The 60,948-nt window shown below is 39.3% G+C and overlaps 1 protein-coding gene across 1 annotated transcript; it reads left to right on the forward strand.

Moving 5' to 3' along the window:
- Positions 1-8,258: 8,258 nt before the first annotated feature.
- On the forward strand, positions 8,259-59,931 carry TMEM72 (transmembrane protein 72). The gene is made up of 5 exons (XM_072628429.1): positions 8,259-8,666; positions 47,575-47,641; positions 49,586-49,657; positions 53,933-54,072; positions 56,500-59,931. The coding sequence occupies exons 1-5, from the start codon at positions 8,597-8,599 to the stop codon at positions 56,964-56,966; spliced, it is 816 nt and encodes a 271-aa protein (XP_072484530.1). The 5' UTR covers positions 8,259-8,596; the 3' UTR covers positions 56,967-59,931.
- Positions 59,932-60,948: the final 1,017 nt, after the last annotated feature.

Genomic DNA, 60,948 nt, shown 5'->3' on the forward strand with positions numbered 1-60,948 from the left:
ACTCTGGAATTTGGCCACAATGTTCCTAGGAGTGTCTCTTTTTGGGTCTCTTTCAGGAGGTGATTGGTGGATTCTTTCAATATTTATTTTGTCCCGTGGTTCTAGAATCTCAGGGCAGTTTTCCTTTATAATTTCATGAAAGATGATGTCTAGGCTCTTTTTTTGATCAAGGCTTTCAGGTAGTCCCGTAATTTTTAAACTGTCTCTCCTGGATCTATTTTCCGAATCAGTTGTTATTCCAATGAGATATTTCATCTTTTTATTATTCTTTTGACTTGCTTTTATTGTTTTCTGGTGTCTCATGGAGTCATTTGTTTGCATTTGCCCAATTCTCATTTTTGAAAACATTTTTAGTGAACTTTTGTACCTTTTTTTTTATTAGGTCATTTGTGTTGTTAAGGTGTTATTTTGTGCAGCATTTTTTGTTGTACCTCTTTTATCAAGCTGCCAATTATATTTTCATAATTTTCTTACTTTGTTTTCATTTCTTTATCTATCTTCCCCCTGCAACTTTTATTTAATTATGAACATCATTTTTACCTCTCCCTGGAATTTTTGTTGAGTTTATGTACAATTCACTTTTTTCCCATTGGAGGCTTCAGCTGTTTTTACTTTGTTGTCTTCTTCTGAGTTTGTCTCTTGACCTTCCCTCTCACCATAGGAGCTTTTTATGGTCAGGGTTTTTTGTTGTTGTTGTTGTTGGTGGTGGTGGTGGTGGTGGTGTTGTTGTTTGCTTATTTTTCTCCCCTATTTCTTGATTTGCAACTTTATACTAATACTGTGCTCTGTTCCTGGTGGAGAGGAGCAGAGGCTCTCCATCTCAAGCTTCACACTTTTTTTCTACTGCTGCTTTCAGACCTATTTCTGGGAGTTTGGAAGTTTTCAGTGTTTCTCTGAGCTCTCTCCTTGAGAGCTCCTGAAGCTGTTGCTACTTCTGCCACTACCACTTAGTCCCACTACTGGTGTTTCCTCCATGTGGACTCCAGGCCAGCCTCCTTCCTTGTGTTATAGATCTCTCTTTCTGACTTCCTAAATGGTCTTGTACTGGAAGAATATCTTACTCTGACCTTTTGTTTGCTCTTCCATGGCAGAATTTGATTTAATTATGTTATTTTAAAGTTATTTGGAGGTGACTGTTGAGAGAACTCAGCTGAGTGCTTCTCTTCTGTGCCATCTTGGCTCCACCCTCAGAAGGCTCTAAAATTAAGAAAAAAATTAGCTTATCTCATATTATTGTATTTACTTTAAATTGTTAAAGAAAGTCATTAAGTTTTGCTCATATTTTCACTAGCCCCCTCACTCGATCTGTAGATTGAGGTGATTACAGCATCACATTTAGTCCTACCTCTACCTACAAAAACTAAGAAAAGAACACGTCTTCAGTACCTCTCAGTGGAAATAAACATGCTCAGAAGTCAGGGCGGATTTGTGCTATAATTAGGAAACCCTTTGTACTACTCCCATACCCTACCTGACTATGTAACCAGGTGCCAGGGTTGGTGCAGGTAAGTTAACCCTGTCATACCAGCCCCTTAATAAGCAAGAGGAAACTGTTCCTACCTACCCCCATCCAGCCCTTGCCTTGGGCTGCTTACTCAACACTCTCCCTTCTCCTCTCGTTTCTCTTCCTATCCCTACTTCCTCAGAGTAATTCACAGACAGGGCCAGGGAGTAGCAGTCACAGAGATGAGCTGTATAGGGCTGGACTGGGCTGGGCTGAACTGGCTCAACCCATCTCTATGAGTATTTGATGGCTCATCTGTACAACGCCTGAGTGGAAGACACAGTGAGTCCTTCAGCCTGAAGTACAAACATGAACTTGATTTGCCCCAACATAGGATTAAAGAGTTGTGACTTACTGTGTACTAGTTAGGGTTTCTGTTCTTGCTCTCTTCTTGGTCATTAATGGATACTTTTCCCCTCAACTCAACTCCCTTTAGTGAATTTTACCTACTCAGAAGGTTGGATATGGTGGTTTTCATAAAAATGAAGTGGCTACAAATTGAAATTATTTTCTGATCCAGTGGAGAATTGAAGGTGTGTTTGGGGCGGGGGGGCAGGTATTACCAGTGGAACAGTCTTTAATATTGGCAAACTGAAAGGTGTAAATGAAGGCAATGGTAACTTCTCCACTAAGGTATGTTCTTCCTTATTTTGCTCTTCTCATGTAATCTCACAATCTCTCACAATCTCTCTCTCTCTCTCTCTCTCTCTCTCTTTCTCTCTCTCTCTCTCTCTCACACACACACACACACACACACACACACACACACACCATATTGAATGCATAGAGTGTGGATGCTTAGTGGATTTTATTTCTACTACTACTCAGACTCTTCACCCTAGGTCTCCCCCAGTAACAGGGATGACAAGTGTCACCACCATGCTTGATCTACTTTACAAATATTTGATCCTCACAACCCTGGGAAAGAGGTGCTATTAATATCCCCATTTCACAGATGAGGAAACTGAGGCAAACAGAGAAATGCCTTGCCCAGGATCATATAGAAAATAAGTGTCTGAGGTTATATCTGAATTCAGGTCTTGACTCCTGATCCAGGAATCACTTTACTCACTGCATCACCAAACTGCCTTACTACTACAACTACTTTAGTGCTTCATCACAGTGAGAAATAAGAATGATAATCATAATAGCCAACAGCCAGCATTTGTGTAGCACTTAAAAGGTCTACAAAGCACTTTACATATATTGTCATATTTGATCTTCACATAATCCTAAAAATACAATTATTTTTTCTCATTTTATACATGAGGAAACTGAGGCATTTGCCCAGGGCCACACAGCCAATAAGTAACTGAAGCAGGATTAGAACTCAGGTCTTCTTGATTCCAAGTCCAACACTCTGTTCACTGAAGAAGTGACAGTGGCTTCTCAAGGGGTCTGCAAAAAGAGTACAACATCTGATAGGTCTCACCAAAATAAAAAAGCTGCACGTATATACTCCTTGATGGACTGTGTGTTCCTGTCATCCAAGGACCAATCTAGCTAAGTGTGGAGAGTCTCATCACTGGAACTTTTGGCCACCAGGGGATTTTGTAGTGTTTTGTTTTATTTTCATCTCCACTCTGCGTAAACAAACAAAAGAAGAAAGAGATTATGGACTGAACTGGAAAATTCCCACACAAGCATACTGATGGTTTATCACCATCACCACCATCATCATCATCACCATCATCATCATAGTAATAATTTACTATATCAGGAATTCTTAACTTGGGATACACAGACACATAATGGGTCCATGGATAGGTTAAATGGGGTCAAGTAAATTTGGATAGGGAAAAAATGACATTTTTATTTTCACTAACCTTTGTATTATTTTGTAATTTTCTGTATTTTGTTTTCTTCACTTAAAAATATGATTCTTAGAGGGGATACTTGGGTTTCATGTCATTGTCAAAGGGGACCAAGAAATAAAACTGAACCTCTGAACTATACAGTTATCCCTTCCCCATAGAAGGGGCTAGGGGAGTGGCACTCCAACAATCTGGAAAATTCACGTAAAATTTTTTGACCCTCTTTTTATATCAGAGAAGTCTGAATTTTTTTCTTTTTCTTCCATGGCATGCTTACAATATCTTATTGTTGACATTTGTTTGGGGTTATATTTATTGCATATAGTTATGGTATTAAAAGATATATTATGTTGCTATTATATAACACTATACATATATTTTATGCGTCTCTAAGTTTCTAAACTTTTTCTGTGTTGTCTGCTGACCTTTGCCTGTCATCCATGACTTCTGCAAAACTCCCCCAAAATTTCCATTTAATTTCTTATGCCAACCTGTGACTTACCAAAACTGCAATGGGGAAAGTTGCAATATGGAAGGAATAATTGGATATGTAGTGTTTTATGACCATCAATATTATAAAGGGTAAAGTCAATCTCTCAGGTTATTCCTCACAACCACCCTATGAGGTAGGTTCTATAAATATTATTATGTCAGTTTTACAAATGAGGAAACTGAAGTTTAAAGTGAGAAAGCAATTTACAGAATATCAAAGTTAACCCCTTCATTTAACTGAGATCACTTAAACCCAGGGCTTGGAGTCAGGAAGATGAGTTTGAATCCTGTATCAGGTACTTAATAGCTAGTAACCCAGGGCAATTCCCTTTAAGCCCCCTGTGCCTCAGTTTTCTCATCTGCAAAAAGGACATGACAATAATACCTACCTCCTAGGGTTGTGATGAGGATAAAAAGGGCTGAAAACTTAAAAACACTATATAATGCAACCGATTATTTATAGGTGAAGAAATTGAGGTCCAGACATAGATAGTGAGAGAACTGGGATGCAAATCTAGGTCCTCTAACTATTTGTACTTAACCAAAGCCACAGAGCCAAAGATGGTAAGTAAAGCTTCAACCTGAGTGCACATCTTCTCATTTCAACTCCAATACTAATTCTCCTTTACCATGCCACCTCTATGATGCAGCTTACAGAATCTCTTATGTTGTAGAAATCCATATGCATGTCTTATTTTCCCATTAGACTTTAAGTTCCATGAAGATAAGAGCTATTTCTTATTTATCTTTGTAAATCCTACAATGATCAACACAATGCTTTTAATATAGTAGCCCTTCAATAGTTTTAAAATGAACACATGAACAACGCATGAACCCAACCCTTAGAAGCCTTCAAACCAGTTTGATTTCCTCAGTCAATTGACTAAAGTGAGTAGGACTATTTCACTACCTTGTTGACATAATCTTAGGCTTGTAATAAGAAATCATTCAAACCCAAGCATAATCATTCTGAGATTCTAATCTCTTTGAGGACAGAGACTTTGTCTAAATCATCTTTATACCTTCCCTAACACCTGGGTTTGGTGCCAAAATGTAATATAACTCGGGCAAACCCTGGGTGGAGATTCAAATCTTAGAGTTGGTATCAATAAGCTTTCAAGATTGAATCCAACCTATGTGAACCCCAGGTCTGAATTTCTGGAGCATAGATTGTTCACATAAAGTGATAAGTATTTGTTGGATAAATGAATGAACAACTGCTGTTAAAAGGTTGTAGATAAAATAGCATTTGACTTCTACGGTACAGTGAAAACAATATTGGACTCATGATTGGGAACTGAGTTTTAGCCCTGGATCTGAAACCAATTAGCCATGTGAACTTAGGGAAATCACTAAAACCAACTAAATCCCACAAGTACCTACTATGTGCCAGGTGCTACCCCTCTCTATTGATTGATCTTGGTTTCCTCTTCTAAAAAAAATGAGGTGGTTGTTCTAGCTCTCTAAATTTCCATCTGTCTATGATATTCCACATTCCTGTATGTCAATGCAAAATGGAATTCTGTGTGTGTGTGTGTGTGTCTTTGTCTCTCTATGTGTGTCTCTGTCTCGTTATCTCTGTTTCTCTGTCTCTCTATTTCTCTCTCTTCCCTTCCTTTAGATCCACTGGGGGTAATGATAACTGTTTCCCCAGTTAACATGGTAGACTCTAATTTCTAAAGTTTTTGAAAGCCCTGGGAGATATGAGGCTCTCACATTAACATGAGGAGACATTTATACAATAATGATATCCTAGGAGAACACAGGTGACTCTCCACAAATGGATTATCCTTTATACTTATTTTTGTCTTTTCAGACCTTTCTCAAAGTGTCCAATTAATTGTAAATCTCATGATTCTCAATTACTCTTAAGGGAGGATTTTTGACCTGTGACTGACTCCAAGACTGGCTAAAATATGCTACATCCCACCCACAGTCTGGATTCTTTTAAAAAAAGAAACTCATTATCTGGAGATGGTGACTTTACATTCCTGAATGTTCCCCCCACCAAAAAAAAGTGATTTTGGTGAGTGTACATAGTTTCAAGGTCACTCTCAAGAAGATATATGTGGAAAACCAATTCTCAGAAATTTGCAATCATGCAAAAAGGGATAAATATAGAAGATGGCAGGGCCCAGGGAATATTTTAAAAATCTCATTGGATGCAAAATTTTCAATCTCCCTCAGAACAGCCCCCTCAAAATATTGGTCCCAGGAGATTTGAATGAGGGAAAAGCTGTCTGGCTGACAAACTAATGAAAATTAACTGCAGTATCTTTAATAGCTTTTTTGGCCATTTTAGGTACCCACTTTCACCCTTTTATTAATAACAGCCCACATTTACATGCTATATTTGAGATTCATAGAGCACTTTCCATCCAAACTCATATAATCACTATAACAGCTGGAAAGTAAGAATAATAAGTATTATTTTCCCTTTTCATAGATGAGGAAACCAAAGTTAAAGATGAGGTAGCTTTGTCCAGACTCACCCAGCTAACAAATATCAAAGCTAGAATTGAAACCAATGTCTCTTCTGATTCTGGAAATTCATTCCTACTGCACCAAACTACCACTTTTAAGACAGTTTATTGAAGAGAAAGCCCTCTTAGTCTGTGAAAAGGAGCTGGATAACTTCCACAAAGCATCCAGGATAGAATGCCAGCATCCAAGGTGATAGGATGAGATTACAAAATCACAAAATTTCATAATTGAAAGGGACCTGAGTCTCCATGTAGCTTACCCCATACCAGATAAAGAATTCCATTAAGAATCATAGATTTAGATCTAGAAGGGACCTTAGACGTCATCCAGTCCAATCCCTTCATTGTGTAGATGAGGAAACTGAGGGCCGGAGGTGAAAAGATTTGCTCCAGTTTTCCCAGAAAAGTTATCAAGTTGAGATTTGGACCCAAATCCAGCATTCCTTCCACCATGCTAGACTTTACAATGTATTTTTAAGAGGATATTTAACCTTTGCTTTAAGACCTGCAGTGTGGGATGGAGTGTCAGTTGGGGTGAGACTGACTAAACCTTAAACACATTCCTTTTTTGTATGGCTCTATGTGTGGGAAAGTTTTTCCTTTCATCACCTAAAGTTTACTTTTCTCTATCCTCTATCCAGTGCTCCTATTTCCACCCCACTGGGCCACCAGGAATAGTCTGATCCCTCTTCCATAGGATAGCTCATCAAATATTGAAAGCAATGAACATGGTTCCTCTAACTCTGGTCTTTTACCTGCTTCTCAACATCAACAGAAAGTACAGGTCCCCTCCAGGAGCCTCCTGTTGTCCCTGTATTTGCTCAACCTGGAGCTGGATTAAGGGACACTTCCATTTGCTTAAATCTCTTGTACTTCTATCATGCAATTTTCAAGTTGTCTCTTCTCCCACACAGGACTGGCAACTAGTGGGATATTGTAGTACTTAGCAGAGACTGAGGAAGAAAAAGTGATCATGTCTGGGTCAGAATGGTGCCTTGCCAGTCCCATCAAAGAGACAAATAATATGTATCATCTGTTCCTTAATATCTTGTTAGGCTTATGGTTCTGATAATTTCCCACTCTGTGGATGATATTTAATGGTTTTCCCAAAATTCTAAAATCAGCTAAAAGACACTGCCCAGCAGCCTTAATCTGTTTTCAGAGTCAAGGGATTGTTATGAGTTATGAATATGCCTTTCTTTGTTCCTTTTATCCCCCTTGGGGCCCTATTTTTCCAAAGGTGGCCATTAACACACACCAACATTTCATATTAGCCCGACTTTTTTAAGCTCCCAGGAGTCATCCCTAGCATCTGGAATTCTTCTATGACCACCGATCCTGTGACTCAATTTATAGCTGCTGCAGAGCCTGGGAAGTGAGGAGCAGAGCATCCTATTTAAACACAAATGTGCAAATTCTCAAGGAAGACAAGAGATCCTTGGATCCTGGACGTAGAGCTAAAAGGGACCTCAAAAGTTATTTCATCCAACAACTCCCTTTTATAACTGATGAGAAAATTAAGATCTAGCGAGATTAAGTCCAAGGTCACAGAACTCCATCAAAACCCTGTCTCTTAGCCCTCAGGTATATAAGGGCAGTGACTTTGACATAAACTTTCCTGCACACACACACACACACACACACACACACACACACACACTTCAGTGTATGACATAATCTCCAGTCAGGATCCAACCCTGGTTCATAGGTCAAGTACAAGGTGTAGTTTTTTAAATGAAAAGATTTTGATAAGGAACCTCAATCTATCCCCGGCCACAAATGGTTAATTCATGCTGTTGTGAGCTGCCCTCCAGCACTAAGGAGTTTATGTGCCTTTAATCAGATTGATCTACAATCCAACAGCAACTCCAAAGTGAAGCTTGGGGGTGGGGGGGGAAGCCGCAGTGTACCCAGCAGCACATAGCTACAGCCTCAGAAAGGAATTCTGACAAGGTAATTATTAAGCACAATCATTGAGACAGTGGAGGAAGGGGGAGCAAGGCTGGGAGCAGGGAAGGTGATTTTTATTCACACTTCTGGGAGGTAACCCAAGCAGCATTAGCTGGCTGGATGTAGCCACAACCTGTTTTGCTTCCACTCTTCCCTCCAGGGCCTCAGCAGGCACGGTCCTCTAGGAAACAAAATGAGAGGGGACGCCTCTTTCAGAAAGGTCATTGGGACTCTGGGAGCTCTGCAGGTCCTTGCATTCTTCTAGGGAGACATGCAGGCAAGAGCCAGGGCTAGCTAGCAAGTGCAGCCTGTGCTGCCTCTCCAGGCTGGGTGCCCCCTCCTCAAGGAGAAGGATGCAGTGGCAGGCGTTTTGGATCGGGTTGGAGTATTTCTGTCGATTCTTGGGCATCTCCACGGCAGCAGGTAAGACAAACCCTTCCTGCCTCTTGGCTGCCTCAGCTGTGGTCATAGCAAACAGTCCTACCAGAGTAACTGGGAGCCATGGGGAAAGAAACTGAGAAGAAGAAAGAGACATTCATCTGGCCTGTCACTCTTCTCCAAGACCCCAGATAGGTTGTTTCTAGGGGTGATGGTGAATAGAGCCGACCACCAGGTCAAAACTTACCAAGTTGTTTCAATTCTAACCAAGTGAAAGGCATATGATTGTGGCAATGTTAAAACTTTCTTCCAGAAAGAGTTCCCAGTGTAGGAGAAATTCTAACATTGGGAGAGTGGGAACTGCATTGTCGATCTGTTTAATAAGGAAATAAATAAATTGATGAATAGATAGCATCAGGAAGTCCAAGGGTTTGCTTGTATTACAAAAGCTGTGCTTCTTGAGGTTCCATTCTACTCACCTGTAACATGAAGGGATGGCTCTCAATGGTGTCTAAGCTCCTTCCCAGCTCTCACATTCTATGATATATGTTTTTTTGGGATTAGAGCAAGATCCCCAAAAGCAACCCCAGTCTATCCCTTTAACAGAAGCTGAGAGGGAAATGAGAGAATGATTACAGGAATATGGGCATTTTTGAAAAAGGATTTGTTATGCAATTGGAAGCATGCTGGCTTTGGAGTGGAAAGAGTTGGATTCATAGCCCATTTCCAACATTAGCCATCTAAATGAGCTCGGATAACCAATCTGGGCTTTAGTTTCCCCATCTGGAAAATGGATTTGACAAGAGTACCTATCTCACAGGGTTGTTGTGAGGAAAATGCTTTGTAAGCCTCCAAATACAGAAATATGAATTATTATTGTCTTTAAAGTCTTTAGTAGACCCACAAGTGCCATATAAATGTGAACTTATTGTTACTATTGTCATCCTATCCTCAGCTTTTTAAAGTAGAGTTCATATAGACAAAATTCTGGGAAAAGATATTATCCTATTTTCTTTATATATTTAATGTTCTGTGAATACTGCACAGGTAGATAAAGTCATTGACTTGTTATGACCATGATTATTATCAACTGTATAGTATGTTAAGCAAGTAAATCATAGTAAATCAAGCAAGACTGCTTGATTTTGAGTCAAAAGGCTTGAATTCAAATCCTGCCAGTCACTTCATGTTTGATCTTGGGAAAAGTCAATTAACCTCTTTGAGTTTCAGTTTTAAGTGAAGGGCTTTGATTAGATGACCTTTAATGTCCTGTTTAGCTTTTAAATCTATGATCCCATTACCATCACTGTCATTGCTTAGGAGAAGGTAGATTATGTAGTTTATGTAGATTTATGTCAGGACTTTTTTAAATTTCATTTTAGTCTTTTCACCAGCCAGAAGGTTCTCTGAGTCTTCTTTCCATCATGATAGGGAATGACAACTCATTTAAGAGTTTGTTTGTCAATTCAGCTGGTAGGAATATAGGTTCCTCCATCTCTATCCCCAGTTTCCTCAGATGTTTGTCCATGGTCCCAAAGACTCAGCACCAATGCATCCCCACTCAAAAGCAAAAGCCCTGTTGGAATTGGGACAGCACTGTACTCTATCAATTTTAAAGGACAGTAGGAGCAAAGCATAGAAAAGGTAAATCTGCTGGGGTGGGGAATCTATAAGAGTGATATCAAAGCAAAAGCTATATTTGTATTGTCTAATGTTTTAGATTATTCATGTGACTGTACCCTTCCATTAGCAGAAATAAATAAAACTTGATTATAGTATGGTAAATGGAATAGAGACATGATTTTTGTCTGGAGGCCATTAAAAAATTATAAATCTTTCCTCCTAATGGATTAACCAAAGACAGTTAAAAAGTCTAATGTATCTATACCCACAACAGAGACTGAAGTCCCTTCTCTGTCTGTACATCACTTTTCTTAACCACAACTCTTTCTTCCTGTACAAAGTCTGGCCATTAGCATCAATGTCAATAGCTAGGTCTCCACAGTCTACCTCCAACCTACATGTCAAGTCATATTTTCCATTACTGTCCTTCACATAGTATATGCTCCAAGTGAACAGGGCTCCTTACTCTCATAAGCATTTGCATGGTTCATTCTTTATGCTTAGAAATAATGTCGCCTCATAGCTTCACCTAGCAAAATTCAGCCTTTAATTAAAAGGTCAGCCCAGATCCCACCATCTCTCTAGATTTAAAAACAAAAACATGATTCTGAGAAGAGGCCCATACATTTAATCAGACTTTTTTTCAGGCATTTAGGGTTACATGACTTGCCCAGGGTCATACAGCTAGTCTGAGACTGGATTTGAACTCAAGTCCTCTGACACCAAGGCTGGTGCTCTAGCCTCTGTGCCACTTAGCTGCCCCCACTTGTATTTAATTTTCTACTAAAATGTTTCAGATACAGAAGGAGATCCATGAAACTACAGACACTATAAATTGCAGAGAAGGTGCTGACCTACATTGGTAGAGAGACTTTCTTCACTCAGGAATTCCATGTAGCAATAACTTTATAGGTCTATTCTTTATGGCTATTTCCTACTAAACTGTAAGCTCCTCAAAGAAAAATATCATGCCATTTTTCTTACTCTTGTTTCCTCAATGCCTTGTACATTTTTAAATGCTGCAAGGGTCCGTTATTTCATTGCTGTCCTTCAATGTCTTGGTAGATAAGATGGGGAAACATGGTTGTTGTTATTTAGTCTAATTAGTTGTATCTGAGTCTTTGTTACCCCATTTGGCTTGATGAAGATTCTGGAGTGGTTTGCCATTTCCTTCTCCAGCTAATTTTACAGATAAGGAAACTGAGGCAAACAAATTTAAGTGACTTACCCAGGGCCACATAGCTAGTCTGATGCTAGATTTGAACTCAGGTCCTTCTGACTCCAGGGCCAGCATTCTATCCACTGTGCTACCCAACTGCCTCTTAAAAAAGGGGAACTGGACTATTGCTCACTTGTATCTGACTCTTTGTAACCCCATCAACCAAATTGTCCATGGGGTTTTCTTGGCAAAGATTCTGGAGTGATTTGCCATTTTCTACCTGTCATTGTTGTAAAGATCAAATGAAATAGTATGTATCAAGTATTTTGCAAACCTTCAAGTGCTATGTAAATGCTAGTCATTATTCTATTCCAAGACGGATTACAACTGCATTTTTTTTTATTTCTCAGTTGTGTTGCAAACCCTGGATTATGTGCCTTTGAAAGGGCGTGTAGCCATGGCACAGATGGGTGGGGATTCTGACTCCTGAACAATGACCAGACTTTTATTTTAGCTGATGCAACAATGCTGTGACTCAAGCTAAACTTCTGCATAGACACAATAGAAAACCACCTACCAGTATGGTTTCAGGGTTGAGGAAGGTCCCTGCTGCCCAGAGAAATCCTTTTCCGTGGACTCATTATTGAAATTCTACCTTTTGTCTTCTTGTCCTCCAAGCTTCATCCTTTTATCTGAAATCTCGTAAAATGCCATCTATTCAATGATGTTAATTCCATGATGACATATACCCTGTCTTGTATAATATTTATGTCATCTAGCCCAGTACAGGGCTCTGTAAACAGTAGGTAACCAATAAATGTTGTTTTAAATTAGATTAAATTCAGGTACCAATGACTATGAAGGCAAAAGTTAGTTCAAGTACCCTCTGCACCACTGAAGCCCTGCTCCTTTCTGGCTCTCAGCTCTATCACCTATATAATGAATGGGTTGAATTAAATGATCTCTAAGATACGTCCCAATTCTGAATGTTTAAGGGTTTATCATTCCATCTGTTGAACTGAATCACATTTAATAAGATATCATAGAAGAGTCATTCTCAGTCGTTTTTGCCTTAGTGTGAACAAACCAGGTAAATCCATTGTTAAAGGTGACGAGAGGAAAGAGCATGGGGGCATCAGCCTCCTCTATGGAAAAGTAGCTGAGCCTACAAAGATCAACTTGACCTACCTCACAATTTCACCTAGACCCACCCCTTACTATGGATGTTTCCAGTTAGGTTTAACATCTTTGTGTGTTTTCAGTGACTCAAACTCTGAAAATCATAGGTCACACATTTATGGGATTTGTAACCAGAAGAGATCTTGAAGCTTACCAGATTTGGATGAGATCCCCAGTTCTGCCACTTACTATCTGCGTGAACCTGGGCAAGTTACTTTGCCCCTTCCTATGTCAAATGAGAGGGTCAAAATAGATGGCCTTTATAGTCACTTCCATCTCAAAATCTATGAACTTACATTCCTATTAATATTTGCATTTTGGGGGCAGTGAGGTGGCACAGTGGATAGAGCACTGACATTGGAGTCAGGAGGACCTGAGTTCAAATCCAGCCTCAAATACCTACTAGCTGTGTGACCCTAGGCAAGTCACTTAATGCTGATTGCCTCCCAAAATAATAATAATAATATTTTCATTTTCCATTTAAGGAAACTAAGAGGTTAAGTGGTTTGCCCATGCTATAACAACCCAAGTCTCGGAGGCAGAACGTAGGCCAAGTTCTGTCCTAACTCTGGGTCCAGCCTTATCTCTCTTGGACCAGGCTGCCCTCAGAGTAATAGTTAATAATTATAACAAGTACAGCAACATAGCTTTAAGGTTTTATAAAGCACTTTATAAATATTATCTCAGTTTATTCTCACAACAAACCTGGGAAGTAAACGCTGTTATTATCCTCGTTTTATCCCAGGTTCCACTGAGAGTAGGGGGAGGGGCAAAAGCTTTTATTAAACACCTACTATGTGCCAGAAACTCCAAATATCTCATCTGACCTTCACAACAACCTTAGAAGGTAAATACTCTTATTATCTCTATTTTATAGTTGAGGAAACTGACATAGACAGCAGTTAAGTGACTTGCCCAGGATCGGACAGCTAATAAGTATCTGGAACCAAATTTGACCTGTCTTCCTAAGCATGTGCTGAGCTCCTACTGTTTGTATGTGAGAGAAGGGAAATTCTATCAGGGCCCTAACTTGTCTGCCTGTCATTCTTCTTTCACTCCACTTGAAAATCGCTCATAATATATACAGTGTTGGGACAAAAACATTCTCGTGATTGTTTATACACACATCCATTGATAAGGAAGCAAACAGATGACAGAGTTTATGTCGAAGCAGCTGAGTCGGAGAGGCTCGGTTTTCCTGTGCTTTTGCCAACAAACAAATAAGGTGCAGATTTTGAAACAGTGATTTTGTGTAAACACTGTGTCTCCTGCTAACTCGCTCAATCTCACATTGCAAATATTTTGGATCCAGTTGGAAGCTCAGTGCAGATCTCTTTGGGACACAGGCCCACTCATATGTTTTGAGAAAAAACTGGCCAAGTTACTTCCCATACCCCTGACTTTCCCATACCACGAGGTTTTTACAAGAATCGAAAATGGAGACATTGTTTATTAATATATAGAAGGGCCCAAGGAGCATTTTAAACCCAGATGTTCTCATTATATTTTAAAGAGTATAGCTAAAAAGGTATGTGGTCCTACCCCACTTCAAAGTCCAAGAGACTGTAACATTTCTGAAGCATCCATCTTGAGGCTCACCAGTAATATCCTTCCCTCTTAAATTTTATCCCCACAATCACCTCCTGCCAATAAAAAGATCATTGAACACACGGATACAAGTGGAGGTGGATTTATTACCCTTCCAAGGCAAAACTGAGAAGCAGTAGAAGAGAATGGAGTAAACAGTATGCTCGTTAGCAGATCCACGTTTCCGTCTTGCTTCTAGGGTTGACTAACTGTACAACCATGGAGAAATCACTTAGCCTTTCTGACTCTGAGTTTCCTCATCTGTCTAATGGGGATAATGATACTTGTACCACTTTTCTCATATGGTTATTGTAAGAAAAATGCCCTGTGGACCTTAAACTGCTACTGTTTATAAATGTTGGCAAACTGCATATTTAGATCTTTACACCATATCATTAATGGCTTTCTCAACTTGTCTGATCATTCCAGGAATAAATAGAATACACATTCCTTACACACACACAGACCCACAGACACACAGACACACAGACACACACATACACACGCACACACACACACACCTCATCCAGATTATTTGGTGTGTATCACTTTCTTATATGACATCTCCTTGTTCTCCTGCTTTAATTAAGAAAGTGAAAACTGAAACCTGGAACTATATTTCCAATTATGATATTTTCCATAATATTATAGGCTTACCATTCAAAGTTAACCTTTAAAAAGCAGATGAATAGAATACTGGGCCTGGAGTTATGAAGACCTGAGTTCAAATCCAGCCTCACATGCTTACTGTGTGAACCTGGGCAAGTCATTTCACCTCTATCTGTAAAGTTTTCTAAACTGTAAAATGGGGATAATAATAGTACCTACCCCACCAGGTTATTATAAGGATCAAGTGAGATAATATGTATTAAGTGCTAAGCACAGTACCTGGCATATAGTAGATGCTTAATAAATACTTTTGAACTTTTCCTTTCTTTCACCCCAAATGAGCATTGCATAAAAGAAAGAGGTCTGAGTCTGGAGATAGAGGATGGGTACCAGACTCAGTTCAGCCACTTACTCAGGATGTGACCTGGGAAAGATGATCAGCCTCTCTGTGTTTCTGTCACCTCATCTGTAGAACGGAAATAAATTTGTACTACTTGCTTTATAGCATTGCTGGGTGGAAAGAAAGTAAAGACACTATAGAACGCTAAGATTTTACTTTAATGTGAGCTACTGATTCCATGTAGATTGTTATATGTTTATTGGAATTTGAAAGTTAAACTTTTTTGACTTTATTTATTTAAGAATTCCCACAAACAATGTAAATGACAACGTGCATTGGTACATCCTTGGTACATCCATACAATGTCCTACACTTCTACTCTCTTGTCATAGCAATGGGACCTGTGGGGCAGCAGGATGTCGATTAACTATCCTTTGTACTCATTACATGACCAGTGGATGCTCTTTCTGATAATTTCTTGGATAACGTCTCTCACATCACTTCTCCTGCATTATTCATTCCGTCTCATCATGCACTTCTCTTTGCCCTTTCAGTGATCATCAACTCAAATTTCTAAGACAATCTACGGTTCTTTGACTTGTTTGGAAAAAAGGCAATCTTCATCCATATGATTTTTTCCATATAGTTCAGTTCCCTAATTCCTAGGTCCTGTCAAATACCCCTGAGGGCTCACAATTCTCCACCAGTCTGTTCCCCATTATTAATCAGAATTAGTTGAACTCTATTAGTTAGAAAAAGAATTTACTGAGAAGATATAATGAAAACAATAGCAAAATAATCCAAAACAGGACCCATTCTTACCCTACACACACATGGTCCTTGAGGAGAATAGACTCAAATGTAAAGTACAAAGGTATTCAGATACAGACAGAATACATGGAGCCATGAGGTCTTTTGAAACTCCTGGCCCTGGGAATTCTTTCTTCCGTTGTGGAATTCTCATGACATTTTGCTCTGTTTAGTTCTCTACTGGCCTCTGAGGACTACTGCCTTTGTAGAGTCCATACCTAGTACATCTCCTCATCACCAGGGATAATGCTACCAATACCCTTTGGTGACCTGTCTTTCCAGTCTTATCTGCAGGCATTGTCTCTGTCATTGGTCATACTGTTGGTCATACTGTTGTCACTACTGTTACTTCTAGCCACCAGTAGGATTATTTTTCCACTTTGATCTATAGGCACTTACCTCATTGGTCATTGTCATTTTGGCAACCTCTGCTAAAGTCTCTGGTCCCCCTGGTTCTGATAAAACCTTGGGATCTCACAAATCCACAATTTTCTAAGCAGTCCCCTCTAGAAATACTTATTGGCATAGGATCAGGAGAGAGTAAACACAAATGAAACATGTTACTATGTGCTCATGGACAAATGGCAACTTGCTGCCATTACCCCCACCCAGCAGCTCAGAGTAGTCATTGCCTCACTCACTTTCAAGAAGGATAAGATACCGTGAGACTGATGGGTCATCAGTTCCAGTTCATCACCTCATGAGGCACCATTTCTTCTAGCTCTGTAACCAGTTAGAAGACTCTTCATCATCATTTGATACTGTCCCCTCAGTTATACACGGCTAGACGCAGGCTTTCAAAGTTTCACATGCTGGATTGAAACAGGCAGAACCTGACAATTTGCCCATTGTCTGGAACCGGGCAAATCTGAGCATGCTCCAAAATCTGGGCCCTTTCCACTTACCCCACCCTTTACACTTGCCACCCCCACCCTTAAATAAATATATTTAGAGAGACTGTAAATCTCATTTGGATGCTCTAAAATGGTACCAACCTTAATGCAATCAGCAGAATATAATCTATAAATGGTAGCATTTGGAGGACCTCATCGTCCATAGGAAATCTCTCTTTAGACTTAGCCTCTGTGTTCAGTCTCCCCCATTACAGTGTTGAATACCCCTGGCAAATGTATACTTCCCCATGTTTTGTCTCTCATAAAAACAGAACTTTTTATTAAAATGGGTTGTTCAATCATGTCTGTTGTGTCCAAAATTTTATGACCCCATTTGGGGTTTTCTTGGCAAAAACAGTGGAGTAGTTTACTATGTTCTTCTCCAGTCCATTTTATAGATGAGGAAATGGAGGCAAACAGGGTTAGGTGACTTGTCCAGGGTCACACAGCTAGTAAGTGTCTGAGGCTGGATCTGAACTCAACTCTTCCTGCCTCCATGTTAGGCACCATTCTGTCCACTGAGGCACAAAGCTGCCCCCATTAGAATGGGTAGCAATTTTAACTGTCAACTAGTATTGCTAATTCCTATATGTGAATAAATTGTGCCCTATTTAGGTTAAGATTTCTTAAAAATATAAGCATATAGGCAGCATCTGGTAACTCTTTTAGTAATTCTATTATCCACCATTTCTTAATCTAGCCTTGTATTTTCTCTCAGGATTAAGTTGAGCACATATTTGTAATGTATACTGAACATTTCTTAGAGTTTAGCATTAAACATTCAACAAATATTTCAGAATCACAGAAGTTCTGAATTAGTCGAGCCCTCAGTAGCCATCTGGTTTAACCAGAAGCGAAATGCCTCTACAACCCACCTAACAGGCATGAAAGCTCCCCCAGCCTTTGATTTAAGACCTCCAATGAGACAAAAACAACACCCTCCTGAAGCTGTTCACTGCTTTTGTACAATTTTAATCTTGACATCAAGTCTAAATTTGCCATTTCCACATATTTCTGCTGATTCTGCTTTCCAAGGCAAGAAAACAAGCCTAATCCCTCATCTTCATTAAATATATGAAGATATCTATCATGCCCCTCACTCTTATCCCACCCCTTAGCACCCCCCACCTTCTCCAGTTCTCATCTGGCATTAAACCATTTATTGGTTATTTTTCTAATGTTTGTCTACAGTTTTAATATCCCTAACTAGCTTCTTCAGTTGGTGAGTCAACAAGCATTTACCAAGCACCAACTTTGTGCCAGGCAATGTGCTAAATGTTACAGATGCAAAGAAAGGCAAAAAAGTGCTTGCATTCAGGGAGCTAACAATCTACTGCGGGATACAATGTACAAACAACTGAGTAAAAACAAGACATAAGCCAGACTGCTTGTCTTTCAATCTCAAAGAGGACCATGGCATCAGCGAAATGGTGCCATGACTTGCAGTTGACTTTGATTTGAGTGAGGGAGGGCTGTGCAAGACCACCAGCCTCACTTTGTCCTCCTGAGCCATCTGGGTTCAGTGTCCAGATATTCACCAGGACGACTGGAGATGGCCCAGGATGCAATGGAAGATCCAGGCCTTTTCAGGCTATGGACTTTTCAGGTACTCACTTAGAGTGAGGTAATGCCCATTCAGTAAATAGGCCTCTTTAAGAAGTGAGTCTAGAAAGTCTATGCCAGATAAATTGAGAATGGTCTCAGAGGGAAGGAATTCAGATTAAAGAGGACTAGGAAGGCTTCTTGAAGAAGGTGAGTCCTTAGCTGAGCCTTGAAGGAAGTCAGGGAAACCAGGAGGCAGTCATGTGGAGGGAGCAAATTCCAGGTGTGGGGGACAGCCAGGGATAAAAAACTGGAGTTGGCAGTTGAAGTGTCCTGTGCAAGGAACAGCAAGGAGATCAGCACCATTGAATCATAGAGATCATGGAGGGGAATAAGGTTTAAAAGACTGGAAGAGTGGGGTGGAAGGACAAGCTATGATAGTCTTTGAATACCAGAGGATTCATATTTAATCCTGGATGTAAAAGAGAGACTGGAGTCCATTAAATGGGCAGAGGGGAGTGGGAGGGGGGGAGTATAGTTAGACCTTTGTTTTAGGAAAATCATAGGATAGATTGGAGTAGAGAGAAACTTAAGGTAGGCAGGCTTATCAGCAGACTATTACAATAATCCAGGCATGACATAATGAGGGCCTGCACCAGGGTGGTGGCAGGCAGTGTCAGAGGAGAGAAGGGGGCATATTTGAGAGATGTCACAAAGACAGAAACAACAGTACTTGACAGCTGACTGGATAAATGGGGAAAGAAATTGTGAAGGGTTAAGGATAATACCTAATTGTAATACCAGCCTGAGTAATGGGGAGGAAGGTGGTACCCTCAATAGTAAGAGAGAAATTAGGGAGAGTGAATGGTTTGAGGGAAAGCTGATGATTTTAATTTTGGCTATGTGAAGCTGTGTCTACAGGACAATTAAGTATATAGGTCATTAGAGATGATAAACTGAAAGTCAGAAGAAAAATTAGGACTGGACAAGTAGATCTGAGATATACATACATACATACATATATATATATATATATATATATATATATATATATATATATATATATATATATATATATATATATATATATATATATATATATATATATATATATATATATATATATAATTGAAACCACAGGAGCTGATGAGATCACCAAACAAAATAGTATAGAGAAGAGAAAGACTCCAGGACAGAACCTTGGAGATTCCCCATGATTAATGGATATGACATGGATAAAAATCTAACAAAGGAGACAGAGGAGTGGTCAGACAGGGAGGAGGAGTACTGAGAGGGCAATAGCACAAACACCTGGGAAGAAGTAAGTAACAAGGAAAAGTGGGTGATTGTGTCAAAGGCTGGGGAGAGATCAAAAAAGATGAGGACTGAGAAAAGACCATTAGATTTGGCAACTGAAGAATTATTGGTAATTTAGGAGATAACAGTTTCAGTTGAAAGATGAGGTGAGAAGCCAGACTGCAAAGAGTTAAGAAGAGAGTGAGAGGAAAATAAATGGAAGTATCTATTATAGACTGGGTACTCAAGGAGTTTAGAAGAAAAGGGGAAAAGAGCTAGGATGATAGCTAGTGGGGATGAACAGATAAAGTCAGTGTGTATTTAGGATGATTGCCAAAAGTCCTTTCAGTCAGCTTTCCTACAACCTTTTATCTTAGATCTATTGAGAGGTATCTAGCTGCCTGTCTACCATTAATCAACCAACTAACAAGCATTTTTAAGCAATAAATATATGTCCAGTCCTGTACTAGACACTAAGCAGAAAAAACATGCGGGACCGATGGTGCAATCAAGAAATTTAGATCTATTCAAAGCAGGGGTTCTTAATCTGGGCTTCATGAACTTGGCTTTGTTTAGATATAGATACATATACAGATAGATAGATAGATAGATAGATAGATAGATAGATAGATAGATAGATAGATAGATAGATAGATAGATAGATAGATAGATAGATATTGATAGACAGACAGATAGCTAGATGAATGGATAAACAATAGGTAGATTTAGATGTAGCTATATAGCTATTTTTCAAGATAATTGATTTCCTTTATAATCCTAAGTATTTTATTTTGTATTTTTAAAAATATTATTCTGAAAAGAGAAACATAAACTTTCCCAGACTGTCAAGGATGGTCCATGATACAAAAAAGCCTTAAAAACCTCCTACTGAAGAAGTCAAAACTGACATCCATGAAGGTCCAGACAGGGGAAAGCCTGCTCAAGGATAAAAAGCAATGCCTAAGTAGAAAAGAAAGAGCATATTGGAGAGTAATTGAAAAATGAGTAATAAATCATAAAAAGTAAGCGTAAATACTAAATTATACATCATTAATAACTCTCTGTGAATACAAACAAAGGGTAAACTAGATTACTGAGAGTGTTGAATAATGGATGAGAGATGGGTGTTAGAGACAATTGGAAAACATTTGAGGGTCTTGAGGAGAGGCATTATGATAACACTGGTGTTTCATGAAGATTAAAATGACAACAGTGTTTTTTGCAAGACATATTAGAGAGGAGGGAGAAGAGGCAAAGAGGTGATTTAGGAGCCTATTGTGGTCACTAAAACATGAGGTGATGAAGGAAAAAAATCACAGTTTTCCTGCCAAATTCCCTGATCTCAATACCTACTTACCAGAAATTGATACCACAGTGAGAAAGTCACAGAAGCTGAGCTGTTTGAAATAGAAAGGCAACAGCTGATGCCCAAAGCATTGAACAACCACCCATGCTGTGGTGGTTGTCAGCAAATACATAAAATTAGCAAAAAGCAAGGCTCACTCTCCTGTTAGTGTTTGAAGTTTGGCCAACCATGCTGCTAGTCAAGAATTTGTCCTTGGAGAAGATAAAAAAGAGAAAAGGGAAAGACAGATGCAGTGAGAATGAAATAGATGAAAGATTAAGGTTAGGGAGGGAGGGAGGGTTTGTCTAGCAGCTGGAAGTTCATCAGGGCAGTTCAGTGTAACAGAATAGGATCTGATGCTCTTAGGTGAATTGTTGTATATGGATCTGTGGCTCCTCCTGTGTTTTGCTTCTTTGGGGAGGTCTTGTGTGCTGGTTCATGATGCCAATCTGCCTTCAGGATAATAAATACTAAAAGAAATTTTGATGATGGATATATACAGCAACAGGGACCACAATATCCTTAACTTTTCTGAATCCCTCTCTCTTTTGTTGCCAGAGATCATAGTACCCTGAAAAACTGGGATTTCAAAAAAATTGGGGGAAAATTAAAAAAAAAAAGAGGGGAAAAATTTAGCATTAAACTTCATGATCACCCTTTTTCCAACCTGAATGTTTCTGTCCTCTTAACTACCTTTGAAATTTTTCTTCTCTTTTTAATGCCTCAATCTCCTTCTCCCCTATTTTTCTTTTTTCTTGAAATTCTAAAGCTTTTCTTCTTTGAAATGAACTTTTTAAACAATAATTTTACTTGGTTTTTCATAATGTAAATGATATGGCATTAAAAGGGCAAATTACTTTAGTAATGTCATCTTTATTTTATTGACGCAGCTGGGAGTATTGTAACGTTGAAGTGAGATAATGGATTAAAAAGTACTTTGTGAACCTTAAAATTTCATATGAATGCCAAGTACTATTATTATGACTGCTATTGCTGTTATTAGTCATCAATCACCAGACTTCAATGATGGTTTTATTCCTTGAACCTTCTACTGTACCCCTGCTGGACTCAAACAATGTTTATTGAGCAATACGGGCATATACTAGCAAATGTTTAACGACTGGGAAAAAATAATATACACATATCCACTTTCAAGTTTAATCTACACTAAGTGTAGACAATCAGTAAAACAAGAAACCAAGCCCTGATTTGTGGTGGATTGTTGATTCCGGAGGTGTGAAAGCTCCCCCTGAAAATCTAAGGTGCTTGCAGGCAGGTTAGAGCTGGCTCCAGCACATCCAGTCCAACCATGAAGAGTGAATGTCTCTCATTATGTAACTCTTCATTTCCATAAAGATTGTATTGTATTTATATTCTACAAATCTTGTGTGTGACTTTCATGTACAAGTGAATTGGTAGTTATTTTATTCATTTTGCCTTACAATAAAATTTGCCCCCTTTCAAAGTCACAAGAGTAACTAGAAACTGCTTTTGTTTTAAAGTCTTGAAATTTCAGGAAATAAATCATAGATAATCCAGAAAATCTGAAAAAATTATTCAAGTAGTAACTTTTTTTTTATATTTGTGAAGTGGTTTCTCCACAGAATTTCAAATCTTAATTGGTCCTTTTGTCCTAAATATGCTAATCTGAGGTGGTCTCAGGGTAGTAAGTATAATTATTTCCCAGATAGGGTCTTATACTATGAGATGTTCTATGTTACTTCTTGTCACTATCACAGACCTATCATTAATAAAGTTGCAGAAAAAGAAAATTATAATAATGTGCTGTCCTACCCATCCAAACTTGAAATCACTAAGAAGAGGTACTTTTTCCAGTAATAGGGATGAGTTTTCACTGAAGTAACCACATGCTCACCCTGCACTTCCTGGAACGAACCAGGAGCATACATTTTCAGAATTCAACAGTTCAATCTGACAAGCATTTATTATGTTCACATGCAATCCGTGTAAGTAGTTCCATTGAGTGAATTCTCTATAAAATAATCTTTTAGGCAAACATACTTTTGACATTAGAACAATGTGGTCGGTCCATTGGAGTGGTGTCCTCTGCAGTAGGCAGTTCAGCTCAAGGAAGGACCTCAGTGTCTGATACCTCATCTTGCCAGGTGATCTTCAGAACCTTCCTAAGACAATTCAAATGGAAGTGATTAAATTTCCTGGCATGGCCCTAGTCTACTATCCAGGTTTCATGGGAGTCAGAAGAAGCAATACAAGGTCTCTCTGAAGAACTTTGGTATCATTTGCAAGACATGGGAGACACTGGCACAGGACCTCCCAGCACGGTGTGCCCACATTAAAGAAGGTGCTATGTTCTATTAGTAAAGCAGAATTGCAGTAGCTCAAAAGAAATGTGAGATGTGCATTTAGAGACATCACCATTCCAAATGTTCATATGAAATATTTGTGCCCAACCTGTAGTACAGCCTTCTCAGTTCATATTGGTCTGATCAGCCACAATTGGACATACTGCACATGGACCCCAACACAGTGATGTCATTTTGGTCTCCTTTGAGTACAAAGGACAAGAACCAACTACATGCAAAGTTGGGGTGGGGAAGAGGAAGAGGAAAAGAGTTATCAAAAAGCCCTACTTTCAAGGGATTCGTCTTCTACAAGAGAGATGGAATATGTGTTTGGAGAGGGAGATTAACTGATCAGCCAGGCTCTGGAACAATGCACCCTAAAACCTTGGCTGTATTATTATTATACTCTATCAAGGGTATTAACTAGTTTTTAAAATGTAACAATTCCTACACAAAATTAAACTCACAGAGAAAATAATCCCTGTGTGACTGAAGGCATAGTATTATTATGAAGATCTTTCACATATAGTGAAAAATACATTGAACTTGGAATGAAAGGAAAACTTGGATTCAAATTCTACCTCTGACACTTAGTAGCTGGCTGACCATAGACAAATCTCTCAAATTCTCTAAGCCTCAGTTTCCTCAAATATAAAATGGGGGTGACTATGCCTATAATAGCTTCCAAATAACATTATTGTGAGGGTCAAATGAGATGATTGTAAAGCACTGTGAAATGCTTCAAAAACTTTTAAGCACTATAGAAATGTCAGCTGTTATTATAATGTATTTTTAAATATGTCTTGTGACCCATAATGCCCTAGGTATGGTAAATGTTAACCATCATTTGTCTTGTGGTATAATGGAGAGATATTGGAACAAAATGAGACACTCAGAAATCATTCAACAGTTAACAAAAGGAGATTTACTTAGTCATATAAGGAAAAGGATATTTAAGAAGGATGTACAAGGAGAATCCCTTGAGTTAATTCAGTTGAACAAAGCTCCCATTGCAATCCACAAGTGAAACATCTGGGAGCCTCTCTAGCACCTCATGACTAGTTTGTACTCAGCCGATGAGGAAATGATGAGGATGTTTACCAAGCTAACCTCTAACACAGGAGTTCTTAAATAAAGAATCCATGGAAGAGGAAAGGAAAGATTGCATCTTTATTTTCATTAACCTCTGGTTTCTTGTGTAATGGTACGTCTTTTATTTCATGAATTTAAAAATGTTATTCTGAGAAGAGGACCACTGGCTTCACCAGACAGCCAAAGGGATCCATAACACAAAGGAAAATGAAGAATTCCTGAACCCCTGCCTCTAATAGTGAGGGATGTGCTCTAAACATCTGTCATGCTCATATTTCACTTCATGTTGTTTTATGATTTTTTTTTCAGTGAATTAGAGTGATGTCTTGGTATGAGCCAAAAGGGGTGGGGATGACAAGGCAGTTCTGAGTCAAAAGGAGGTGGAATTGAGCTCACCAGGGCACATGGGTCAAAGTAGTTGGCAATGAACATGCCCGGGTGTGGTTAGCAAACCCTAGTCAGATAAGCAGGTAGTGATAGCTTCCTCAGGAAAGTCATTTCAAGAACCAGGCATTCTGGGAGGACAAATTGTCCTGGTAGTGTCTTTCTGAAATACAGCTCTTTTAACATGACAGCATGGGACAGCCTGCTACGATCATTCCTGGCATGAATCACCCTCCCCAGCCTCAAAAAGCTCCTTCCTGAGGATATTTGGGCTTTACTTCCTCTTTTCAAGAGCCTGAATCAGTAAATAAGACATGGGGAACATATGGAAGAGAAAAGAAAAACTCCTCAGACTCCAAGGATGCAGCTCCAAACAATAATAATTAACCAAAAGTGAAATGGACTGTCTGCGGTGGTAGTGCCCCATGCCCTCCCCTCAAGAGGAAGTTAGATGCCCACTTGTCTATGAGCAGCTGTTGATGCAATGGTTAGAGCACTGAATCTGAAGTCAGAAAGACTTGAATTTAAATCTGGTCTGAAACAATTATTAACTGTGTGACCTTGGACAAATTAAATAATTCTTTTTGCCTCAGTTTCCTCAAGTGTAAAATCAAGATAATATCACCTATGTTTCAGAGTTGTTGTGAGGATCAAATGAGCTAATATTTGTAAAAAAAAAAAAAAAAAAGTACTTAGTACAATGCCTAGCACAGAGTAGGAGCTTTATAAATATTTATTCTCTTCCCTTCTCTGTATTGAGTTAGAAGATAGTAGGTATAAGCTGCACTCTACAGCCTCTGAAGTATTGTCTAGCTCTGAAATTCTGGTTTGTAATAATTACATCATCTCCCACACAGTTATTTGTGAGGAAAGATCTGTCTCGATTTCCTCTTCCTGGCTGTTGCTCAGACCAGCCAAGACTGCTTACTCTGCCCTGGTAGATCAATCATTCAATCTAGACCTCATCTCTTTTGCCTAAAAGCTCCTGGGGAGTGTGGTGATGGCTGGTCTCTTGTTTATATGCTGTTGTGACTGTTTGCATGGTGTACTGTAAGTCAGCCTGGACAGCGGCCAGCTCTCCCAGACAGCCTGTCATTAACTTAAGGAATTGCTGTATGTGCAACAAAAACAGGGAGAAAATGCAAGTATAAATAGTCATTTATATAGAAGGGAGAAGCTGGACCAAGTTTTGAAAAATGATATTTTATAGTGAGCAGTAGGGTAGCACAGCTCTCCTCGTTGTGTAAAGACCAGAGGTAGTGCTTCAGTTCTTGATGCATCTCCCCATCAGACTGGGAGGATGCAATGGAAAAATAAATTTTCCCACTGATGATTTATTACAAATTCATTTTAAACATCAATTGAAAATCAGTTAAACTTGCTTTGCAACTATATGCATTTGGGTAAATGAATTTCAATGCATAAAGTGTCCATACCTACTTATCAGCTCTACCCTCAAGGTCTCTGTTGACTTCAGTCTTTGTGAATTTCTTTCCAGACATTAATCCTTTTATACTTTCAGACTTACTATGTTCTCTTTTCTTCCATTTCCTAATTTTTTTTTTGTTCTGCTTTATTTATGTATCCATCAATAGTCGCTGGATTTCTGGGCTAAAATTTACAAAGTGAATTTTAACTAATAAAGAGACAAAATTTGTAAATATATTAGTGACCAGCCTATTGGACAATAATAATCATATTCTCATTTTAATAGCACTTTAAAGTTTTTAAAACACTTTATATGTATTATGTCATTTGGCTCTCAAAATAGCCCTATCAGATAGTGCAGCAATTATTTTCCCATTTTACTGATGAGAAAACAAGCTTAGAACAAAAGAGTGAGGATGATGCTATTTCTGCTACCAGTCTTAGAGATGGTAATGAAGCAGGTGAAGGAATAGTCCTTGAATAATCATAGCTCACATGTATATAGGATCATAGTAATAGTAACAGAAAGGACTTTAAAAGTTATCTACTGAGATACATGATATTAAGTGATTTGCCAGGCTACACAGCTAGTAAGTATCTGAGGCAGGATCTGAACTCAGGTGATCCTCTCTGCAAGCTCAATGCTATTTTGCACTACACCACATTTTATGGCGTACATTTAGTGCTAGTGATCTTGATGCAGAAGATCTAGTAAGACCCATAGTATCTCAAGAGAAGGGATGTCTCAAGCTTTGCTGTTGGCAGACTTGGCTAGAAGGGACCTACATAGGCTAACAAGTAGAACCTACCACAAAATTAGCTTACTTTGACATGGGACAAGTAAAATATGAGGGAGGACGATGCAGATAGTATTTCAGGACATAGATCACGACCAACAAATAAACATTACTTTGAGAAAAAAATTGGCTCGTTGGAGTAAAAACCCAGATTTAATTTCAAGTACAAACCTTCATGAACTCCTCAAAATTTCCTGCCAAGTAGAAATAGAATGAGGAATCTCTGAGCCTTAATGAAGTGTTTAACATCATACAAAAGGAAATGACATGTGAGTAGCTATTTGAACCTCTTGACCATCTACCAGACATGACAAAAGTGTTCTCTGAAGGAAAATGAATGAGCTAGGTCTTGACATAAAGCAAAACTTCAGTAATGTTAATTAGTAGAGAATCCATTCCACTATCACTCCTGGTAAGAAGGTGATACTGTGAGGAACTTATGGACTACGTGGAGAGGTAACAAAATTCTCTATACACCAAGTCTGAAAATCCAGTGACTGGTGATGAATACAATCACTCAACCTTCATCTCCCTCTCCTGAGATCCTCTTATCGTCTCCAGGCCAGTAGGCACCTTACTGGTGGTTTTCAAGAAGCAACTGTACAACCACTCATTGGGTTGCATAGTGGGGATAACTTTTCAGGTATGGTTTGAACTAGATGGCATTGGAGATCTCCTCCCTATGTATAATGCTGTGATTCTATGACTGTGCCCCATACTCTGAGACAAGTTCTGATCCTGGATATCAAGCACAGAAGGAATCTCTGCTTTCCTACTAGAATATAAGCCCTTTAAGGCAAGGGACAGTGCTATTTTTTGCCTTTCTTTGTATCCTTAGCACTCAACATAGTGTCTGGAGTAGAATAATCACTTAATAAATTGGTTGTTAACTGAGACTCAGTTTCACATACCATTCTTGCTAAAGGCACCCAATCTCTGTTAACCAGTTCCTTTACCAAGCTTCTGATCCCTGTTGCACAGGGTCTCATGTGAGTCCTCCATCACTGATGACTGTCCATAAACTCTGCTGACAATTTACTATTTCTGTTGACTTCCGATGTCTGTGCTTGTCCTATCTGCTCCATCTCTGGCCCTCGGCAGGTACCAAATTCATTTGGTCATGACATCTTAGCATATGCTTGTCCCTGCCTTGTTTGTTTGCCTATAGTTCAGCAATCATGTAAAAGGTGTCTGAGTGATTGGCTTCTTGGGTCCATGTTAACTGAGAAGTATAGGCATATCAGAAATAGACCTAGACTAAGGAGGGGCAGAGAATGATTTACCAAGGCCAAAGTTGTAGATCTACTACACTTTGGTCTTTCGCTGGCCAATAACTAGTTGAAATAAAAATAGGGCACATGTGGAAAGGACTGATGAGAAAAGGGAATGATAGGCCAGATTGGAGAAATGGATTCTTCAGAGGGTGATTACAAAGAAAAGGTGTCTAGATACCAAGAACATGAAGACAAAAGAATAGGTAAGCTCCTCAAGGCACTTAGATGATACTGAGAGAAAACAACATATGCACTGCCTAATGCATGACTATAGAACTCATCCTTGTAGGTGACTGACTTTTTTTTAAAATTTGTTACTTTAATTTATGGAATAAAACAAACATTTCCATAATGATAAAAAAGTATAATAAAAATGATTGCATATGAAACTGCAAATCTTATATGTGTAACTTGTAATTCCTTTTAAATATAGAACAAATATATCATGTAAATTTCTTTTTTTTATGAATTTGCCATATATCTAGAATAGGATTTGGGAAAAGATTTGGGTTTATTTTTGTAGGGAGGGAGGAATATTGTTGTTTTGGTTTTATCTCATTTTGCTTTTGGTCTGGTCCTGTGATTTCAACAGTTATGGGAAATCTACTTGAGGAAAGTCTCAACAATGATGTCCAAAAGTCATCAACCAATCAACAAGCATTTATTAAGAACCTACTATGTTCCAGGTGCTGAGCATATGAATAACAAAGAATGAAACATTCCCTACTTGTAAGGAGACACTGAGATGAAAAATGACATTTACAGAGTCACCTAGCTAATATGTGTCAGAGATAGGACTCGAACCCAGATCTTACTGACTCCAAGGCCAGCCTTCTCCCTTCTACCATGCCATCTCTGGATGCCTATGTATCATAGTAACTAAACACACTGGAAGTTGTACTACTTCTACTCATGGCTAACATCAAGAATGAATGCTACCTGTTATATACCCCATAAGTCTACTAGAGTATTCCTCATGCTTTCAGAAGGTGAAACTTTCTGACTATTTAACTATATGATCCAAGGAATTCAATACCAGATAACTTTAGTTATATTTTCTAAACAGGCACTAAGAGAAGGTGGGCTCCTAGAGGGGAGAGATTGCAGTTTTGCCTTTCTCTTTATCCCCAGCACCAAGCTCAGTGATTGGCATATAGTAGTTGCTTAATAAATGCCTGTAGACTTGACTTTACTTGATCAAACTAGTTGATAGAGTCCTATGGGAAAAGATGGCACTTCTAGAGGGTGCCCTGTGATCAAGATTACGACCTGGCTAAAATCCTGCTTCTGCTTCCTCGTTAGTTTTATAACCTTAGACAAGTGACTTCACCTCAATGGGTCTCAGTTTCCTCATTTGTAAAGTGAAGGGGTTGGGCTACATGACCTCTGAAGTCCTTTCTAATTCTGAATCTGTGATTCTGATACAGTTCAGCACTAAGGCATCAGGTTGACTATGAACTTGGCTTCTGTGGTCTCCCCTGAGCAAAACCCAGACTTCTCAAGTTGGAGGTGACAAAACTCCAGAAGCAAAGTTAAGCCTCCCCAGAGGGTCTAAAGGAACACACTAACACCCCTAATCCACCAACTCCCTGATGCCAGAGTATGCAGCCTTGGCCCCCTGGGATACTGTCCCTCACTGACACAAGAGCCCCATTCTCCCTTCCTAATCCCCTCTCCCCAGCTCTTTTGCTTTCTAATTACAATGGCATTAATGCTCTGGTTACAGTTTTCCCTTAACAGGGGGCAGTTGGGCCTGACTTCAATGCTTTCCAAACTGCTTGCCCATTTAGTGGGGCCCTCTTCTTCTTGAGGAGCTTGACTTCCTCTGGTCTCTGGAGCACAAAGAATATAAAGCCTATTCAGTTAAAAGCCCCTTTTGACTAGTTGGGGACAGTTTTAATTATTAAGAGTAGTCAGTTCCTCAGACAGATTTCATCAACCTAGAGCCTGTTCAGTGTGGGGAGGGAGGAGAAGATGAGAAACTCAGTGATTTATAGTTCTAATGGGTCCCTTTTCTATGAATGGAAAGGCAGCTGAGATGAAGTGACCCATATAATCCCAATCAGCTGCTTCTTAGCTCACTATGTATTCATTCTTTAAATATTTACCAGTCACCAGTTAGAAGAAATTCGGGTTTCAACCATGGTGACCTAGGGGATCACTTGCCCTAAGCATTAGGGAGAAAGGTAGACAGCAAGAATCTTGTCCTGTATTTTGGACAATGTGGAAAAAATTCTAAATTTGGAGTGAGGAAAGAAGAGCTCAAATTCTGCTCTTACACATCCTGGTCATGGTCATGGGTAGGTCATTTAATCCAGCTTCTCATCTGGAAATAACAATGCCTATGCTATTTAACTCACTAGATTGTTGTGAGAGGCAAATTATATGTATAAATGCTTTGCAAACCTTAAAGTTAATTATTTCTATTACTATCATTGTTATTGTCTTTATTTTTGGCTGGCAGACAGCCTGCCTTGATGTTCTACTTCCAACCCTAATCGTGATTCAACCTCCACATCCAGGCATTGCTGGCCTGCAATGTTAAGTGGAGGGGAATCTTTCCTCCTAGTCACTGTCCTCAGGGCATAGTGAAGTGAGCCTATGGGATATTGATGAGCCACAGCATACCCACCAAGGGGCAACCTGAATGTTGAGAGGACTGGTAACCATGTTGTAAAAAGATAGATTGATAGGACTGAGAAACTGGGGATGTTTAACCAATAGAAGAGAAATCTTGGGTTGGGGGAGGATGTTGCTGATAACTTTCTTCAAGAATAGGAGGGTCATCATGTTAAAAAGGAATTATTTTTGTGCCAGTTGACCCAAGAGGGCAGAATTTCCAGCTCAACTAAAGTATCCCAAACTGTGCAGTGAGCTGCCTCATGAGGTTGTGAATTATCCTTCATTCAAAGTTATTAGAGACCTCCTTGGAGGTGTTCAGGAAGACTGTAGGTGATGATTAGCAGGAAGTTGGAGAAGTGATTCCTGATTTGAGTAAGGATTGGATTAGTTGGTCACTGAGGTCTCACTTTATAAGAAATTTAAGACATCATGATTCTATAGGTGCCACATAAACTGAGGTCATCCCACATAAAGCTATATGACACGTTATATAGACAGGGAGAAATTCCGTGGCTTATATTGGGAACATTTTTTTTTTGAAAAAACCAAACAAAAGCACTTCTTTCTTAAATGTCTTTGTCCTCCATGTCTTTAAGGCTTGTCCCACATTAGACATGCAAATACATTCATTTATCAGCCCAGCAGAGCCAAGAGAATTGAAGGAAAAATTCTCTATATTCATCTCTCTATCCCATATGTCCAAATGAATTTGTCTGGAAAGTTAAGCTTAGAGGGTTGTAGGAGATAATAAAATATAGAAGATCAGACATTTAGTGGTAGTAAGGACCTTATTCATGGAAACGACATCTAGCCCAACCATCTCATTTTATAGATGGGGAAATTGAAGTTCAAATAAATTAATTAATTTGTCCAAGGTTACACAGGTAGTGAATGTCTGAGATGCTAGAGGGAGAGAAAAGAATATGAGGTCAGGCAGCTCAAATAGTTGGAGAAAGTCATCCTGTATCAACATAGAATCATAGATGCAGAACTAGGGAAGAAATAACAATAATTATTATTAATATAGCACTGTAAGGTATACAATGCTTTTTATAGATATTATCTCATTTGATCTTCACAACAATCCTGGGAAGTGAATGCTATTATTATCCCGTATTCACAGGAGAGGAAATAGAAGCAGACAGAGATTATGTGACTTGCCCAAGATCACACAATTAGTGTCAAAGACTAGATTTGAACTCAGGACTTCCTAACTCTAGGTTCAGCGCTCTACCCATTGCCCCACCTAGCTGCCATTAAAAATCTTTAGGAGCTTAGATATCATTAAGACCCACCTCTCTCACTTTACTGGTAAAGAGACTAGTCCTAAAGAAGTGAAATTTTTTGTCCAAGCTCACATAGGTAATAAGGAACAGAACTGGGATTTAACATTAACAAGAATAAATATACATACATACACACACATACACACATATGTGTGTGTATCTATCTATATCTACATAGATGAATAGATGGAAAGATAGATAAATGTACAAATATCTAATTATACAAATATGGGACTAACTATGTCTCTCTTCCCTTTACCTCTTTTTGCTCTAGAACTCAACAGGAGTCCAAAGTTCAAACAGATTGATTGCTATTATGCTCCAGTAATATTGGGGGCTCAAATATCACATTTTATACCTTTACTAATGGGTTATGCAATCAAATGTAATTTTTTTAAATGCTCTGCATTTCTGGGCATGGCCTTCTCATTTCTGATTTCAAGTAAACAGGGGCAATTCCCCTTAGGAGTAAAATATGTAAATATATGACATAACAAACACGCTTGTTTGATTTCTTTCAGTGACACTGCAGAAACAAATGACCTCTGACTCTGGTAGGGACTTCCTCAGAGAAAGTAAATACAGAAACTCTCCCACAAGGCCTAACAAAATCCCAATCCTCTTGTGAGATTATGAACCAATGGGCTGTCTCCGAGTCTTCTGATTCTCATCATGTACTATGGGAGGGATGGGGGGTCAGAGTTATACAAGATGAAGCTAATTCACAACAGAGCTGGACTCTGTTCTCTCCAGGCCTGTTGTGGCAAGGTTGGATTTCCAACATTCAGTGAACAACATCTGGAGAGAAATGGAAATCATATTCTATGGACGAGAAGCAATGTGGTGCAATTGATAAAGAGCTAGCCTTTGAGTCAGGAAGACCCAGCTAGGCTCTAGTCCCACCTCTGACACATATTGACTGTGTGACTCTAAATAAGTCACCTACCTTCTCGGTGGCCCAGGGAACTCTTTAAGACTATAAATTTAGAATAAGTGATGACCTGCTTTGATAGAGGAAATTCCTCATCAAGACCTCTCTCTCCCAATAAAATTAAAGATCTGATCAAAAATTAAATTAAAATAAATCCATGTATATTACTGACCAATCAACAAGTAATTGTTCAACGTTACTACTAAGTGCTGGGTGTTAGCAGGGTAAGGGGTGGAGAAGGATACACACAATTCAGAGACATACACTCTTCCTTCAAGAAGCTACAAGAAGTTTTGTCCAAATATAGCAGTCTATAAATATAGGTTTCCCATCTCTCCTCTCCTCACCCCTTCACATTGCATGAGATCCCTTTGAAAGAGAAAAAATGCACAAAGATGAGTTGAAAGTACTTTTTTTTTTTTTTAAGAAATCCAGGTTATGTGACTTGCCCACGGTCACATAGCTAATGAATGTCTGAAGTTAGATTTGAACTCAAGTCCTCCTGACCCCAGGGCCAGTGTTCTATCCACTGTACCACCTAGTGACCTCTGAAAAGTACTTTAAAGGTTACCTTACTTAACTCATTTTTAAAAGGAAAAAGAGACCCAGAAAAGGAAAGCAATTTGTCGAAGGACACACAGCTCACTAAATGTTAGAATTGGGATCTGAACCCTAGTCCTAGGATATCAACTTCTAGGCTCTTTCTTCTATCCCACACATGCCTGAGGAAAGTAAGACATGAACTGCACCCCCACCATTTCTTCAGGTTATTGAGGTTCACTGCCAGTGGATGCATCATCTGCCTGAGTATGGAAAGATGACAAAAATGTTTTGGATGGTTATTGTGTTGGGTTTTTTTTCTATAGAGGTATATTCCATAAACGTAGGAGCTTTTTTTATCTCCCTAACACAGGCAGCCAGACACAGCTTAAAGAATGCCTTAATATATGCACATTCCCCTCTTAGAATAAATAGAGAAGAGAGATGCTAGAGGTAGAGAGATAGGGATATATGGACAGAGAAGTGGAGAAAGTGGAGGAAAAAGGGAAAGAGAATAAGGGGGAGAGAATGAGAAAGAGAAAAGAGAGATGAGAGAGAAAGACAGAGATAGAAAGAGAAAGAGAGAAAGAGGAAGAGGAGAGAGAAAGACAGAGAGAAAAGGAGGGGTGGAGGATGGAGGGAGGGAGAGAGAGTACATTTATTAAGCACTTAATATGTGCTAAGACCTGTAGTAAACGATGGGAATACAAATACAAGCAAGCAACACAGCCCTGCCTTCAAAGAGTTTATATTCCAACAGGAGGGGCAGCTAGGTGGTGCAGTAGATAGAGTGCCAGTGCAGGAATCAGAAGGACCCAAGTTCAAATCTCACCTCAGACACTTGACATGCACTAGCTGTGTGACCTTGGGCAAGTCACTTAACCCCAATTGCCTCATCCTGGGTCATCTCCAGTCATCTTGATGAATATCTGGTCACTGGATTCAGATGGCTCTGGAGGAGAAGTGGGGCTGGTGACCTGCATAGCACTCCCTCACTCAAAACAAAGTCAAGTTCAGGTCATGTCATCATTTCTCTGATGGCATGGTCTTCTTTGGCAACGAAGGACGAACACATACATCCTAATAGGAGAAGATTACATCTAAAGAGAGAGTTGGAACGGGTGGTGTTTGTGGTAGTTAGTAAGAGGCTACAGATGAGAAAGACCAGAGAAAGAGGAGCAGATCTGGATGTAAAATGAGCATGGCCTGAGCACCAGATTATACTGGAATCAGCTCAAACTGTCTCAAAAGAGCTGACTGTTAAATTTTCAGTGTGAATATTCACAGTTCGGAAATAAGTAAATGGCTACAAATTAGGACATGACGAATTCTTTTGTTGATTGTCTAGATTTAAGAAAGTGACAGAGAAAATAAGACTAATTAGATTAAACTTAAAAATATGTCGTGCATACATTTGTTTTGTTGTTGTTCCCATTTGGTTTTGGGTTTTCTAGAGACCCAGTGGTTGAACATTTATCGGCACACCCCTATCTGGGCACCTCAAAAATGGTGGTCCTGTACTCACCAACCAGAATAGAGGGCCTAAGGAAATCGACAGCTCCAAGATGAGGAGATGTCTGTTGCTCAGGTGGGAAAGTATAGAGAATGAGGAGCAGAGAATTATGGAAAGCCAGATCTGGAAAGGGTCTTAAAGGACATCATGGTCCATCCCTCTCACCCCCTCCATTTTACAGAAACTGTAGAAACTAAGGCTCAGAAAACTGAAGGGATTTGAGTGAGGTCATACATAGCATTCACAGAAGAATCAGGGTTAGAACCCAGTGTTCCATGTATCTGGTCCAGTATTTTTTCTGCTACACCATATGCCCTTTTTCCCTACTGCCATCTAAGCCAAATACTCCAAGATTTTCCAAAAAACACACAGACAGAACACACGCTCTTCATTTTAAAGAAGAGTTTAAAGAATTAGGACCCTTGAGTTAGATGGGCAAAACATGTAAAACAGCTTGATTTTGTAGGTGCTTACCAACGTGCCAGCTAGTCTGAGTACCTAAAAGGAATTTCCATTTTGATCTCTTTATTTTTGAATCCTATTTGAAAAAAATTCTGGGTGGTCCAGCTGAAGTGCATCCAAGAGGTATTCCATAGGAAATGAAATTTAAGGGTAAGAACCTGATTTACAAACATGTCCATCCCCTGTCATTACCCAACTGGGTCTTTTTTTGTCAGGGGTAGGTGAGAAAGTAGAATATGTCATAGGTTCAAGGGAATTAGATATGAAAGGCACCTTTTGAAATCATCTAGAATAACACCTTCATAACAAGAATAATAGGTACTGTGTCAAGGTTTGAAAAGTACTTTATGTATCTTATGTGACACAGGTGCTATGATTATTCCCATTTGACAGATTATTTTAGAGATTAAGAAATCAAGACCCAGAAAGGTTGTGACTTTCCCTGGAACACCTAGTGGTGAGTAACAGAGCTGGAATCCAAAACCAGGTCATCTGACTCTAAACCCAAAGTTATTTTTCTTTTCACCACACCTTCCTGCCTCCTTCCCCCATAGAAGACATAATAAGAAATGGACATTTGTTCTTACCTGGCCTTTTCACAAGCTCTTTGCACATGCCTGACTAATATTTTCCCAGGTGTGCTGACACCTGGGGATACCTAGGTACCATGAAGGACACTAATGAGCTGCAATACAGTAGAATCAGAGCAAATGTAGATTATGCAGCATGGACAGAACAGCTAGGTGGTGCAATAGTGCACAGAGTGTCAAGCCTGGAGTTAGGAGGATGCTTCCTGAGTTCAAATCTGACCTCAGACACTTACCGACCCAGAGAAAGTCACTTAACCCTATTTGCCTCAGTTTCCTCTTCTGCAAAATGAGCTGGAGAAGGAAATGGCAAACTGCTCCAATACTTCTACCAGGAAAGCCCCAAATGGGGTCACGAAGACTCAGGTATGACTAAACAATGACAACTGAATAAAGCACTGGATTTGTAATAAGACCTGTTTCTGTGCTTTTGTGTACCGTCAGCACTTAGCATCATGGCACGAGCATGGAAAGCAATTAATAAATGCTTGCTGAATGAAGGACTGATCTGACTTCAAATCTAGCTCTCCTTGTTACCTGTGTGACCTTAAAAAACACATCATTTCTCTGCTTATCATTTTCTCCTTTGTAAAATGAGATCCTTCCCAGCTCTTAAACATATATATATTATATATCCATACATATGTGTGTATATGCATATACATACGTACATACATACATATGTGTATATATGTATGTATGCATAGGTAGGTATATATGCATACACATATACATCTATATGATGTGTGTGTGCGTGTGTGTGTATGTGTGTGTGTACCTCAGGTTGCAAATCTATTCCCAGAGAAACATCATAAGAAGAGGAACAGCAGGTAGCATTTATATAGCACCACCATAAGTCAGGCACACTGTGCTAAATGCTTTACAAATATCTCCTTTTTGAGAACAGTAGTTCTCAAAATGTGGTTCGAGGACCCCTGAAGTTCTTTGAAACCCTTTCAGGCCGTGTATGCAGTCACAATTATTTTCATGATGATGTGAAGATGTTATTTGTCTATTTAAATACTCCTTCATTTTTCAAATCTGTATCTGGATGAGGTTGCATTTGCTTCATATCCTTCAACCGAAACAATGCACTACAAGAGATTGAATGAAGAAGCCAACTTGTAAGTTCAGCTGATTTCTGTTAAACCAAACATTAAAGATCTTTGCAAAAATATGTAAAATAACATCACTCCACACTATTTTTTTGTTGTTTTGAAAAGTATATTTTCCATTAAGATATTATTTTATTTATTAACATTTTATTGATTTTTACTATTTCATTATTTTATTTAGCTTTTGAGGTTGTTATTGATATTTTAAAATTACTACATCTAAAACTCTATAAGTTTTAATTTCAAATGTGGTAAACATTTTAGATTCAACCTATATAAGACAAATTTCTTTATACTCCGGCCACATTTTTAAGTGTAAAGGGATCCTGAAAGCAAAGTTTGAGAATGACTGTATTAACTGAATAACCACTGCCACCTTGTGATCCTACTGAGGAAGTGCATCCCTAAAAGAGCATAAAACACGTGGGACCACGGAGACCTCACTTTAATGTCCAAATGATGACAGTCCTATGGGGCTCCCAAGGGATATGCTTTTCTTAGCCCTTTCTCTAAATGTAGAATAATTGGAATTATCACTAGGAATAAGATAATAAATTAGGAATGACAAAAGAAATTGTCTACTGTCCCTGGAACTCCTTTACCCAGGGAACAGGAACCTCTAAATCTGACACACCCCTACATTCCAACGAAGGTGAGGAATCAGAGATTTTGAGCTGCAAGGGACTTTAGAGGCCATTAAGTGCTCATCCTTTTACAGATGATGAAACTGAGTCAGAGACAGGTTAAGAAACTTGCCCATGCTTTCTCAGAGATTAAGTGACAGAGCTTGGATTTGAACCAAGTCTCTTTGTTTCCAAATACAACACTCCATCTACTGTGCATCAGTATATAGGTAGACAGACAGACAGATAGATAGATGGATGGATATATACATACATACACACATACACACATACATATATATATATAGATATATAGATACATAGATACACATATTTTTAAAAGATAAATAAAAAAGATAGAAAGATATTTTCCTAAGCAACATTCTAAGACTGTAAGTGGAGCCAGCCTGCAATAATAAAGGGTATTTCTCATCTGGGAATTTCCTATCCTAATGAAGCCACAGATCTAATCCTTATCCCTGTCCTATCCTACATCTACTTATCTATGAACATGCTCACTAGACTAGTAAAATATAAGCTCCTTGAAGGCAGGGATCCTCTCAGTTTTTTTATTTGTTTCCCTACCATCTAGCACAATACATGACACACAGCTAGTATCTAATAAATGCTTATTTTTTGGTTGACTGACTGAACTGTAACTGAGGCAGCACCAGGGCTGAAGTCAAATCTCAGTTCTCAAACTTATGGAATGTGTGACTTTAAGCAATACACACACATATGTACGTATATATACATATATATATACATATATATAAGCCTCTTATAGTATAGATATATAAGCATATAGATGTAAATAAACTGCTCTGTGACTCAGTTTTCTAATGTGTAAAATAATAAAATTGTACTAGATGGCCCCAGAGGGCCCTTCAAGTTCTTACTTGACTAAAAATTTTCTGAGGTCCCTTCACTTTCTAGTGATTTGTGTGATCTGTATGTCATCAAACACAATTTTGTTCTTTCCAACGAAAGGCACTTACATATTTAAAAGTCAAACTGCTGTAATCACCTGGTCTTACTTTGCCTACGTTTTTCTATGTATAACATGGATAAAATATTTCACTGAGAAGAATGGGGCTACTTGGGATTGTTTTGTGTTTTTTTTTTCCCAGTCAATAATATTTGTTAAAATGACGGTACTAATGGACTTTTTTCTCCCTTTAGCACTCAGGGCCAAACTAGATATGTCTATGTACATGTAATAAAATTCATTTGATAATTCATCATAAAGACATGACCACAACTTACTCATAGCTTCTCTCACCATATAATTAGCCTCTTTTCCTTATTTTTCAATACAGAGTAGCATGGCATCATGGGTAGAGAACTGACCTTGAAGCTAGGAAGGCCTTGCGAAGATCAAATCCTGCCTTTGTGGCCTAATGACTGTGTGATGTTAGCCAAGTTCCTTAAACTCCCAGTGCCTAAAATAATTCCCTATGACTAAAAATTACAGAGAAGGTGCCAACTTGTGTTGAAGAAGGAATTTCATTACGGAGGAGACTTCTCTACACCAGTGAAATCCCTATCCACCCAAATACTTTGTGTCTGTTTTCCCACGGCCCATATGACATTTATTATTTTCCATTTCTGTCATCTTGACATAGTACTAGAAATGCTGGTTATATAGCAATTAGGCAAGAAAACGAAATTGAGGGAGTAATCGCAGGTAAAGAAGAAACAAAATCGTCCTTTTTGCAGATGATATGATGATATACTTAAAGAATACTGTAGAGTTAACTAAATAATTGAAATAATTAATAACCTTAGCAACTTGTAGGGTATAAAATAAATCCACAAAAAAAGTATCAACATTTTCATATAATACTAATAAAACCAACAAGAAGAGGTAAAAAGAGATACTATTTTAATTATAGGACATATATATATACATATAGGATATATATATATATATATATATATATATATATATATATATACACATAGGATATATATACACACATATATAAACACCTTTAAGAATCTGCCTTCCAAGATACACACAATAATATACTAATACAACTACAGACAGATGTTTATAGAAATACAGACCTAAATAATAGAGAAAATATTAATTGCTTATGGCAGCATAGATCAATTTAATAAAAATAACATTGTTATCTAAATTAATTTAGATAATTTAGATGTTCAAATTTAAAGCAATCAAATTGCCAAAGGATTACTCTATAAAAACTACAAAAAATTAACAAAACTCATAGGAAGGAAAAAAAGTTAAAATCTCAAGAGAAATAATGAAAAGAAATGAGAATGAAGCGGGCCTTACCAATATATACACACACATATACATATATACATATATACATGCACAACATATGTACGTATGTGTCTATAAATATATATAACATACATATATGTAAGTCAAACTTTACTACTAAGCAGTAATTATTACAAAACATTTTGGTACTAGTTAGGAAATTGATCAGTGGAATAGATTAAGTATATAATACACAGGAGTAAACGTATCTAATAATACCTAAGTATTCAATAAACATGACTCCAGTTACTGGAATAAAGACTCACTATTTGACAAAAGCTACTGGGAAAATGGGATAGTGATACCAAAGAAATTAGATTTAGACCAACACCACGTACCTTTAAGCCAAGATGAGCTCCAAATATACACATGACCTAGATATAAAAGGTCACATCATAAACAAATTAAAACAACATGGAGACAAACTCACATCTCGGATGACACTCTTAAAGCACTCTTCTTGCTTTAAAGCAACCTGTTGCTGCTATTGTACTGAAGCACCTACTCATCCCAACCATAAACACTATTTCAGTGATCTGGAGACCTTCAACTTTAATCCATGGTTCTCCATGATGTGTAATCACTGAACACCATTGGGAAGATATTTCCACTTGTCAACTCCCAAATTTTCCGGGGCGTCTGGGCCCTGCATCTCTATATGTGTAGGTGCTCTGTTAACCACATTTTGTCAAGTTCTCAACTCTGAAAAAGCTGGAAGCTAACTCCAGTGGCCCTCTATTACTTCTGGGAACAAGTACAAATTTCTCTGTTTGGCAGTTAAAGTTCTACACACTTTGCTCCAACCTATCTTTCTGCCTTATTGGACATTGTTTTGCTTGACAGACTCTATGTTCTAGTCAAGTGTCTTTATTGTTCCTTATATATGACCTTCCATTTCCTACCTTGGTGCCATGGGTTTTTCCCTCTGCCTGGAATGCACTTCAGTCTTTTAGAATACCAAGCTACCTTCAAGGTTCAGTTCAAATGTCATCTTTGACATAAAGCCTTTCCTAATCCTTCATATATATGCATGTATGTAAATATATGTGTGCACCCTCTCCTCCTATAGAATGTAAACTTATCAAAGGTAAGAATTATTTCACTTTTGTCTTGTAACCCCCATGCCTAACGCAAGAGTAGATAACCTAATAAATGCTTGTTGGTTCATTTATTAATTGAGTAATAGGAAATAGGCTAGGTATACATTCTTTGAGTGAAGGGCTGTAGGGAAATAGTTTTCAAATTAATATGTGTTATTTTGGCCCAAACGATTTGCTCCTACTTTTTATTTTCCTGGTTTATTCAGATCTAGAAGGGCTGTTATAGGTAAAATTCTGACATCATTTGTGTCTGGTAGGACCCCTGCCTAAAGGTTCCCCAAATTTCCTTAAGTGCCTTCTTCCAGTCTAGTCCCTAAATTCCACTTAAAATAGTGAATAGAGGATCTCTGGCAGCAGTGTGACCCCTGAGGGCATTTTTCTTTTTTTTATCTATCCTTAAAGGGAGAAAGTGGGAAGGGGATAAAGGAAGCTCTTTTTTACCTAGAGAACAAGGGACAGATTGAATCCATTCATTACTAAGCAAAAAGGGAAATCTATACCCCTCTGTTGGTGAAGCTCTACTCCTACTCACCTTCTTTCTCTCAGAAGTATGAGAATTCTCCAGTCATCTACCCTCAAAACTAAGGTGTAGTGTTTCTAGAGTTCTATGAAGCAGTGAGCTACCATTCAAAACAATGAACTTCAGCAACTGAAGAAGGCAGTCCTTTGTCTTCTTGATAGCTGTGTTTGCCAACTGCATAAAAGATCTTCAGATTCATGAAAAAAGGTAGCAAAAAAAAAATACACAATGAACCTACCCTGGGCAGAGGACAGAAAGAGAGACAGTATTGGGGGGAGGGAGGAGGGGAGGAGAGTATTCCCTGGAGCAAGGGATGACCTTGACCTTTGGAGGAAAATTAGACATATAGACAGCTGAAAACAGATGCCAACAAAAGATAATGCCACTTGATTCCCTCCCCAGCTGTGACTCCATGGACAGCTATTTTGATGCTGTTTTCATCCTTACGTTAAACTCCCTTATGCCTTAGACTAGGTCAAGCCCACTGTCTGGATTTTATGCATTATTGAACTTGAGACATAAGAACCTTGTTAAAAAAAAGACACAGACCCACTTCAAGTTCATGGCGCCCAACAAATGTAACTGGGCCCCAGGGCTGCTTGTGATTCCTTTATTTTTCCACTTCGTTCCTTCATACATATCTCACAATGGTTATTCCAAACATTCTGTACCCCTTCATTAAAGACAGTCCTACCCTCGAATTCTCAAGTAAAAAGAGAGTCTTGTAAATTTGAGATTTTTTAAAAATTTGTTAATAATGTCTTTGCAAAGTGAGTTCAATGAATCACAGATATTTCTCCTTGAAAACAAAGGGTAAATGAAAAGCAGATTAAAAATTGGAATTCAACTGTATATTGCTTTCAGGAAACATTATAAAAATGAGAGATACAAAGATAAAGGGAAGTACAACTTATTGCATATAAAATAGCAGGGATGGTAATCATCATCTCAGAGTTAAGGATAAAATTGAGTTAATCAAAACTGAACATTGAGAAACTACAATATATGTCAGCAATATTATTCAATATTGTTTTAGACCATTTAAAATGCCTAAAACACTTTTATACAAATAAACTCAGATCTAAATAATTGAGTTAATATTTATTGTTATATGTAGGTAAACCAATGTAATTTTTAAATTACAATTTTGCCTAACTAATTTATTTATTCAATGTCATCCCAACTAAATTACTTTATTTTTTTTGCTGAATAAGAAAAAATAATAATAAAATTCATTCAGAAGAGCAAAAGGTCAGGAACTTCAAAGAACCTAGAAAAAAAAAAAACATGTAAAAGAAGTAAATTCAGCAATATCAGACCTTAAAGTATATTATAAGGGAGAGCATTGCTGAAGTATAAAAAGGATAATTTCAAATATTTTAGATTAAAATGTTCTTGTATAAATAAAACCTAGGTAGCCAAGAATAGAAAGAATGAAGAAAATTAGGGGGAAACTTTCACAGACAATCTCTCAGTTAGGATGTGATTGGGTAGGAGTATTGCTGTGGTGTAGGAAATGATGAGCTTATTGATTTAGAAAAACATGGAAAAACTTGGATCTATGAAAGAAGATGCTAACCACCTTCAGGGAAAATTATGACAGGTGGAAATAGGCATAGTACTATCTTACAAAAATGTGTATGAGTGTACATGTGTATGTCTATAGACATCTATGGATATGTATTTACGTCCATGCTTAATTGTAACCTTCTCTAGGGGAGGGGGGAAGGAGGGAAAAAATAAAGTAAAAAGTACACAGCAGAGAACAAAAGAAAACCAACAGGGAAGCAAAGAAAAGCTGCAGCTTTGAAAACAATATGTCGCATTTATTATATAGGTTTTCTTGAAATGGAAATATATTGTTTTATATTGAATCCTCTCTTATGGTCTGCTATGTACATGGCAATGTGTTTTTTTTTCTTTTCTTATTTTGTATTTAAGAATAAAATAAAAATAATTTTCAAAAAGAAGAAAGAAAACTACTCACTTTACAGATGAGATTTAGACCCAGAAAACACAAGCGACTTGTTGAAGATAACACAAGAAGTTAGAGTGAGAATGATGGGGTAGAGAAAGCTAAGGAGTTCAAGGATGGATTGACCTAGCTTGGCTAGATAAATCTGACGGGTCTAATTGTTGATTTGTGCTCTACTATATTTGTGTGGGGACAGGGCAGTAGAGTAAGGAGGTGTTTGAATACTGAGATCCAGAAAGTTCCAGGGTTAGAGCCTTGATCCCCCAGAACCCCAAGCTGGGGACTGAGAAAGTTGAGAAAGAATCTTAAGGTTTTGATGTATATAGATTTTGTATAAACTTTCCAAAAGGCAGGACTATTCTGAGTCTGGGATTTTCTTTCAGTTCAGGATAAAAAAAAAAAAAAAACAGTCAAAAGGACTATTTTGCTGTCTTGGACAAGGCTGGGCTGGAGGGACCCATCCTTTCCCACGAGCAGGGAAAGGTCTCTGTAGGGGTGGAGTCTGGGGTAGAGACTAAAGAAAAGAAACTGTCCAGTGAGAGGAGAATAGGTGTGGCTGACCTTGGACTGGCATTTCCACCTTCCAAAGGTGGGGCCGGAGAAAGGAGGAAGTACTGTTTCTTCCCTTTTGGGTTCACTCCCTACTTCAAACTTATTGCCAAACAAAAGGAAAAAAAGCTTATCAAAAGGAAACATACCTCTAAGACTCCAACTGGATGTTTAGTCTTGAAATCCTCTACTCCAAAGGTCTCATTCAGCCACCAGAACACAGTGGTTTTTCAAGAGGGTCTGCAAAAAATGCTTTTAGGAGAAGCTTACAGAATTTGAAAAATCCCTTCATTTTAAAGTCAAAGAAACTCAGGGAAGTAATTGCTCCCTAACTTAATTACCTGCTTCTAAATAACCTTCTCCTCTTCTCTTTCAATCTGTTCCCTGTGGATGCCCCCAGTAGGTAGCTAGAATTGACTAAGATAATAGTTTGTATATTGTCATACCAAAATCTCTACTATCAGCCTGCAAACAAGTTCCCCTTCTTTGAGGTTTGCTGACCCATCAGCCATAAAGTCTAAAATTTTATCCATTATGCCAAGCAGCCATTCATGGGCTCCATACTTAATGTTATCTTCTATGATCATTGATGCCCTACAAAACTATCTATAAATTAAATGAGTTATAGAATATATAATGTCACCACTTGCCACCATATCTTATAACCAAACTGATTTTCCTAAAATACAGATGGTACCATGTCACTGCCACCACCCCACTTCCTCATTCAATAAACTCCAGTGGCTCCCTTTCACTTCCAAAATCAAATACAAAATTATCTGTTTAGCATTTAAAGTCCTTCACAACCTGGGTCCTGCCTACCTTTCCAGTCTTACATTTTTATTTCCTCAGCTACACTGAGTTTCTGGAAGTTTCTTGAACATGGCACTCCATCTCTCAACTCTGTGTCTTTTCAGTGATGCCTGGAATGTCCTTCCCTCCTCACCTCTGTTTCCTGGCTATTTTCAAGACTGCTCAAATTCTACCTTCTGCAGGGAGGCTTTTTCCTCCCCCCTCTACTACTTCCTTTGAGATGGCCTGCCTTTTCCTCTGCATACATCCTGTATAGTTGTTTACATGTTACCTCCTCCATTAGACTGTGAATTCCCAGAGGAATCATGTTTTTGTCTTTCTTTGTAAGTGCAGTACTTAGCACAAGGGTACATAATAACTGCTTAATAAAATGTCTGCTGACTGACCATGAGCTTTCCTACAGACACAACAGAAAAGTCATTCCTAGAACCAGCAGATCTCCTCAACCAGCCTTCATGACCTGGCAGAGAAATGTTTCAAACCAGCCACCTTGTCCAAAGTTCCACATCTGCTAGGGAACTGCATGTCTCTTTGGACCTTAAGGCTAAAACCAGGTGTCATGTGAGGAGAAATGAGTTTCCCAGCAAGTTCAGATACCTGATCCACTAACATGTTAGCAAGAATGTGTTATAAGATCTAAGATTTCAAGTTGCAAGATACCTTACAAACCATTGAGTCCAGTTCCATCACTTTACAGATAAGGAAACTGAGTCTCCTAGAGAAGGAACTTGCCCAATGTCACACAGTAAGTGTCAGGACTACAACTTAAAGCAAGGTTCTCTGACTTGAATCAGGACCTCAGTTTGATAAGGTCACAACCAGATCCTTTTCAAATTATACCTAAGGGCTGAAGACAAAGTCTTGAAGGAGCAGGGTGGAGAATAGGAACTTTGGAGAAGCTTCAGGGTTACCAGGAGGAAAAGTAAAAAGGGAAGTGAGAAGGAACCAAAGACAAATCTGCAAATTAGGGCTCTAAGAACAGCACTGAGGCCTAGTGGGGGAGGGAGCTCGCCTGCAGGTAGCTGTGCCCAAGGGCCCCATGGTAGGTGGAGCTGAGACATGGAAAGCAAAGTTCAGGATGAGCTGTCAAGTTTCTACAGGTGAAGATTTCAAACAGGTAGGTAAATGGATTCCATTAAAATATGCTTTGATTTTTTATTTATTCAAGTTTTTCATTAATTCTAGTAGCATCTTGGCTTGACTTTCATAACCTGTCTTACCTACAGTCTTATCTATGTCAGAGCAGTGTAAAATTGGGGCAACATTCCTTTAAAAAAATTTTTTGACTTTGCCTTTGCAAGCATCAGCATTGAGAAAGAAAGACATTCGTGTATTGGTAGGAATCAATTGATTTCCAAACACCTAAAATTCTTGACAGAAATGCAACAAGAAAGAGGATTATGTTGCCTTCATCATATGAGTCATCATCTTGTTAAGAACAATTAAACATCTCTGGAGACTATAGGGAGCTAGAGAAAACTTCCAGAGAGCTGCGTCGCATGACACTCTCACCCTTTCACACACACACACACACACACACACACACACACACACACACACTTCAGTTTGAACCTTTACTTGAAAATCACTATAATACAATCAGGCATCTACATCAGAAAACTCTTAAGGGGTGAGAAGAGCTTAATATATGGTCTGATCTCAAAAGATGAAATGAAATGAAAAGAATACGTGTGGATTCAACACGCAGCGGTGTTCACAACCTAAGCCACAGAAGGTTGCTTTAGAATGCTCTCAGCTTTCATATTCTCAGTGCTTGAGTAGCCAAAACTCCCTTCACTTTGTCTTGGGAATGGGCCCCTGTTTTCTTTTTTTCTAATCAGCTTCTATCAGGCTCCAGGCAAGTTATTCAAATCCTTGGGTTTCCTTTGTGGAAGTTCAACCCATGAAGAGGAACATTTAGAAAGCACTTACTACAAGTCAAGCACTGTTCTAAGATAGATGAAAAAGCAAACAAGCCTTGACCTCTGGGAGACTACAATCTGGAAGACCAGAGACGAAGGGAAAGGAAGAAGGCTAGGCACTGAGGCCATAGCAAAGAAACAGAAAGAGGTAGCAGGGCAGTCGGTTCCCATACGGATGAAGCAAAGTCTCAGCTCTCAGGGTCAAGGTGGCAAGACAAGGGACCCAGCAATGGAGTCTCTTATAGTGAAAGCATAGATTCAGCTCCGGGGCTTTGATGCACATGGATAAAGGGTCAGAACTGTTCCACAATAAACATTCAGGTCCTCACCTGAGGTCAACAAGATGCTGTGTTTAAGTATGTCACTCTTGCATCAACCCATTCTCCTTTCCCTTCTCCACCACGCCTCTTCTGTTTCCAGTGCTAATCGGTGTGGGAGTTGAAACTTTACTCCAAGGACAGTTCAAAAGCCTGGCTTTCTATCTAATGTAAGTACAGTATTTTTTTTTTTGTCAGTGGTATTACTTTTTGTATGGAACTTTATATGTACAGCTGGCCTATAGTGGGAACCCAGAGATCCAAATGAAATAATATTTGTAAAGTGTTTAGCACAGTGCCTGGCACATAGTAGGCACTTAATAAATGTTTATTCCATATCCCCTCCCCCCACCCAATCAGGTCCCTACCTGCCTCATAAAGGAATATGACCTTGTCAAAGGATTTCAAGGGTCTTGACCTCTAGCCAATTCTTTTGGACAGAGATATATTCAAACCACCCCAGGAATGTAGACTTGGGTTTCTGACTCCTCCACTCTGAGCCTCAGTGTCCCCATCTGTAAAACTAAGGTCATAATTATTGTACTATCCAACTCATAGAGAAAGCATTTGGTAAATGAAAAAGTGCTGCAGAGATGTGTTATTGTTGATAATGATGATGATGATTTACTAGTTTGTCATTTTCCCCAAAGACATTCAGAGTTGTTCTCCTCCCTACCAGGACACTAGGTCCCTCCGGGATGCTTCATTGGGGAGTGATGCTGATACTGGGTTCTAGAATATTGTGCTATAGGACCATAAGCGTTGATGACTTCTACAAGGATGGAAAGGCTTCCAGTATGATTCCAGGAATCTCAGGGGCATGCGATAGAAAAAGCACTGCAGCTTTTGGGGTCAAAGTACTCCTGCATCTGCTCTTTACTTTCTGCATGGCCTCAAATTCCTCAACTGTAAAACTGTTAGACTAAAAAAGATTAGACAAGATGACTTTGAAAGTCCCTTCCAATTCTGATTGTATCGTCCTATGAATGGACCATGTCTGCTTTCAGCCCAGCTGACAGAAGACAACAGATGCTTATTCAAGTGCCAGGCACTATGCTAAACCCTTTACAAAATCCTCACAGTAACTTTGTGAGGCAGGTGATATTATCATCCCCATTTTGCAGCTGAGGAAATGGAGACAGACAGAGGTAAAGTAGCTTGCCCAGGGATCACAAAGCTATTGTGTCTGGGGTCAAATTTGAGCTCAGATCTTCCAGACTCCAGGCCCACAAAGGTCTTCCTGACTCTAGACCCAGCACTCCATCCACTGCACTACCTAGCTGCCTGAGGTGGAAGGGTTTAGTAGGATGGACAATTCATTGGACACCCTTGAAACCAAGAAAAAAAAAAGACCAAAAAAAGGAGAACTCTTTTATATATATATTCATGTATGTGTATATATGTATGTATATATATGTATACATACATATATACACATACATGCATATATACATATACATACACAAACACACATTCATGTAATTGTGGGTAGAATTCAGGTTCTATACTAGCCAGATTTGGGGAGAAAAGGCAGTCTACATTTACTAATAATTTGTTGCACAGTTGCTCAATTGTGTCCAACTCTTCATGACCCTGTGGACTATAGTACACTAATGCCATCGTAGAGTTTTCTTGGCAAAGATACTGGAAGAGCTTGCCATTTCCTTCTTCAGTGGTTTAAGGCAAACAGAAGTTAAGTGACTTGTCCAAGTCACACAGTTAGTATCTGAGGCTGGATTTGAATTCAGGTCTTCCTGAGTCCAAGTCCAGCGCTCTATCACCTGAGCCATCTAGCTTCCTCCTGACTCATAATGCATTAGGGTAAATTAGGTAAGCAAGGGCAAGGGCCATGTCTAATTTCTCTCCCTGTTAGTTGCAGAGCTTACTTGGCACAGTGGCTCTCAAATGGTGCCTGCCCTACAGGTTTCTGTTGAAAACTTGAATGAATGAAACCGCCACCCTGCGGGGGTTGGAGGTGGGGAGGAGACAATGTGTATAGATAATAAATTTATTGGGACACCAGAAATCAATTAAAAGAACAAGCCTCAAAAGTGAGGAAGGGGAGGGAAGGGGACCATGGGTGATGCTGCCTCTAACCAGTATCCATCTTTTAGGTTTGCGGGGACTGCGGTTGCCATCTGTGAAGGGTCCTACTTTGTGGCTAAGTTGCTTTCCCTCTGCTTCAGGTGAGTACTTTCTATTTTTCTCTGCTGACTGGGTATAAATGAGGAGACAAAGGAGTAGAGCAAAGCAAAACCATCTCCAACACACTTCTTGTACCAAGTGAACTGAGAACATTTTCCATTTCTGGAGATGACCCTGAAGCAGAGGAGAAGATAGACCTCCCTCTCTTCTTTGCAGTAGATGCAAGGTTTTGCATTCATGCATCTACTGACAGAATCAGAAGCATGCTTCAGTTTGACTGATCTGCTATTTCTTTTTCTTTTTTATTCTGTCACAAGAAATTGCACACTTGGTAGGAGAAGGGGGAGGGATACATTTGGAAACTAAGGTGCTAGAAGAATGTAAGCTACCCATTTAAAAAATGTCTTTTTTTTAAAGGAATTTTAGCCCTTAGGGTCAGAAGACCTAGTTTTATACATTAGATACCCCTATGTTACTCCTCAAGTCATTTAAATGTCTTTGAACCTCAGTTCCCTCTTTTGTAAATTGTAGCTAACAATGCTTGCACAACCTACCTCACCAGGTTATTGGGAGGATCAGATGACATCATATATATGAAAGGTTATTATAACCTGATATGCAAGTGGATGAGTGATTACTATTTTTATTAATCAGCAAGCATTTGTTAACCACTCATTCTGGGCCAGGCCTTATGTACGAGGTGCTTTGGAGACAAAGACAAAAATGAAATAGGTCCTGACCTCAAGGAGCTTATCTTCTATTCCATGGGAAACCACATGCTCATATGAATATATAGAATAAATACAAGGTAATTTCCGGGAAGGGAAGGATGAGCCCTAGTATTGGGGAGGATTAGAGCAAGGCTCATGTAGAAAGTGGCCCTTGAGCTGGGTCCTAAAGGAAATGGGGATTCAATGAACTGAAGAGGAGACAGGAGGCAGAAAACCTCTGTTCAGTGCTCTTCTCCATATCTCATAGTTCATAGATTAATGTTGGATGTATTTTAGAGATAAGAAAACTGAGGTTTGCAAGCGTGACTTTATAGAGGGCTTAAAGGGTAACGAACTCAGTACTCTTTGTTCTGCACACGTGTTAAGGGTAGCAGCTGCTATTCTACTTACTGAGACATCTCATCGAAGGCTGAAAAATATCTCAGTCCTGAGAACAATGGAGGAAAATGGGGCACAGACCCCAAGTCTCAGGCTCCATTGCATTCAGCCACTCAGACAGTTGTACAGGTCAAACAGGCCACTGGCCGTGTTTCACTCTCTGAAATCCATAGGGATGACTATGGTTTATCTAATACCATTCAGGGTCTCTTTGGGAAGAGTCTCCGATTTCTTTTCCCCAAATGAATCAGTGCTATCAGGCTAGGCTCTGCTATAAGACACCGATTATTCTGTTTTTCTCTAGAGAATGACAGGCTGAAAGGTGTACATCTGGCAAGTCAGAGACACCAGATAGCTTGGGAAAACTTGGATAGAGTGCCTATAGTCCTAGATTCATGGACAGTGATAGCTAGCTAGAAGGAATGTATAAGGATACCTAATCCAACCCTTTTATTTTATAAGTGAAGGCACATAAATTATGCTACCCAGCTCTTGACAGAAAAGTGATGGTTACAGGGTGCAGACTGAGAAATGTATTTTGGGGGACTGACCAATATAGTCATTTGTTTTGCTTAATGGGCCAAATTGTTTTATTTTGTTTTGTTTCTTCCAATGAGAAGAGAGAGAAAAAATAGAGTTTTTCATTGAAAAAAATAATGTTAAATTTTTAAAATGAAGGAGCAGGGGTCCAGAGATAGAAAGCAATTTACTCAAGAGCATAAAGAAAAAAGAAAAAAAAAACCAGGATAGCAGTCCAGTTCTCATGACAGCACAATACAGAGCTTCTTTCATTATCCATGCTACTTCCTGTTGGGTTACCAGCTCAGATTTTGCCAGTCTCTCTGGGTAACCAAGTATGTAGCAGGTGGAAAGGTTTGAGTTGCCCCTGGAGTTAGTATCACACCTTGCTCACAAAGCAGGTACCTAATAAATACTTTCTGGACTGTACTGGGCTGATTAAAATTAAACGAGTATTAAATGAGAGAGCTGGGATTGCAGCCTAAGTCTCTAGAGGTATTCTTCTGAGACAGTGTGGTGTGTTTGAGAGCCCAGCCCTATGGCTCATTAGCTTTTCTGACCTTGAACACATCAGCCTGCCTCCCTTTGTCTGCTTTCTCTGAAGCCTTCAGCTAAAGAGGGAAAAACAGCTTCTTCTCCATGAATGGATGGGGAACTGCTGACATTAACTGGCTTCTGAGTCCCAACTCCCCCCCACAAGCCAGACATGCAATGATGCCCAGAGTAGCTGGTCAAGGTGGGCCACACCAGCATCTACAAAGACCCAAAGTCATGTTAGACCACATCAGGCCATAGCTAGACATTGGGATTGTGAGATAGTGAGTTACATATGTCAGAAAGTTTTCAAAATGGATAATAGCTCTCATTATTATTGCTTGCAAAGCATTTTCCTCACAAATCTTCAGAGATTGTTTTTGAAAATGTAATTCTTCTCATTTTGTAAAACTAATAAACCAAGGCTCAGGGAGTGTTAGTAAGGAAGAGAAAGAAATAAGCCTTTAATAGGCATCTAGAATGTTCCAGGCATCATACTATTATTATCCTGATTTTATAGTGGAGGAAACTGAGGCAGACAGAGTTTAAGTGATTTATCAAGGGTCACACAGCTAGGAAGTGATTTAGAATCATAGACTGTTCAAGCTTTAAAAAAATCTTGTAGACCACCAGGTCAAATTCCTTCCTGTGTTCATTCAGTGAGTAAGTATCAAAGACTGGAACCCAGGCATTCCAGAATACAAGGTGGTAGTGTGGAAACTACTCCTAACTGGAGTCAGAGGAGTGGGTCATAGCTAATCTCTGATAGCTACTCCCAGTGTGACTGCACACAGATTCCTCTGCTTCCTAGGGCTCCAGTTTCCACATCTATAAAATGAATGCTGGACTACAAGACCTCTAAGGTCCTTGCCTTTGATTACTTGTCAGCGTTACTTAGAGGGAATTCCAACATGGGAAAAGAAGTTGGACAGATGACCTATAAGGTCTAGGAGAGGCCCAAAATTTTTGAGAAGTGGCTTCTTTGGAAGATGCTGTATTTTGATCATTGCAAAGAGCCCACACAGAATGGGGACTCCATTTGAGGGTACTTTGGAATGATTACTGTATCTGACAATGATTTCACCTCCATTGACCCCAGTTTCCTCGTTTGTAAATTGAAGGGACTGAACTCGATGATCTCCAAAGGCCTTTCCAGCTCCAATCCATGCTGCCATACTCTGAGTGACAGGGTTCATCTGAGCAGTGAAATAAGAAGGAAGGGGAAGAAAGAAAAGAAGGGCTCCTAAGGAAAAAATCAAAGATTCAATAGTACAAGAAAAACTTTAGGATTTTTGGTATGCCCCATTTCCCCACGCTGGCCCCAACTCCCACAGACCTTCTTCACCACGTTTACCTGTGTGATAGATGTAGGACTGTCTTCATCATTTAATAGATGGGAAAATGAGTCACAGAGAGAGAACCAGAATCCACCAGGGAAACTAGCTTGATTTCCTTTTATGGAGCAATTAAACCACACTGCCTCTTCAATACTGATCCATATCTGGGACAACTTCAGCCATGTTCCCTAGAGGGTTGACCATCATTACTGATGATTTCTTAGGTCTCCAAATGTATGTGTAAGGGGGGAAGGGACAATGGCCAGAAATGTAGATTTCTAAAAATGACAGTTATTTCCAGTTTCTCTGGACCCTCACGGTGTGGTCTATTTTTTTCTAGCCACTAGAGGTCACCCAACCCTGGTCTTAAATAAGATGCAAAGTATTAGATTCAGAGGGGAATATTCAGTCTAATGTTTCAAGCAACCGCACAAACACCAGGTGTCAGCAAGGAGAGGGTTTCTTCCCGAAGGTACCCGTGTGGTGTCTACTTCTCTGCCTCAGATTAATGTCTTTGTCTCTGTCTTCCTTTCTCTCTTCCCCTCTCCTCTTCTCTCCTTTCCTTCGTTTCCTTTCCCATTTCTCCCCTTGTCTTTCTTTCCCTCTCCTCCCATCTCCTCTCTTCTGTCCTCTTCTCTCCTCCCCTCTATGTTTTCCTCATCTCTGTCCCTCTCATCTCTTGTTACCCTTAAATGGACCTCTCTCCCTTTCTCCTTTTCCCTCCACTCTCCTCCCTCAATACCTTCTCTCCTCCTTCCACATTTGCTCTTCGCTCCATCAATCATGGCCATTCCCATCCCCAACTATTTTTTCTCAGGTGTCAACCAGAATCTCTGGCCTATGTCTTGTGGGAAAAGGCCTGCAAGCTGGGCTGCTTCCAGAAATTCCTGGGCTATGTGCTGCTTTCTGTCGCCTGCTTTCTGCACCCAGTGCTGGTCTGGCACGTGACCATCCCAGGTATGACCACTGGCAGGGATCACTGGCAGGGATCAATGGGGATATCACACACACAGCATAAAATAAAATGCTCTCAAAGTACAAATGACTGACCATCCCACACTCTCCAGCCACAATCCCTTGCCCTTACATGACTGCATGGTGGAGGTCTCTGGGGATGGAGAGAGAGCCAGTATGGCTCATCCTGACTAAATGGAGGATTCCGAGCAAAGACTCATCTTCCTTAATGGAGAAGCCCAGAGTCCTGTGGGACTCTAAAAATAGTATCTTAGCGGGCAAAAGTTTTACCTCAATATTGATCCTACCCTTCCACAGGGTTTAATTGTTTTAGTAATTACCAAAATTAAGTTAATCACTAGAATATATATATATTTTTGGAAGTCAGGAAAGAAAAATCAAAAGTCCCAACCACCACCACAATAACAAAAACAATTTCCATTTCCAAAGACTTTTAAAGTTACAAAGTGCTTAGTCATCAGTTCTTCTAGCCACTAATAACCCATGAGATTTTTTTTCATGTAGTCAGCTTGGAAAGTTCTCCATGCTAGGAACTCCAATTAGACTTTTAAAAAGTGAACAGAAATTTCTTAGGGCAGTAAAGTACAGACTTAGAACCAGGATAACTTCATCAATTTATAGATGAGGAAACTGAGGACTAGGGAGGTTAAATTATTTCCCTGAGGTCATATGGATATTGAGTATTAGAGACAAGATTTGAACGCAGGTCCTAAACTCTAAATGCGGTGTTCTTTCCACTATACCCATCAAGCAACAAACATTTATAAAACACCTGCTATGTGTCAGGTATTATGCTAAGCTTTGGCATTACAAAAAGAGGTGAAAGTCAGTCTCTGCCCTCAAGTTGCTAACAAACTAATTACTACTTGCTTCCTTTATCATATCTGAGTATAAAAGTCAGCTACTAAGCAAGGCTGGTCCATGCAGCAGAATGAGCCCAAACCAAATGTGTCTATGTATCTCCTCACCTCTAAGCCAAATAGCCTATAGGCATGCTATCACTCAGAGACATAATTCTAACATATGGAGAAGCAAGAAATTTAGCTTATTAATATAAATTCATTTTGAGGGATCTGAGAGAAAGACCTCAGATCCAAGAACACAAAGCCTATACATGGAGGCCAGAAGACTTCGAGGCTACTGGGAAATTGCTGTTGGGAAGGGGCTAACTAGGCATAGAGAGTGACAGACCTTGAATATATCCATTGGATGAAAAAGCTTATCATCATATAGTTTTCAATTTTACTAATTATTCTCATTGACTAGGTGCCAAGCTTGATTGCTTCTACCTGCTAGCATATAAATGGTGGCAACTCCCTGTGAAGGTCAGCACTCTGGGACCAAGCTCTACCTGCTAGACCCTGGTTACAGCTCTATCATTACTAATCGCCTTGGTGTAAAGGAATTAGGGGGTGAGTTTGAGTCCCAGCTCTGCTGCTTACCATCTGAGTGATATTCAGGGAGTCATTTAACTTCTCCAGGACTCAATTATCAGCAAAGTGGGGAAGCTGAAATAGACAGTCCCTATGGTGCCTTACATCTCCAACAGTTCTATGAGCCTAGAGTTCTAGTGAGTAAAGCTTGTGCTAGACTGATAAAGGTTAGCACCTTCTAAGCAATTTATGGTCATCAACATTAGCCTAGAGTAATGACAGCGCCAGTGATTTTCCTAGTGTCACATAGATACCATATGTCAGAGGTGGGATTTGAACCCAGGTCTTCCAAGTTCTGATAATACCCAGTGGGGCATTAGTACCTCCAAATGATGTTAATGAAAGCACTTTGTAAACCTTAAAAGTTCTCTGGAAATGGATGCTATTATTACAGTGGAAGTCAGCTCTCTATCCACTAAGCCACATTGCCTGAATGGTGAGGAAATGACTTTGTAAACCAAGGGTTTTTTAACTTTTTTTGTATCATGGACCCCTTTGGTATTCTGGTGAAATCAATGGGTTTCCTTCTTAGAACAATGTTTTTAAATTCAACAAATAAAGTATATAGGGTTACAAAGCAAACCAATTATACTCAAGCACAGTTCTCAGAATACATGATTTGAACTTCATGGACCCTAAGTTAAGAGCTCCTGCTTATTGTGAGCTTCTATGATGAATGACAATGGCGATGAGACCGTGCTTTGTACATAAGTTATTAAGATCCTTATACGTATCCAGTATTATTATTTTCAGTTCAGCATAAGGAGGGTTAAATCTTTCCCTTGCTGAGATTTGAATTACAAGGTACCCATACTATGGGAAAAGAATTTCAAATGAGGGCCCTTGGAAATGGCTATTAGGGGGGGCATGAACAAATTCCCCCTTTCCCCACCCCCCCAGAGACTTTGTGCTTGGAGGGACTTTGCTTTTCCATTGTGCCATTTCCAGAGTGGCTGAAGCTCACCGTCTTTTCCAGGGTCTATGCTCATCATCACTGGCCTGGCATACTTCCTCTTGAGTAAACGTAAGAAAAACAAAGGGAGCTGCATCCCAGAACGATACACAGACCCCTCTACTAGCACTGTGAGCACCACAGGATATGGGGAGACTGAGCAAACATACACCTTCCACAGCTCCTTCAGGGAAGGGCCAACCTCTCTCTTTGGTCACATGAAAAGCATTTTGAAGGGGAACAAGAAGTCTCTCCCAGCCAGGCCCCCAGACACACTGATGGAGCTGGTTCTAGAGCCAGCCGATTTGCTGCCTGGAAAGAAACAGGTGCACTTCGAAGAAAAGGTGGTCAAAATCATCCCCTCCATCACCGAGACCCTGGATGACAGGGACAGTGAACAGGAGGAAACCACCTCTGATACTGTGCCCATCATCCCCTCTCCAGAGGCTCCTCTCCTTATGTCTTCCCTCACATCTACAGGCTTGTTTTAAAGAGCATATATAGCTCCATTTCAATTTTTCATCACAGAGGTCCTGAAAAGGGGACCCATCCCCTAGGGATTCCCAAAGAATGTTCCATCTCATGTTACCACCCCTCTAAGAGTCTTTGAGTTCCAAAGACTCTCCAAGGAATTCATGAAGCCTAACAAGGATTTGAGTTTCAGAGAGTCCCCAAGAAACTCATGGAATCTCCAAGGAAGACCCTACAAAATGACCCAGCAACCCCTGATGTATGGTTAGTAAGACTCATTTCCTCTCATTTTATGGGTGAGCTGAAACCTCGGAACATAAACTAACTTGCTAAGTCTTCCCTAAATGGGTAGTCCACATTTCCAGTCAACAACAATGTTCTTTCTGTCTCCAAGAACTTTACACTATAGGTTTTTGGTTTTTCTTTTATTTTTCCAAGAAAAGCCCTTCACACCCATTTCACACAGAAGTGGATTAAACAGAATGACAGAATTCTGTCTGCAAAGGGATTGCTGAATTGGGGCCAGAGACTGAGTTGCCATTGAATTACCTTGCTGTATCACACCTATTTTTCTTTTCCTGCACACTGTACACAACCCTGTCTGTTACCTCATGTCTAGTTATCAAGACTATATCCAGTCCCTTACTCAAGAAACAGTCCAGCAGCTACAGTAGTTCTATATGGGTCATCTCAGATCATATGTCTCAGCTGTAGTTAAACCAGGGAATTCATGTGCCTTTTGAACTGAGCTCAAAAGACAAAGGAACTTGTTGAATTTCAGTCCATCAACAGTATTTATTAAGTGCCTCCTGTGAGTTTTGGTGCATAAGGAGTTTTAGTTATAAAGAAAGCACTGTAAAAGTTCACTTTTGAAAGTTGGCCACCACATGATGAATTTTTGTGACTTTGGTGGCCCACGGAGAGGAAAAACTTCACTAATTAGTTTTAAGTGGGAGGGGAAAAAAATCCGAATGAGGGAATGAGAATTTTGTAACAATTCTCAGGTAATTCCCACAACACCTATTCTGGGAATATTTTTCCAGTTTCCAAAGAGGTGTAGGAACCCTGGAATCTAAGAGGAACTGAAAGCATTGAGAATTCATCTTCTGTGATGTCATGACATAGAACAATAATTCTAAGCGTATTGCACAAGCAAGGTTCAACACAGAGATATTCTACAGAAGCTCTTTGCAGAGGAGACTCTTAGGGGATTGACCATTGGACATGAAGACTTCTCAGGTCTCTTCTGACTCTGGCCTTTGTTATTCTGTGACAGTCTCTTCATCCTCTAAGAGTCCTCTAACTTGCTTGCTAGCATGTATTGGATAAGAAGACAAACCTGGCATTAGCCAATATTCATAAGGAAATGAAAAATTATGTCTTTTGGGAGCTCACAACAGCCCAGGATTAATCCCACTGATTAACAAGAGAGGGTACCATCCCTGGAGTCAGGAGTTCAAATGTGGCCTCAAGCACTTACTAGCTGTGTGACCCTGGGCAAGTCACTTAACCCCATTGCTTCAATAACAAAACAAAAATACATACCGGTAAAAGTCTCTAAGAAGGTTTGCTTTAATAATAATTTGTAATTAACATTTCAATTGTATATAAATATAAATTCTAAGGTTCTAAAAGGCAGTCTATCTGCTTTTGATAAACAAAAACATCTTTCCCATAATTCTGTTTGCCCTATTAATTTGTACTTTTTTCAGAGGCTTAATAAACAGAAGTAAAGACCAGCTTAGTCTCTTTAGAAGAGAATGGAGAAGTAAAGAAAGGGAAGAGGAGCAGAGAAGGTAAAAGGAGAAAAGAAAGTGAACCATGTGGGATGGGATGAGGTAGACCAGTGGAGTGAGGGAGAACGCTCAGGGAAAGAAAGATTGGGCGTGAGTGTGAGAGGGACAGAGACCAGGCTGCCTGCTCCAATCTACCTTCCTTAGGTCTGTGGCCTACAGAAGGGTCATGAGCCCTTGCTCATTCTGGACCAACGCCATATCCCTGTCCCTTAGGACTGGAAAGAGTATTTGTCGAGGCCAGGGGTGGGGAACCTGTGACCTCAAGAAGCTCAAGTGTGGCCCTTTGACTGAATCCAAACTTCACAGAAACTGTTCGGGATCCAGAGCCCAGACATCTCATGACACCTTTGTTTCTAATTGGCAGTGTGGTCTTAGCAACCTCAGTTTCTTTATCTAAAAAGAAAGCGATAGATTAAGTGACTTTACAGGTCCCTTGCAGCTCTAAATTCTGTGATTCTCATAAATTTCACAGTAATCAAAAATCTAAATGAATCTAGTTGGTTTAATCTTAGAGGAAAACAGTGCAAATGCCCATGACAACTCCATTTTCCCTAATAATGAAGATCTATATAGTTAGAGAGGAAAAACAGACTAAAAGGCTGGTCACATTAATTGGAGAGAAGGGCGCTGAATTTCGAAGTGGGCTGCCCAACATGGATGGTTCTCAATGGGAGAGATCTCCAAAGAAGACCCTCCCAAGCAGAAGTAAAGTCAGGGAGGGAGTGGTCACAATGTCATTCCCTAGATGTGATAGAAGGAAGCATGCCTATTTCAAGTACTTAAAAGAGATTGGACAGAATAGTAGGTGGTAGGTCAATCTTAGTGCTGGAAGACCTAAATTCAAGTCAGTATTCCTCTGACAGGCAAACTGGCTGGAAGTTGCATACTAGAGAGAGTTTTTTTAACCAGCTATTCCCTATGATGAAGAAACCACAGGTCTATTATTATTCCTAGCCCTCAAAATCCAGATATTGCAGGCATGAAGCAGTTGAACTCAACTACATGTCAGTACTTCTGTATTGTTTTCACTGAACTTAGCCAAGGACTAGCTGTTATTTGTCCTTTGTTCTCCAAGAGGACCAATGACCTCGTGAAACTGGACTCAAAGGAGTTGAAAGGTTAAAAGTGAGGGGAAGGGGAGTTATTCTCAGTCTGTCATGCTAAGTTTTAATAAACACTTGAAAAACAATGGTTGTGGATACTTCTTTGAACTGGCATCTGTAATGGAAAAAAAATCAGTAACAAAACATATGGGAGATTGGCAAGTTCCACGATAGTGTGGCTTCCTGAACTGTGTCAACCAAGTGGTCATCAAAGATTTATCTAGCACCTTCATGGGGCAAAGCCTTAAAACACCTGCTTGAACACCTGGGATCTTGTCCATTTTAGCTGCGATGAACTCCCAAACATGGATCTTAGCTGCCAAATCAAAGAGGATGCAACTGTTTTCCAGAGTTAAGCCTATGAGTAATTTTGTGGGACAGAATCTTCTCGAACCTGGAAACAAAAGAGGTAAGTTAAAACAGTCATGACAGAAAAGGGAAGTATTTGCTGATAAGCTTAAGACACTCTGGCATGTTGTCATGCTCATTGGTATCCACAAAAGGTAGGTAGAGGAAGGCAGAAATAGAGTAGAGCAATTGGGACATGGGGGTGCTGGAATTTAGAGGGTGCCAGCAAAACTTCAATAAGATAGAAACAACTGAATTTTACATTAGTTGACAAAACTATTTAGTTAAAAACAGGAACCTGCCAAATGGATCCCAATTCCTTCCCAAAGAGGCTATAGCCTAGATGGCTTTACTAGATGGCCTTAGAGAGGACAAGACCTGAGTCCAAATCCTTCCTCAAGGACTTACTAGTTATGTGACCCTAGGCATGTCACCACCTCTCTCAGACTCAGTTTTCTCATCTGTAAAATAAGGATAATTACAGAACTTCATAGGATTGCAGTAAGGATCAAATTTGATAATACATGGAAGGCACTATGCAAACCTTAACATGCTATATGCTAGCTATTATTATTATATCTCCTAACCCCCAAGCCCAAATGCATTTGTTGATTTGCTGATATATATTCTGACTCCCTCCCTGGGGGTAAAAATGTCAAATTATGGCCTTGCAGATAAGGTACTGTTAAACCCACTTTTTGGCCGAAGGATCTAAGACTCAGTTAATTCCTGTGACTTGTTTCCTAGCCCAGAAC

The sequence above is a fragment of the Notamacropus eugenii genome, chromosome 1, assembly GCF_028372415.1.
Source record: "Notamacropus eugenii isolate mMacEug1 chromosome 1, mMacEug1.pri_v2, whole genome shotgun sequence".
NCBI classification, from domain to species: Eukaryota; Metazoa; Chordata; class Mammalia; order Diprotodontia; family Macropodidae; genus Notamacropus; species Notamacropus eugenii.

What these genes read in the sequence shown, in the direction of transcription:
- TMEM72 (XM_072628429.1), top strand. Translation starts at nt 8,597, where the DNA reads ATGCAGTGGCAGGCGTTTTGGATCGGGTTGGAGTATTTCTGTCGATTC. An exon ending in AGCCTGGCTTTCTATCTAAT is followed by an intron (nt 47,642 to 49,585) that starts GTAAGTACAGTA and finishes TCCATCTTTTAG; the next exon opens with GTTTGCGGGGACTGCGGTTG. An exon ending in TTGCTTTCCCTCTGCTTCAG is followed by an intron (nt 49,658 to 53,932) that starts GTGAGTACTTTC and finishes ATTTTTTCTCAG; the next exon opens with GTGTCAACCAGAATCTCTGG.